At 42.7% G+C, this 70,842-nt stretch overlaps 6 protein-coding genes across 6 annotated transcripts in view; 2 read left to right on the top strand and 4 right to left on the bottom strand.

Annotated features, from left to right (window-relative positions):
• Nucleotides 1–1,433: 1,433 nt before the first annotated feature.
• Nucleotides 1,434–8,314, bottom strand: LOC105449634. The gene is made up of 7 exons (XM_011688937.1): nucleotides 8,202–8,314; nucleotides 7,808–7,991; nucleotides 5,054–5,364; nucleotides 3,381–4,906; nucleotides 2,906–3,304; nucleotides 2,337–2,719; nucleotides 1,434–2,254 (listed from the first exon to the last, which is right to left on the bottom strand). Exons 1-7 carry the CDS (start codon nucleotides 8,312–8,314, stop codon nucleotides 1,901–1,903), a joined length of 3,270 nt encoding a protein of 1,089 aa, XP_011687239.1. The 3' UTR covers nucleotides 1,434–1,900.
• Nucleotides 8,315–16,827: 8,513 nt separating this feature from the next.
• LOC105449633 lies at nucleotides 16,828–25,632 on the bottom strand. Its single transcript, XM_011688936.1, has one exon. It carries the CDS (start codon nucleotides 24,102–24,104, stop codon nucleotides 22,419–22,421), a length of 1,686 nt encoding a protein of 561 aa, XP_011687238.1. The 5' UTR covers nucleotides 24,105–25,632; the 3' UTR covers nucleotides 16,828–22,418.
• Nucleotides 25,633–33,572: 7,940 nt separating this feature from the next.
• LOC105449630 lies at nucleotides 33,573–56,887 on the bottom strand. Its single transcript, XM_011688932.1, has 8 exons — nucleotides 56,850–56,887; nucleotides 45,635–45,803; nucleotides 43,254–43,438; nucleotides 41,727–41,965; nucleotides 41,087–41,365; nucleotides 35,574–35,919; nucleotides 34,646–34,946; nucleotides 33,573–34,538 (listed from the first exon to the last, which is right to left on the bottom strand). The coding sequence occupies exons 2-8, from the start codon at nucleotides 45,794–45,796 to the stop codon at nucleotides 34,317–34,319; spliced, it is 1,734 nt and encodes a 577-aa protein (XP_011687234.1). The 5' UTR covers nucleotides 45,797–45,803; nucleotides 56,850–56,887; the 3' UTR covers nucleotides 33,573–34,316.
• LOC105449631 lies at nucleotides 52,827–60,412 on the top strand. The gene is made up of 10 exons (XM_011688933.1): nucleotides 52,827–52,953; nucleotides 55,321–55,621; nucleotides 55,821–55,998; nucleotides 56,062–56,797; nucleotides 56,875–57,131; nucleotides 57,605–57,783; nucleotides 57,969–58,194; nucleotides 58,262–58,418; nucleotides 58,679–58,913; nucleotides 59,644–60,412. Exons 1-10 carry the CDS (start codon nucleotides 52,827–52,829, stop codon nucleotides 59,924–59,926), a joined length of 2,679 nt encoding a protein of 892 aa, XP_011687235.1. The 3' UTR covers nucleotides 59,927–60,412.
• On the bottom strand, nucleotides 60,043–62,358 carry LOC105449632 (hemK methyltransferase family member 1-like). The gene is made up of 5 exons (XM_011688934.1): nucleotides 61,801–62,358; nucleotides 61,477–61,565; nucleotides 61,170–61,383; nucleotides 60,826–61,079; nucleotides 60,043–60,753 (listed from the first exon to the last, which is right to left on the bottom strand). Exons 1-5 carry the CDS (start codon nucleotides 62,059–62,061, stop codon nucleotides 60,510–60,512), a joined length of 1,062 nt encoding a protein of 353 aa, XP_011687236.1. The 5' UTR covers nucleotides 62,062–62,358; the 3' UTR covers nucleotides 60,043–60,509.
• Nucleotides 62,359–65,634: 3,276 nt separating this feature from the next.
• The window catches only part of LOC105449629 (unconventional myosin-XVIIIa), a 44,411-nt gene continuing 39,203 nt past the window's right edge, over nucleotides 65,635–70,842 (top strand). Inside the window, exons 1-3 of the mRNA XM_011688926.1 lie at nucleotides 65,635–65,919; nucleotides 66,678–67,337; nucleotides 67,993–68,460. Of these exons, the coding sequence (XP_011687228.1) occupies nucleotides 65,785–65,919; nucleotides 66,678–67,337; nucleotides 67,993–68,460 (1,263 nt within the window). The 5' untranslated portion in view covers nucleotides 65,635–65,784. The remainder of the gene's footprint in view (nucleotides 65,920–66,677; nucleotides 67,338–67,992; nucleotides 68,461–70,842) is intronic.

Genomic DNA, 70,842 nt, shown 5'->3' with positions numbered 1-70,842 from the left:
ATGGATGAAAAACATTTAATGTATTAATATCAAATATTTATACAAGTAATAAACATACGACTTAAATTATTTTACAGTTAAATGATTATTATTTCTGTAAATATTCATTCTGAAATTATACTATACCAAAACTACACGCGTATGTATATACAAAGAAGATTACTGAATAGCCACGTCCGTGACGCATCATCATTATCACTTTGGCAATTAAGCGCGCGCCTATTTCTGGAAAATGGACTTATGACCTGCGTTTATTTTTTATCTGCGTTTCATTGTTGTAATCTTTCAGCTCAAAACATTCACTGAATACAACGTATAAATGCTGGTAATGAACTGCCGAAAAATGTACACGCGTGTATGTGCACGAGAATCTAAATAAATTCTAATATGTATTAATGGTATGAAAAATACTTAATAATATGACCAACATTTGGAGGAGATCGCTTCATATGTTAGACAGAGTGATCACATTTATCGACCAAAGTGGTTACACCTTAAATGATATAGCAACTGCATTTATTGATAAACTGTACACTACTAAAGGACAAAGTTTGAACTGCCTTGGAGATGTCTTTTACCATTTGAGTCAATCGCTACATGTAAGAAGGTATAATTTAAATGATTATTTTTTGCCATTATTATTTTTGTATTTCATTAAATTATATTTTGGAGATGTTTTATTATAGATATTTGATGGATTATGCCTTTGTTTATGCCTTATTCGACGGTTCCTCCCATTCATATATTCTGACAGTTGGACTAAACGACGTATCGTTATTTATACTTTGAAAAATTGCATTTTTGACACAGAGAAGAATCATGAGTGGTTGTTAAATTCCGAAGTGAATTTATTGTCATACTTGTTGTTGCCACTTGTAATTTTAGAAGAGTTTGGAAATGAATATTACTATAAATTGCCAAGTACTATTTACTATCATCCTGAAACAAAAACTCGAGAGGCTGATCCAGAAATAAGGTAAATTGTTTGATGATAGACGGATTCACGAAATTAATGCATTACGTTATTTTAAACTTATGATTTTAGAAGCATTACATCAACTGTGTAACAAAAGTGGGTAGAGAAGCACTGAAAAACAAAAATATATATTTCATTAAGTATGAAATATATATTTTTGTTTTTCAGTGCTTCTCTAGAGAACTTCAAAAATGGGAGACGGATCAGAGATGCTTTTTGGCGTCTGAAAATGTCATGAATATGTTGATAAAATAAACATTTGTGAATAGAATTTTACTTATAGTAAAATATGATTTTTTATATAAAAGAAATTTGTATTTATTTATTATAGGACCGAAAAAGAAATCGGCTTGGACAACTTGAAAGAACTAGAAGTGCCGTCTGAGATGTTCGCTAAAATGCGACTTTATTAGTAATACATAGATAGTGCAAAAGTTTATATTATAAATATATATATAATATTCTAAAAGTATTGCACATACAGTGTACATACTCGTAATACTTATCGAACGAAGAAATGAACATAAAAGTTAAAGGTAATTATAACATTCGATTCTTTGTATCTCATTTCTCATATTGCACTGCCCCGTATTTATCATTAATAATAAGCTATCAGGTCCAGCGTAGCGTAAAGAAATATCATAACTTAATCTTTATCGCTTATCTAAACACTGGTCTTTAAAATTGGAATAAAATGTATAATATTTTTTTATTTTATACTGTAATTTACGCGCTAAAATCTCTCTCAATATGAAGACAGGTACAAGTAGTTGCATATTATTTATCGAGAAACGACTAATTGAATCACGATATGTTCGTGAATAATCCTTCAATCATAATGCGAATGGCAAGACGTTACACAAATATCATAGTATTAAATATTAGATATATGAGAGTACCGTTGGAGATATAATTTAGATATTTTCAAGGTAAGTAGCCGAGTCCAGCTTCGAGATTGATTGAACTTCTCGTACTCGACGCGTTACTAGCCCTTCTCGTGACACGATTCTCGCCTGCACCGAAAACCGCAGCGATTTCCGCGCTTTTTTTAATAGAGAGCGCTTCGTGATGCGCCCCGGATCTGCCGCTACCGCGGGAAGAATACTTTTTGTCTCGTTCTGCGCCACCGACGTAAACCAAACGGCCCTGAGTATCTCTGGCGCTGACCACGAGGACTTTTTCACTGCCGGACGACTGCTGAGATCTTCTCCCTGGACTGAAGAGATCGTAGTCTAAGGCCAAGTTATCCGAACTACCGCAAACCGGCGATGATCGGTTCTGCAATGGGAATCATGCAAATAGATTTTAATACGATTGCAAAATTAAAATAACAGATTTAATGGTCAAGTTCCTTGGCTACCTTGAGGAAGTCGGTGTTGCGCGACGAACTATGACTACTAGTCAATCTCGAACCTCGGATCCTCTCGGGACTGTCCCCTCTGCTGAGCGTGCTCTCCGACGGCACGATTCCCTTCTGCCTGAGTTGCTCCAGTATAGTCGGCTGTATCGGCTTCCTTGCGCAATAACACTTGTTGCTCTCGGAGCAACTGTCAGTGTCGCAAGCGCAAACAACCGTGTTTCCCGGTACAGGCGTAGCCTGTACTCGTCTGGACAATGAGCAGTAACACTTATCCGCTGATACGCACGTACACGACTCGGAGTCGTAGCTGCATTCGCTGCAGCTCACATATCCGCTGCTGCTCCTATTCGCGGTGGCACCCATGCTGCGACTAAGTCGTCTACCTGTATTAATTTCGTAATTATTGTGCATTTAATAAGTACAAATTATACTGAGATTAAGATATTTTTTTTATAATATTTGTTTTATATTTTATTATATTCTGGAAATTGGAGAAAAGACAAGGCTACCAAAAATCTAGAGCTGATTAAAATTAATTTTGATTTTAATTGCGATATTTTTCTACATACATGTGTCACTGTCTTCCGAAGTTGTGTGACATATCCCGTTCTTGCTCTTTCTCCGTGAGGATTTTCTCCTACCGAGTCTACTCGCCAGCACGCGGTTACGATGATTATTCCTGACGTCGCACGACGAGCTACTGCCGAAGCTATCGTTCAATCTTCTCGCCGGGAATATCACGGAAGTGAATTCCGTGGGGCCACCTTTCAATCTCGAAACCGACCTCTTTATGGCTCTGCCCAATAAACAAGATCGACGACTCGATCTTCGTCTTTGTGGTCTTCGCCGTCTTTTCATGATACTGGCGGATCTCTGATACAATTCATCTTGCGTTAAGGTCGCGGCCAGTTTCAGTAAGAACTCCTTGTACAGCGGCTTCAAGTCGTTAAACGACATACCTTCCGGATCTGGGAAATTATCAAAATAATTAGATCTAAATCTTTTTTTATTCAACATTACATTATTTTGAGAGTAGATTGTTACCTATGATAGCAGCCAAAATGTCATCCACGCTGGTCAAGCCCTCCTGATTCCTGAACTCGTCAAACAGCTCCGTGAATCCGAGCGGAGTGCCGCCTTTGACGTTATTGGTTCTCCGAGTGCTTCCTGAAGTTAGGAAACTGCCTCTTCTAGGCAACTCGACTCTCGTCATCAGGTCTCCCCTGTCCACGTCTACGTCGCTCTGCGACCTCTTCAGCGCGTTCTCCTGTAGGATCCTGTTCGCGTTCTCCGAATGACTGACGGGTGGCTCGCTGCCCGCTCTGCTTCTTCTTCTCCGAGGATGACTGTACTCCGGCACGTTCAACGAATAATCCGCTTGCTCTTTCCTCAACGGTTTGTCCATGGTGACGACTCGGCTGACTCTTTTGCCGGAGTACGCTCTCTCCGGGTCCCTCGAGCGCCTCTGTTGATTTATCGTGCCGTCCGAATGTTCGTGGTGCGACTGATAGTGTCCATTATTCTTCAAGTTCTTCGCGTAGAAGATGTCTTCCTGACAGCTTCTCATCTGGCTGTTTCTGTTGTTCTTACTCGTGTAAATGTCCTCGGTCCCCAGACTGTGGATCTTATCGGCGTCCTCAATGCGCGGACTGTAAACATTTTCCTTCTTTCTACCGACCTGCTCGTAAGCACAGCTCATCTCGTTTCTTCCGGTCTTATTGACCTTGTCGTATATCAGAACGCTGTCGATTCCGGAGGAGTATAATTCGCAATTCCCGGCGTTTGCTCGATTTAAATCGTACGATCCATAATTTCTTTCGTAAATGTCATCTTTCATATCTGCTGATTCCCTCCTCGGATTGTTCCGTTTGTACAGTTTCTTATACTTGTTCGGCTGCCTCTCGTAAATTCCATTTGTATTGTTATCACAAGCGCTGTAAATTTTATCGGGATTGTTGGACTCTATCTCGATCCTCAAAGAATTCTGATCTTTGGCAGAGAACATCTTGTTCTTCGAATTTTGTAGCTCCTCGTTTCTAGACAATACGATATCTCGATTGTTCTGTCCCAGATTGCTCTTCTCGAGCTTGGCATTGTCTCGTTTTCTTCCGCGCGCCTCAAGAATGTCCTCCGCCTTCACGTCGGAGTTCTTCTTCTTTCTACGTGGTACCTTCTGCAAGCTAGGCTTCCCGCCTTCGTCCTCCGTGACGGAGCTGCTGACGGAGGTCTTCTTGGTTCTTGGCGGTCTCACAGGATGCGGCGCGGTCGGCCTCGGTGGCGGAGACAGCAGGCAACTGATCCTGCTGCTGAGACTGGGCTCGCGAACGCTGGAAGCAACGGAGGCCAGACTGATGCAGCCGACACCGTTCGTGTGACGAGGTCGTCGTCGATTCGCGTCCAGATCGGCGAGAAGTGCGCGATACAACGTGGCCGCGGCCGCTATTGCGTCTTCCTCGGATTCGCAGGCGAACGCGTGGCACTCCAACAGCCTGGCGGCACCAGGTCGTCGCATCACCACGGCAAAGATCGGAGGATAGAAGTTCGCTTCATTCTTTAAACCGCGCATTGTCCTAGAAATAGATTTAAAATTAAAAATCTATTCCAGAAATTTTATTTTTAAATATATAGATATGCGCTCTAAACGTTAATATAATAGGCAATGCTATCTAGATCTTTGTCTTCCCAAAAACTTAATTATAATAACGCATTGTGCCCACCTGTAGAGCTCGGCGTGCTTGTCTTCCATCGTCTGGTCCTGGTCGCCGACCAAGGGTAAAAAGGCGTGATGCACATCGCCCGATGGTATTCTCTTACATCGGAGTCGCAGGGCACTCCATACCGCTATTCTGCGGAAAGGATTATTCTTCTCGCAGACTTCGCTCGTGCGGAACGTCAGTCCGCGCCTGGAGACCTCCAGCTCGGCCCTCACGCATCCTTCCATACGTTCCAATAGCTGACGAAGGGGTTCCTGAAGACCTCGTACGCTCGCCACGCGTCCACCAACTGGGGCAGCTCCCATGTATTTTACCTATACGAAAGCGCAAAATATTTCTATTTTCCTAAAGAACGTATTTTTAATGCAGAAAAAACAAGGCAGAGAAAATAATTTAAAATTTGATACGTCAACTGGACGTATCAAATTAAGCATTGTCTTCGTCAATTAATATCTGCTTTTTACCATTTGGAGTAAGTTATTTCATTGATATGATCACCGAGAATAAAAAGTCAATGGAGTTTCGAACAGCGTAAAAACTTTTGTTTACTTCAGACATTGTGAGAGACTGACGTGTTCATGTCAAAAATAGCACTTGACAAAAGGGCGGGCATTCTTTTTGTGCGTGTCTGAAAGTAAGGAAAACCTGTTTCACACGATGGGCAATATTGAAGATAAACTGGTGGGATCGTTAAACGGGAATTTTATTGCACATTTTGCGCGTTTCGAACATTTTAAAACTAGTATCTCCGAGGAATTTTATCGCGTCGCCGCTTATTTATTCGCTACCGCTTTAATGTCTATCCTGCGGAATGTGTTGAACATTGTAATATATGTATATTGCAATATACATAAAACTCGAATCGTACTTTGTATATGAAATTTCGTTCCTCCGATGAGAAATAAGGTTAATTGCTTTTATCATGTAACTTTATCTGAAATTCAACGATTCGATATTCGAGCGAGAGGCGTGACTTCAGCCGTAAAGAAGACAGGCGGGAGAGAGTCAATGCTCTTGATTTTAACAAACAGCTACCGTGTCATTATTGATCAATTGCCACGCCTAATCGGGTTCTCTGATGTAACTCTATCGATCAGCATCTTTTATTCGATCTATTAATCAGCATCTTCTTTCGCGAGCTCCAATCAAAGTGCGCGAAGCGAGGCGAAACAATGCGGCGGGGCCCATAAAACAGGATACCGTGTCGGCGGCGATAAAGAATTCGCATACCGGTGTAACAACTGAAGGAGAATTTTTCAGCGCTCCGAATAGTTTATGGAAGTCCGTCACGCTTCGCGGATCGTGAGCGGAATGAAAGTGACGATTAAAAATTCCGGATCGACGCCCCGAGGAAAGTCGAAGGACTTTTCGCGACCCTTTTTCGCGAATCGAGACACGTCCGCGAGTATGGCGAGTATGCAATATTGCAACGTGCGACAGTACGTAGTAATACGCACGCTGAATGTAGATCAGATCGAATTTTTATGTATCAAAGTATCCAAGGTTCCCTCAGAGAATGCATTAATTATACATATTGTAATTTTATTACGTAATTAATCGTATATAAATCTATTCTAACATTATATTATTTGTACTGTTACGATTTCGAAATTGTAAGCCTTCTTGCAATTCTATTTATAATTAATATATGTTACCTCAAAGCGTTTTCTTCGCCTATTAAAAGTGTACTTTTATATCGCACATCGCAATCTATTATAATCTCAAAGCGATAATATCAGCTATAAATATACGTACTAATATATGAATTAATTCACACGTCAAAAAATTTAATTCTGCTGTATGCGAGACCGATTAAACCTCAAAGGGTTTGATATCATCTCTCTCACGTTAAATATAACAGAACGGATGTATAATTTGCTTTCTCTTCTGATTTTTACAATTTCTGTATATACTATACATCGCTCCTTAAAAGATCAGCGATTCTTTCCTTTCTAACGAGCAAATAGCTCGTAATTATACGTCGATCTCAATTTTATTTCTGACACGGAATCAGCACGATCGTCAAGGTGATCTATGCGAGATTTCTGAGGCGGAAAATGGATACCATCCGACGTGCTTCTTTTCACAAAGCTTTTCACCGTTCTTCTAGATCCGAGATCCCATCTTCGATGAAAATATATAAGATGACTTGGATTTCTGAGATCCGATCTTCGATGAAACGTACATACAAGACGATTTGGATTCCCGAAATGGGAAAGGCGAATTGATTAATAAATGAATTTTATTAATTATGATCGCGAATAAAAGAAATTAATGTACATACATATATGTGAAATCATATCTCTGCTCGAAGGAGAAGCTAGGTCGTACAATTATTTTACGTCCTTCAATTTTAAGTATTGTAGCGCTCTCTTTCGTGAAATTTCGTATAGTTGTTTTAATTTTGACATTGAAACGAACGCGCATGCTCGCGAGGTCACGTTCGCTGGCGAAGTAGGTGAATTTTTCGTCGCGGTACTTAAAGTCCCTTGAGAGAACGGAAACGGAATCACGTTTTGGCCATGCGGATTCGTGCGAGATTTTTCGAGCGAGAGAGGACGTGTGCGAATGCACAATGGAATTAACATAAGTGAAAATGTACAGGCGCGCGCGCGTGTTCCCGCTACGTGCGAGATTTAATCACCGCGAGATCCCCGAACCTGAATCCCCCGACGACGACCCGACGGTTCGGGCAAAAGTGGTGTGCGCGTGCATCTCTCGCGAGTGCTCCACGTGCGTAATTATTTGTGTCATTACCGGCAGGATTGCGGCGGCACATTCACCGGGCGTTCCACTTTCGGCCTCCACCGAGGCGAACATCGCCTCGATGCGCGCCTGGACGGCGCTGTTCACCCTCTTCTGCTCCTCGTTCGCGTCGTTGCCCGGGATCACGACCGACAATCCGGCGTACCACCCTCCCAACGTCGAGCTGCAGATCGACCTATGGTGATCGAGATTCGTTAATGGAAAAATATTTAAAAAAAAAAGAGAAATAGTGCAAGATCAATGTTACTACGCTCTAATTGATCAAATGTAATTATAGCACTTGAATAAAGATAAAAAGTAAGTAGCGTAAGATCGATGTTAATCCCCTGCTGTTTTTAACTGGTCAAATGTATATAATTAAAGTAATGCAATTTATTAAGTTCACCTGGAGTCTTCGAACAGCGCGTCGATCTGCGCCTTGCTGCGGAGGGAGCACTCCGAAGGTGGCCCACCCAATCGGAACCCATCCTCGTAATGGGATATTCCTAAGGTCGACATGTTTTGCCTGAATGTTACGCAACCCGTTCGAGATGCGTGTGTTCGCAAATTGTTTTTCTATTGTGTTATCCGCTGACGTCATTCGTTCTGAAAAAAGAATGAAAGAAAAAAAAATGAACATTATTATTGCGGTGTCCTCAATTAGAAGAGAATTATTATAGCTGATGACATAATTCGCGCTATTTTTCATTGATCGTATCTAAGAAAACTCGTATACGGTAATTATTCGTATCTGCTTGTTCTAACAACCTTGTAGAAATTTTAGTCAAGGTTTCCCGAATGACCCGAATACGATATTAATGGTCTATCGAAGGAAAAGTTCTTAGGACCGTACATACGCACAATCGGGTCCTTCGGCTTTCATCTAGTATTCGCGGCACTCATTACCGGCGTCGCGGTGCGTTAAATTTATGCGAGCACCAGGCGGTGCGTGAATAATTAAAATCGCGTAGACTGCAGGACCGGGTCAGGCCTCTGCAGTACTTCTACAGTTCTGCAACACACCACGAGATACGTGCCGACAACGGTAAAAGTGATCAGAGATCAGGACAAAAGGAAAATGCGGACAATGAGCTCGCGATCGTCGATGCGTGACGGATAAAACGGTTGACCGCGGCACTGGCGATTTGAATTTTCTTGCACGATGATGTCGCGATTATGCAAACGCTACCTAACTCGGCGTACCGGTCAACGTATTAAACGATGAGGGTTTTACTATGCATATAAGCGTAAATTAGAGTAATAAAGAGTACTTTGCTCCTTTGCCTTGAATCGATATCAAGGTCATTGTCCCGTAAACTAGAAATCGTAAAAACTGTTATCCACTGGAATATACACACACATTTTATATATATATATATATATATATATATATATACATATATAGAAAAATTGCGTGTTTATCTGCTGCTACGGATTTCACCAATTGTTGAAACTGTACGCATTTCTTCATTAACGTGGTACGCGCGCTGCTTTTTTAATAACTTTCGAGAAAACGGTGCTGTCGTCCAAGTGCGAAGTTTCAACGAATTCGCAAAAAATTTATTATAGTTTCTAAAATGATTTCTTCTTAATCGAGAAGGACATAATCGATTATTGTTCGATTATGTTTTGTCACAAATCTCTCATGATTAAAACTACATTTTTTTAAACTAAAAACTTTAATAAATTCAGTTAAAATTAAATTAACATTTAATACAATGTGTGTGTAATTAACGTTTTTTATAAATTAAATGTATTTAAATTGAAAATTAACATTTTATAAAGCTATTAAAAAATTTCAAATTACAAATTTTATATCACTAGAAGGATATACTTTTGCGATGAAGATTCAATGTCAGTCTCCCGTCTGTTACGAGCTAGCTGTCGCGCGATGTCTATAGAATGCTCACAGTTAGGCTTTACAGTTATGGACCAGCTGGATGTGCCGGCAACCTAGCCCGGCCGGCAGCCGAAAGGTGTCAATGTCGAGTCTCGGGGCCTAGGTATTACGCACGCAATCTGGAATAACTGTCAACCCGTGCCCCTCTCGTGAACCTGAACGCATGCCGACCTCACGCGCTGACCGCTCGCGCTGATCGTTACACGACGGAATCGTTTTGCCAAACAGCGCTGTAATTACGATTCGCTACGGTTGACCGAGGGGCCAATGGCATTTCGAGAAAGAGCAGAGGCTGCGTCACGATAATCATCAGTGGCATCAGGGTAATTAACAGGGCCGCTTTTGTAGCCGCGTGCACACCTTGCTATTTAATCGAAACGGAAGTTTTCTCTCCGCGCTCTACTCATCGCAAATAGCTCCTGACACTCAATTTTCGCTTTATACGGCATAAAACGTGTGTGATGCCACTCATTATGTCGTGAGATCGCTCGCGAGAAGACTGCCTCCTTGCTCATCGCCTGAAGCCGGCCCTGAATAATCACCGCCGGTGAGCTTCTTGATGCCGGTGACCCAGTTTTCGGTTTGCACGCTACCGTAATCACCGCAGCAGCACGAATCTACCTGATTGACGTTATTAACTGTCTATGGCTACGCATTTGAGTTGAGGATGACGTTCGAAAAATTAATGGCCTCTAGCGCGCCGCGCGGGGCTGCGAGATTCGCGAGCGAAAACGTTGCAGGAGAAGATTCGCAAGCGTGGACGAGGAAATCGCGGGAAAATAAAATCGATCTGCGAACCGATCGTTTGATCCGCATCCGCGCGACGCTCGTCCGCCGACGAGATACCTACGCGTCCATGCATCCGTTTTTCCCGAGAGCGACTCCTTGTTTTCATAACTGTCGAAGCGTCCGCGATGTGTTTAAGGCAACGGTATTAAGGTCGGTGAACAGATTACAGCATCACGTGTCAGTGCGTTGTAGACGAGAGCTGGTCGATATAATATACGCGCTCGACTTTGATGCGTGTGCGTCGTTCAACTTGCAATTACCAGGTTCACGGCTCGTTTCCCGCCTGCATCTGCTTTAATGGATATCGAACCGGCCGATAATCACATGCGCGCGAGACACACATCTCGATACATCGTCGCTTCGATCGCCGATGGATCATTTTCTTAGCGGTTTTAAAAAGGTCGGTTCCGGGAATTTTAGAAACTCAGTAATTATCGAGCGCGTCAGGAGATTTTATCGATCAGGAGATTTACTCGATACGCATATACTGCAGCGGCTGTCGACGGATAAAATATTGACGGTCAAATTTTAATCGAAGAGCGAGTCCTACAATCGTGTTTCGTCGCGCGTAATGATTTAATTATCGCACCTAATTATCAAATTGAAATTAAGATTTACATATCCACAAAGTTCTGTCACGTGTCGTACTACTCAGATATTTAGAGTGACAATAAGATTTATTTCTTTTTCTGTGAAAAACTTGGCGCATTTACGTCACAACGTCGACAAGGCTAATCGCCCAAATATACCTGTTTGCTCCTTGCCAATCGTCACGTGTGCTCCGAGATGAAACTCAACCATCCGATTTCGGCGTCGCCGCTCTTGGCACGGGTCTCGACCGTTCGATCAACTCACGCACTGTCATATCACTGTCGAATACAAAAATCAATCACGAATCTAATTGGCAAACCGGGAGGGTCATTCGCGAGAGCATGTCGCACCACGACGAGCCTCACTCACGATCGTTCCCTTGCGCCGATCCATCTCCCTCGGATGACCTTCGACGAAGGCTCCTCTCTTCCTTGCGTCCGCCGACCTTGGCCGCGGCGAGTCGATCCGGATGGCCGTCGACGTGAAACTGCCGGGGATGTTCCGCAGAAGAGGCCCGAGTTCCTCTAGCTAGTGAGTCGGCGCCTCCGCGCCGCGGAACGAACAGGAGGAGAGGGATGAAGATCGGCGGAGAGAGAAAGAAAGACAGAGAAAAAGAGGGAGAGAGAGAAAGGCGAGCGAGGCCTTCTCCCGGTGCGCTCTCGGCCGTCGCGAGCTACCGGCTAACTCTCTCGTTGAACGTCCGGAAATCTCGCACTAATGATATCGCGCTGATAAACTCGACTGGCACGCCCACGATATTGCACTTTTGCCGGATAAGACGCTTTCTTCCCTCGCCATTACGTCCGCTATTATCTAAAGAGGTGAGGCTTCACGGAGAAATTTTTGCCCGCCTGTTTTAAGGAGGTATCTGATTCATTTAGGTATCTTGATTCATTTCGGAGTAATTAAACTGAAATTAGTTAATAAGGATATAATAATACAGTTGTATCGGGAATGTATTTCCCTCTTCGTCCATCAGCATCTGTTTGCAATTTTTTTAATATTTCTAATATTGAAATTCTATTCTAATTGACCACACATTCTCCGTTTGCAAATTGTTATTTTATTTTGTCTTTATTTAGTTGCGTTCACAATATAAGACAGCATTTTAAATGCTCTTGTGCATATATTTCCTCTTTTTCATTCTAAGGCAAGTGATAAGAAAATTCTCAAATTAGCGATAAATTTTAAGATAAATAAGATAAAAAAATCTGTAAGATAAACCATAAAAAAAGGTCGGCAATTTATGTGTACAATGCGTACATATCGCGTGTACTTTGGTTGACCGATATCCGACTGGTTTCGCGAGACGGGTTAGGTCGCATGATGCCAAGAGGACCGGTAAGGTAAGGCAAACGGCGGGAGAGGGTTCCGTCCCGAGAGAGCGGAAGAGCGAGAGAGAAGGAGATTTGCAATCAAATCGATGAGCAGCCGGGTGGACCGTATGGCATCGTCTCGATCTTCTGATTACCGCCGGCATTGGAAGCCGGTGCGCGCTCGCCGCGGTTAACGTCGTAACCGGTAACGGTACCGCGCTTCGACGGTGCTCACCGGATGGCCGCACCAATGTGAGAGTACTGTTATTCCAACTATGCGGGCTCCCTGGCGTTCCCTCTCCGTCTATTCCACTTCCACGTCGAACGCTCTCGTGCCGCCGCCGTCTCCGTCTCGCTCCGTCTTACAATTCCGCGACAACACGTACGTCCGGCTGCGGTGTTACCGTTCACGTCTATTGAACCAGTTTCCTTCTTTTTCCACCGTTTCCGAGATTTGGAATTGCCGTCCCTTCGAGCGAACGACTGAAAAAAGTAACAACTGAAAAAAAATCATCAGATTCTTCCAACTAGCAAAATTTGTTGCATAAGCCACAATCTGATTTACACTGCTTTCCAAATTAGCTCAGCCGTGTTAACGTAACGGTATTAAGTGCCGAAATATAAATGCCGAAAGAAAACGGTAAGTTTGTAAGTTGGCAACAGCAAGTTTCCGTGGAGAAAAATAATTGACACAATCGCGAGCGAATCGGGTAAAGTGACCGTGCCGCGTAATTTCTGGTTACAATTTACTTTCATTTGCGTATTGTTAGACGCCGCAACGCCCGTGGAGCACATTGCTGACATTAACTTTTAACTAATGGCGAGAAAGTCGACCTTCAACGATATCATACATACATTTATTATATGCGCTTAAACCGTGCATTATCTTTGTTTTACGTGCATTTAGAAAATTGTAGGCTAAAGCACTCGCCCATCGATGATTGCGGCGCTCTTTAAATGCGAGGCGTATTTTTCTGTGTTAATCGTCGCAACAGAGAGATCTGTGCTTAGTGGGTTAATTGTATGAATATCATTAATAAAACATAGAAATAACTGTTAAGGCTGTTATATATATTTAACAATTGTATATGCCTAATTGTTTGCGCGTTAGTCTTAAAGAGGTCTTCTACTTGAAGGCCTTTTTTTTCGTCGTTTTTTAGGATTTTTTTTTAGGAATCATGAAAACATACTATATCGGGACTTTTATATCATATTTATTAACATTGGAAGTATGTTTGATAATTTTTTCAAAATAAAATATCGACAAGAATGCGTTGTACAGAGCGATAATGACATGTATCTAAAAAAAAAGTTGTCGGATGGCGCCCATGATTGCAGTTCACCAGTTAATCTGAAACAAAAAAACAAAATAGCATTTTAATCTATGAATGTGTGGCTATCTTCGGTACCAAAAACTAACGAAAATATACAATTTTCAATATTTTCGTTAGTTTTTGGTACCGAAGATAGCCACACATTCATAGATTAAAATGCTATTTTGTTTTTTTGTTTCAGATTAACTGGTGAACTGCAATCATGGGCGCCATCCGACAACTTTTTTTTTTAGATACATGCCATTATCGCTCTGTACAACGCATTCTTGTCGATATTTTATTTTGAAAAAATTATCAAACATACTTCCAATGTTAATAAATATGATATAAAAGTCCCGATATAGTATGTTTTCATGATTCCTAAAAAAAAATCCTAAAAAAACGACGAAAAAAAAGGCCTTTAAAGTAAAAGACCCCCTTAAGGAGAGGCTCGCGGCGCGAGCTGATTTAGAGAAAAAAACTCGCGGAGTAAACAGCGCGATGGATGTTTCCGTCCAGGATCGATGGAGAGACCCGTTATAGATAAAGTCAGCATAATAACCGCCGGTTTTATGTATTGCGCGATTACGGCCTACAGTCTCGTAGGTATCGCTCGGTCAACGGCAGGTGGCATGTGCCCCGTAGCCATAGAACGTTTTTGCCTTAGCGGGAGGCGCTATAGCGACTCTGCCAATTCTTCACGAAGGCAATCCCGCATCTGTTGTGTTCTCATCCTTTGAAAATCACGCGAATGCTGCACTTGAGCCGGATACCACCGATTAGGCGGCGTGCCACTGCAGTGCACCGTTGCACCGCTATTTTCGCGGGGTTCAGTTCATCAATCCAGTTGTTGATCCGTTCCATATCTGTCCGTCGAATGGGTCTTATTTCTCGTTACACATATGCATGAACATGCACGTCGCGAATCGATTAAATATTTAACAAGAAGCATTTGTTAAGAGAGTTTTGATTTCTGAATCGAGGAAGAAGATATTATCAATGTGCGGCCTGACTTTTTATCGAGTAAGTGTTGCTAACTAATAAATTGCGTTCGATCAGTCACGGTATTATAATGTCCTTTTATTTTTCATTTTAACACAAAATCGGCGGAAGTCTCCACGGTATGTGATTGCGTGCGTGAAAGGTTTTAAAATCACTTGGAAGGATTCGTCCCACAGGCGGAAGTATTGGCGACTATCGATTTGTCACGCAGACAGGCTTTGCAGCTGTCGCCTCGGATCTCCCGGACACCGAGTTCCGTGTTTAAATGCCGTTTCTCCATTAGCTAATTGCGGAACCTCCCATAATTCACAATTGCTCGTTACCGCATTATAATACATCGAAATTACATTTAAAAAACATTCGCAACCGGAAATGATTCTTTCCATCCGTTGTTGGAAAGCAGATGAAAGCATGCGCGTTTTGAAAGCGTTAAATTGGAAGCATTTTTTTATTAAAACAGCTGCGTGATTCTATATATACAAATTCTTTTATAAAAATTTCAAAGTATAAAAAATAAATATGAAAAATTGTGTTTATTTGAGAAATATTGTAAAAAATTTCGAATAAAATATTTTTATTATCCATTCCTCTAAAATTCGATAAAAAGAAATAATCGCGTCCAAGACGGTCGGCCGTGGATCGTGCTTGCGGTACCACTCATTAAAATCGCCAAATATACCATCTCTGAGCGGTGCAGCCGCCGACATCTATCGGCGAGCGTCACAAGATATTTCTTCTTCGTAGAAAGTAAATCAGGTCTCGGGCTATTCGAAACAGGATCATGAGACATTATTTCGGACGCAGCTGGTGTATTGATTCATTCGCCATGTCATCATCATGCGACCGCCTTAATGATCGACGGTACTTTTTTCTACCCGTTAACCCATACATTTTCGACTTCCCCTACTTTAGATCATTTTCCCCCTTATTTTCCTCGCCGATGCACCCCGACGCGCGACCCTCTACTGTCCGCGCGTTGCTCGTACTTTAGATTCGTGGCCACAGTCGCCGTAAAATGTGCGTGATGCAATTACACAGTCTGCTTCCTTCGAAAAGGAACGTTCTGATGGACCTATTGTCATCGGTCGAGACAAAGAGAAATGAAGAAGAGTGAGTCCACGAGGATAGCTAACGGACGCTTGAACAGCAAATGGACTTTGCACGAATCGTATAAAGTGAATGCAATAAAAAGATTATATATTATACCTCGCTAATGCTTTTTTTTAGAGACAGATCTTGCTGAGTTATCCGATTACTGCAGAAGATACATTGCTGCACGCGCGTTAACATCTCTCTCATGTCGTATATTAAAATAAAGAAAAAAAAAACGTACGTATAAGGAGTATATACGCAGCTCGGCAGGTGCAGGTATTAGAAATAGCAATCGGTTGTTGTAATTGACGTGCATATGCAAGTATTACGCCGACCGCTTTGCGCGGTAAACGATCCCGTCCGTTATATCGCCATCTGCACCGTTAGGAATTAATTTTGCACGAGATGTTAGAGTGCAATAATCCTTTCGGCGGGGGTGAATCGAAGCGCTCGACGCCGGCCTGAACGGGATTATTAAAAACTAATTTCGTCTCTGACCCGATTTTCTTCATGCCTGTACGCCCGTATACGAGCGTACGCGGCGTAACTGTAAATCGCGGAATCACCATCTAACTGTAATTCGAGCTTTTAGCTCGCGCGGCCTACGTTACGTTATCGCAGGAATTTGTGAATGTTAAGGTCGACTCCGCTAATCAACGATCTGTGAAGGCCATCGGGTGCAGCACCCTGCCCGATATTAAAATTCATAAGGAAATACCGAGTCGCGAAGTTCCTTGGTAGAGTGAAACGAGTTGCGTTCTCACGTTGCAGTCTCATCATCGTGCTTCTTTGATATTGCTTTTTCATTCAACTCGTATTACAAGTATCGTAATATTTATTTATTTTTACTAATTATTTATATCAAAATAAAAAGAGTAGCATATATGTATAGCGTAAGTATTTCCGGATTGTTAATTTTGTTAAATAATCTCGACGATCTTGTTCTTCGTTTTCAAAAGTATGCCCTGCACCGCAGACCGAGATGTAAGGATTTATAATTAAGGATATTTTATTGGTTTACGATGTTTCTTTTTTTTTTAGTTAATGATATTTATTTGTTGCGACAAGACGCGTGTACATTATATTCACATATTACTTCTCTATTTATGACATTAGCCTACGTGTGTACGTACACGCGGAAGTTTGATCGGCAACGCACTTTCGTCGTGAAGGAAAAGCGCGGCTTGCGCAACGTCGGGTATCTTCGCATTTTCTCTCCGCTGAGAGATAACTCCATCCTCATTCCTCGCCATTCGCCGCGTTCCGCGTGTGCGTACCGTATGTTATCTATATATCTATATATATATAATATATATATGCAGTTATAAACGTAATGAGTCTTCTTTCGCATTCTCGATGGCACATTCCTATCAGTGCTCGTCTCAGACGCGAGGGTTAATAATTAATGACAATGATTGCGTCTTACGTACGACGCAATCGCCTTTAAATAAACTATCGCGTCCAATCGCACATACGCACTCACACACACTCACACTCTCACATATACATATATAACACATACGCGCATGCACATACATTAATTTATGGTACTATTGATTGTCATACAATGAAGTGGCGACCTGTGCCTTACCGCACGAAGCAGCTATGCAGTTTCTCATTTCACTGCGTAGAGCTGCAAGGTCGTGGAGTAGTGCACCGGCATCCGGATGCCATTAGCGCATTCCTGCGTTTCGTCCCCTTCATCTTGCACCGCTCTTCCGGCGGTTGTTGTACTCGCGCACCGGCTACCAACATCGGCGGAAGGGCGGGTAAGAGGGAAGGAGAGGAGTTGAGGCACTATTCTCGGACACGCGCCTGTACCGCTATGCGTGTCCCCTTACGCGATCGACTGGTAACGTGGCTTCGTCACGCGCGTATTGTTTTAAAGCCTAGACACGACGAAGTCGTATATACATAGAATTGCGAACAACAATGCGAATGGACGGAAAATAACGAGTAGAAAATAACGCAGAGTAAGAAACAAAATCATTATTTACGGCCGGACCGTGGACAATGTTATCATTTCTTAATCTGTATCGTGACTTTCGTTGTGATTTCTAAGCCGGTCTTCGGTGTCGGCTGGTCATTTACCGCACGGTAAACACGGATAAGTTTTAATATATCGTTCGTTACGCGGTTAGTATAGTCGTTACATCGAGTTAATATATTTGGCATACTAACGTACGCAAAAAAAGAGGGAATCGAATGGAAGACGATAAATGATTGTCCGAACGTACAGAGCGATTAAATCGACAAGGAGATTTACAGTTACAATGTCGGTCTGCTGTAACTGTACCCCGCTCTCTCGTAGCATTTATACTAGATAGCGCCGTTTACATTCTATAATTATGCGTTATAATTGCAAATTGTAAATCGCTAGAGCCGCGTCTCACATGACATTGCATTATCCTACATATTCAAGTACAATGGCTGCGCATCCTAGCGAGAAAACGCTAGAAAAATAAGACGAGCGTGGAAGTACTCCAGCTCGGGAAAATGTTCGAAATTTCGAAACCAGACTTTCCTTCCTATTTGAAAAAGGAGAAAAAACACAAGATTCCTGTAGCACTTCCTTCTCTTTGAAAACTCCAATAATAATTACATTTTCTGTATAACATCGATGAAAGAGAAGAGAATCTGAAGAATCTTTTACTATCGCATTTTCTCCTTTTCACAAAATAAAACTTTTCCTCTCGTGCCGAACATCGCTTAACACTTTTCACCGACACCGCACATTTCCTTTCCATTTTTTTGGGGAAATTCGTTATGGTCTAATAATTTAGTAATTTTTCTCTCGTACATGTAAAGCATTCAGAGCGCAGACTTTCCTGGAGAATGTCTGAGATTTTATATCCAGCTTTCGCGACTCGCTTGGAAATAATAAACCCCGCCAAAAAGCTCTTTTATTAACCGGAGAAGAGAGAAAGAACGCGCTCCACTTGAGCTACCAATCAAGGTAATTTGCATTCCACCGGTTGTTTGTTGCAATCCTGAAACTAGAGTATCGCGTACGACGGTTGGCGGTTAACCCTGAAAATTACACGGGAGAACGGAATGTGGCCGGCGACGGAAAGGTTCGCGTGCATAGTGCATATAATGCACCGTAAGTGAAATAACGCATCTCGTGTCCGAACAACCGTGATGCCCCGGCATTCGAAATTCGAAGTCTTCGTTGTTTAAAAGATTTCGATAAAAGTCTGAATTTTCTATCAGCCAAGACCGTTTTGCTGAAATACATAACGTTTCGATATGAATGAATTTCGTGCCACGCAAAAACCTTTTCCAATTGCAGACACAAATAATCCTCGTCGTGTCTCTGTTGCGCGCGCGTCAGAATCAGAATCAAAGACACTCCCCGACGTTTCTGCGCGACTTAATGGCATACTCGCTTAATTAGCTTTGACTGGCTTATTTGGTAAATACATACGTATGTAGATATACCTGTGTACGTACACACCTGCACACTTTCGTGGTGCGGTTCGCTCTCATAAATATTTTACACTCACTTTCTACTTCAGCAACATACTACAGTAGCTGCAGCAATATATAACTAATCAATGTACATTTTTACTTTATCAGACGTCGCGAAGTTTCGATCGAATGTCTGGAAAGAGCACGGTAAAAAAAAGATAAAAAAAGGGGAAATTATACGACCGCGTTGCAGCCTTGGCGTGAAAATAACGTGATAACGATAGTCAGTGACTAATAAAGTGTGCATCCATGCATGCATAACGGTGAGCGATAATAATCAATGGCGTGGAATTCGTTTTTTTTTGTACATATGTTGCGTTTGCACCTAAATGTTTTTTCTTTTTTCTTTTTTTATAATCAGATAATTGATCGACTGGAGAGAGAATTTAATCCGGCGGAATTTAATCTCTAAATATGCATATTGGCGATATGATTTGCGGCTCTCTTTCATCGGCGAGGGAAGGATCGTTTCGGAGAAAAAGACACTACCTGTCGTTTCCTGATTTGCATAATACTTCCGCCGTGAACAAGTCACGCGGTGACGCATTAACAACGATGCCTACGTGTCGCCGCAACTTTCTGCTCGAAGTCACGCGTCGATTAAGCAGAGATGTCAGCTTCTATAAACACTATGTATGTATAATATGTATATATAAAAACTTTGCTGCTTATAATTCCGAATCTACACATCGAATCGCTTTGCATATTATTTTCCAATTTGATCCCATTCGAATATTAATTTGAATACGATCGAAAAACATGGCAATTATGTAAGACTCGTGTTGAGAGTGCAAAATTGATATACATAAGATTACGTTTGTCATTCCACGCACGTTAAATAAATTTTCATAAATATTATTGAAATTTCCATATTATGTAATATTTTAAATAAAATTTTTTATCCACATTTTTGATATCCACGTAAATGAAGTTACAAATGTCGAATTATTTTTTCCTCATTCGTATTTCCTTCGTCGACATTTTTCTGCGTAACACCCATCATTATACCGCACGGAGAAATTTGTGGCGAAAGGCGAACCATTTTTTTTTATCGCTCGTAATCGTCGCGCTCGATGACGTGCCGATCGAAAGAGAAACGCACGTCTCCGCGGCATTTGAATGCTACGTCCCAGTTGCGTAATGACGGATAATTGTTCTTACAACAGTTCCCGATCACTAATCACTGAATATTAATACGTACATGAATCATTCAGGATCTTTGTCGTATATTTTTATTTACCTCGAGCGACATTTAAAACTGGCAGAATTGAAATTTACAAAATTTAGGCGAGTTTCGCGAATTCGCAGGCGACACATCGAGATTCGTTTACGTAACTGCATCACAATGAAGTAAAGCGAAAGTGTTAATTATAGTGACTGCGTGATCAAGATCTCCGCCATGATCATCACCAGCACTGACGTCTACGCAAAAGCATCTTGATGCGTTAAGTATTTTTAATCGGACATTTGCACATATCATCTATGGAAATTAACATCTTTTATAATGTGCGGTGTGTGTGTCATTCTCTTGTGTCCTTAAAAATACATTCTCGCAAAATGATTTCTTTCAACTATGAAAATATCGCGAATAATCTTTTCCTCGGCAATAATAAAATAACTTTTTTTTCAATAATGCGATAATCGTATGGTATGTATATTTATGCGTGACTTTTGAAGACCTTTCGGGTACAGAAAAACATACGTTCCAACATCGAACGAGACCGCAATTCCTTTTGCGCTTAAGCTTTTGCTTACGACATCAGTGCTAAATGTGCTATGATAAAACTTCAACAAGCGCGCAAAATGTCATAAGCAAGGACACTTTTCTCGGTCAACATAATATACGTGACTCGCGTATTTTTCTCGGGAATACAAATATTGAGATTTCCGACCAGACTTTTTTTTTACCTGTTATTTATGTAACACACCATCTTGCTTTTTAATCCACGAGTTACATAAATCGCACACAGATGTTATGCGTGCAGTCAATTAATTTATATCTCGTTAAAGTACTATAAGAATTTTTTTTTCAAATAAGATACTTTATTTAATTATATGAAAAGAAGATATTAAGAACCCATTGAGATTCTGATATTTAAAGTACGTGTTCAAGTATCCGAAGAAATAATCTTTAATGCCGGCGACATTGAAATATCTTTGCTAATCTATTCATAAATCTTTCAACTTATTTTCACAGAGAAAATACATATAGCAGTCTCTTTTTCCTCCATGCCTTGCGCATTCATCTAATGAGCTTAGACAGTAGAACTGTCTCCTTCCCTAGGCCGACAATAATTACTGTCTAATTAGTTTGTTCTGCAACAGAAAGGTCGTTGCGTTTCTCGAGACGTTATGTCATCATTGTAATCTATAATGTTTCGCTGATTTTCCATTTTCACACATATGGAATGCGTTTAATCTGATTCAATAAAATGCTTTTATACAGGAATTTTGATAGATAATCGTATTCATGATTATCATCATGAAAATATACTTTTGTCATAAAAATATGAATATGAATTATATTTTGTCACCGAAGTAATTAAGAAAAGGTAATTTAAAATACACCTGCTGCTGTATAATACCGTTATGGCAAAACTTGCGGAGAGTCGGAATTGCAACGTTTTGCAATGCCAATCTTTTTCCACGTGACATGACGACGGAACGTGAAATCGCTCGTAACTGTAGCGCCGATGTCACGCTTGGTGAAGCAAGCTGCAAAAAGATGTTTGTTAACCCAGACAAAAGTCGCTATTGCATCAACGCGATCGACCGGAAAAAGTAAGATTCATTTCGAACAATTGTCTAGCAGTAACATCACTGCTAAAAGAATAGAGGATTGCACCGAAGAATTTCTATCGGTCGAACAATAGTTATTAATTATTCATTATAACTTTATCGTTGGCAGCCGGATTGACATTCGAACACGCGATATCTGTTAGCATTCTAATCTAGTGAGGGACATTAGTATTTGAATTTATGACCAAGATATCTGATAAAGAAAGTGAATACGTCTATTTAACTAAAAATGCTTCGCTCCCTTTAAAGTATTTTCTTCTATGAAAAGAATATCCAGAAATCGCTCTGGATCACCTAAAAAGCTTCAGACAGCATGACACTGCAAGTGACCAGCTTCTCAAGAAGCGATTTTAACGGGGTCTCGGCCTGGGCAACGGTTGAATCTGCTGCTGTTGATGATGATGATATCCACCTCTCGAATTCGGAGCCTGCATCCGTTCTGGTCCGTCGTTGAGATTCAATCCGGCAACCAGCTGGGCGATCTCGCGATCCTTTTTCTCCTCCTTCGGCAACGCGTTGCCGTTTTGCGCGCTGAAGCCTAAGGAGGCCAGACTGCCGTGACTCCTGCTACGATGTTCCGCCCGAATGCTGTAAGAAAAGGCTCTCTCGTTCAGATGACCCTTCCGTCGGTATATGCCGGTACCGAAGCGGGACTCGTTTTCCGGACTATCCGCCTGTCGAGCGACTTCCGGCGCGGTGAGGTCCGCATGAGAGGCGGCTAATCTCCTGGATGTGCTCAAGGTGGAGTTATCCGCCTCTATGTGTCTTCTGCCTCTGTTTCCGGCGGTACCGTATGTGGCTGGATAAATGGCCGCCGCCGGTGCCGCGGTCGGCGGTACCACTGGTAAGGGAGCGTAGACTGGGACTATTGGTGTCGCCGCCGGGATGGGCCTTAAACGCGGATGATGGTGACTCTTTCGCGGTAGGGTGGCTGCTGGTACCAAAAGCACCGGCGCCGGTCTAGCCAAAGTGCCAGCGACGGATCGGCTGCTGGGTGGTAGCGGATGATGATGATAGTGTTGCTGCCTGATAGGATGACCCAGAGTGTGGTGTCCGTGGCCATTGGCGTATACGCCTTGATGCAATTGATGATGAAGGAGCTGTTGTTGCTGTTGTTGTTGCAACGCGTCCTCATGCAACGAACGAGTCTTCATCTTCTTGAGTTTCTTATTGGCTTTCCGTCGTGCGGAAGAGGATTCCTCCAGCAACAACGGTTGGGCGGGAGGGGGTGGCGGTGGTGGTGGCGGCGGTGGGGCGATCAACTGGCGCGGTCTAGATCCCTTCGTGCTTCGCAGGGTGCCCTGTTCTTGGTAAAGACCGTCGACTTCGTCGCGACCCCTGGCCCAAACCTTATGATTTTCATCGCCGTTGTACAAACTGACGTCGTCGGTCGATGCTGTGTCCAAACGGGTCGGTTGAGGACTGTCCAGAGTGGTGCTCGAGCCGCCCAGAGTGTGGTAGAGACTGTTGTTCGACTGATGACTCGTCGCGACTCCGTTCGTCGTCGCCGACGATGGCTCCAGGCCTTTCGCGTAGCTGCTGTCGGCATAAGCGTGAAAGCAACACCTTACCAGGGCGTTGGCCGCCATGTCCCGTTTGCAGATGAACGCGTGACACTCGAGAACTTTAATGCCGGTTGTTCTTCGCAGCACCGCGGCGAACAGGGGTGGATGATTCGCGCTGGGCGTCCGCGCGAACGGTGAGTCCAGTGGCAGGAAACGCGTATTGGACGTATCGCCGTTTCCACCTTTGACGTGTCTAACCGCGGCGCAATAATGAAGCGCCTCGATAGGGAAGAACCGTGTGATCTTTTTGCGATGTTCGTCAACATTCTCCAAAAGTAAACCGTTGCTCCAAACGCTTAGCCAAGAGTCGATTCCGCGCGCACCCAACGCACCCTGCTCGGGATAGAGTTCTCTCAAAGGCTCCTGAACGCCCAGGAGTCCCTCCTTGCTCGCATGAGGTACTGAGCTACCCAAATAGAGTACTCTGCAGCGACAATACGGTGTCGCCGTATCTTGATTAGCTCCCCTCATTTTTTTTGATTTGGCTCAATTAACTTATCAATCAGACAGATTTAATCGACTTCGATCTCGACACAATTTGAAAATTACGCGAATGCGATTGATAATGAGAAAATTATCTTTGATAATCCAGTTGCTAGTTGTAGAACGTAAAGAGACATTCGTTTAATTCGGTTACAAATAATTTTATTAAATAATTACTTTCAATAAAAAAAAAATTGTACGCGGCGTCTTAGTCGCGTATTGTCATGTAGGAACAACACTCAAAAGTGGTTCAGAATTGTTCTAAACGGAGAAACTGTTCGGAGATTTCGATGCGTGGTACGTAAGTCCCACGCATCGATCTTGAAGCGTCGATCTTCCCGATCGGCGACAGCGATACTCAGCGATACGATTCTTGGGAACCTTAATTATTAGCCGGCGAATTGTTTCCCACGCGCAACATAGAGCTGCGGATGTGACTCAGGAGCTCATTGAGCGATTACGCTACAACGAGACTCCGCCCGGTAGCACTCGCAGTCGATTACGCAGTCGCTGCTTTCCAAAGACAGGCGGACAAGCGGGCGCGTACACGTCGTCGCAGCGCGGCGTTGCAAAATACGTGCGCGCAGCAACGGCGAGAGGAACTCGGCGGCGCGGATATTTCGCAGCAGCTGTAGCCGCTCGCTCGAGATCGCGTCAGGCCATTATGGCCGCCTTCTTGTAAATCCCCCTCCGACAGTATCGGGTCCCGCTTTGCCCTCTGTGTCTCTCTCTCTCTCTTTCTCTTTTTTCCTTCGCTGTCTCCGTCTCTTCCCCGTCGCTTTCTTTCCCTTCGTGCCTCTTCCCTCTATCGCGGCCCCTTCCCGTGCTCCGTCTCTGTCGCTTCCTTTCAGTTCTCTCTAGGCTTCTCTAAACCCCCTTCTCTGGTACCCAGACCTGAGGCCCTCGCTGGTATGCGGCGCAGTGGCGTAGCCGTCGTCGTCGTTGTCCCTCACTGACGCACCTCCACGTGTAGCCGCTGTCACATGTATATACGCACACTCAGCACATAGTACACTCGCGGCCTAGGGGCTGTCGTGGACACCCTTTGGAGAACCGTGGAGAACGACGAGCGAAAAAAAACGGCCCGGCGATACCCGGTGGTGAAAATTTAACGACTATTCCTGCAAGCCGTGTGCTGATGTCTGTGCAGGAATCCAGAGGCGCGGCCGCAGGCGTCGGCCGCGCGAATCACTGTACCAGCACCGGTGGGCCTCATTGGGCCCCTCACGCACGGAGATGGCGAAAATGGCGGATGCTGCTCTTGTTCGATCACCGACTCGATGCTACCCGGAGCGATCGACGACCTTTCGCGAGCGAAGACGGCCGATGGCTCGAAAAAGAACGGCGAAGCTGGTACGAGCCTCAAGATCGACACTGACACATCGACGTTGCGGAGGAGCCGCTCTTGGTGCCGTTCTACGCTCGCGCACACACACCAACCACGCCACACGCACACACGCGCACGGATGGTCTCGGAGCGGAGCGGCGAACCACTAGCTACCAGTACGTTCGTCTTCGGACTGAGAACTGGTGGAAGGCGTGAGACTTCGTGACTGGGTCCCACTCCGCTTCACTACCAGACACTCTCCCACTCTCCTCCTTTGCGCTTTTCATCGTCGGGTCACTCCCTGGACTCCGATCCTGTCGCCGTACCCTACCTCCTTGGTGGCGAACGCGCCGCCGTTCATAGGACGGGAATTATGCCGAGGAAAATGGACATTCCACGGTTCGATTTTATGTGAAAACGTTAATGGCGCTTCCTCTTTTCTGCACATGATGCAACGCGCTGTTTTGCTATTAATACTAGTTAGTACCTTGACTCGAGAGATGTGACATTTTAGCACGCAGGAATCCCGTACCGCGCCAGGATGTCGCGAGAGAGTTGACTCTTCAACGCCGTCAATTTTAAATGTCAGACGACGTAAATTTACAGTTACGGATGCAGATGCGGAAATTAGATTGTAATATAAATTTTAATCAAATAGTTATAGCAAATAGAAAGGGTTGAAAGGAGTCAGCGCGATAAATGATGCGCAAATTGTAATGATAATTCAGATGTAGAATCACATCATAAATTATAATCTTTAAAATAATACATAAGCTGTAGAGACGTTTCGGCCTCATTTTCAGCCATCATTAATATTAAAACATTGTCAATGATCACAATTGTACAATTCCGTGTGAAAAAAACAGTCTATATGATCCTGAATCAAGCTGCGAATTGCCTATCAACCGGTTCCACTGTTGGATAAAAAGGCTCGGAATCATTTTAAATTTCCATCAATACTTATAAAAAAAAGATATTAAATAAGACGTCATAAAATAAAATTATTAAAAACTATAAGTTCTTGAATCATCAAAAGAGATCTAGCGTTACAAATTAAAATTAAACTAGTCAATACGGAGTATTGACCTAAAAAAATTTTAATCGAGTTTGTATCTCAAATATTGTATTTTTAATTGAAAACGAGCAATATACTTTCATAGCATGCATATCTTCATATTTGTTATTTATTATAGAAATCCGTGGAATCGTACACCTGGCGGCGTGCGGTGTGCACGTTGCCCTTTATAGGTCAAAGATTGCGTAGGTACCGCGAAGGAAAGACCCTGGAGTGCACGTTTTTCACATACAAACTGCCGGAGCATGGGAAGTGAACGATTATCTTTTGACAAGAGGTAAGAATCGTGGTCTCTAGGTCGCTCTTCATGTCGTCGAAGCAGAACATGACCACGAAGGTGAAATCATAAATTCGTTGCATAACTGAGACATCTCTAAAACGATCGGGTTAGACGAGCAACAAGTGTAAAGGTCTTCTAAACTGGCTTTGTTTTGCCGCCTGCGTCTATGCATTCAGTGTTTCTAATCTACTTAGATCTCTTTCTAATCATGAAACGTGTAATTATCTACCCCTGTATGTGTATGTTTTGTTCTATCTACATAATATTTTTATAATTACAGAGAGATTAAAGTAATTTTCGCGCAAAATAATTAAAATGAATTTTCACAATTAATTATTACGTAACGGTATAAATCTTCCGTTACGGAAGAATAAGATATCTCTTCGACACATGTCATTTTTCTCTCATCGCGCTTTTGTATTAGCATAAGCATTTTATTTCCATGCGAACGACACATTTTCCGCATATTTCATTCGGTTTCGCCGCACAGAAATGAAACGTTGTCAATGCATTTTCCACGCAATTAACCGTGTGCAGTATGCGACAGGAAGACGAGAAAATCCGGTAGTGGGTTCGTGTCGCGAGCGTGAAATCGCGGCGACGCGGAATCAGGGTCGCGTGACCGGGACCCTGACCGTGGCCCAATGTCGACATTTTTCAGTGGGAATTCTCCTCGAATCCTTTCGCACAGCTGACACATTTAGAAGCAAGACGAATACGGCGGAGTCATTTCCGTTCGACATGAAACGTACAAATTAACTTGAGTACTGTTGCGTGTAACTGTATCACAATTTTATAACGATAAGGATGCAAACTTGAGATCCAATTAAGATTTCCTGCTTTGCGCTTCTTAAGATTTTCTTAGAGGTCAGAAGATGTCGTCTCTCGAAAATTGAAATTCTTAATTTAGGACTTTATGTTGTATCTTATAATAATGTACGGCATATTAAGTATGTTAAAGATTATTTCTTTATTCTCTCGAGAAATTTCGAGAATGCAAATATATGTTTAATAATCAATTTAAAAGCCTATTCACTTTTTATTTTAATCACAATTTTCTTCGATGTGGATATGCATATTTTTCACATTGTTATATCTCAGATGAAGATGCGGTTTATGAAGGCCGGAGACGAAGGTCGCCAGATATCTGTCAAGTTTCTTGGAAAAAAGATAGGTATTCGAGATGAGGTTCGAATATGCAAATAGTTGTTTCTTTACTGTAGAATCTCCCAAATATTTATTTCGGGACTTGGAAATGTCGACTCCCCTTCGATTTGCCTGGCTTGTGTCTCGAAGGACGACTGGTGCATAATTCAGATTCCGCGATCCGTGAGTCGCAGAAATTACGACGTTTCCCTTTTACAATTATAATAAAAACTATTATTAGCAAGCCCAAAAACTTTCCAATCCCGTAAACGCTCAAGTCTCATGAGGTCCAGATGCATTAAAAAAACGTTTGTCTCAAACTGTTGAACGAAAAAATCGATCGTCCAGTGGGTTAGTGGGTCGTCGTCACGTTAATTACAAAGACTCCAAAAGCCGTGTGTACAGTGCAATCACCTCTTGTCCAAGAATCCTCTCCAATCCCCTCTTCGATGACGTTTCCTCGTGACTGGTTCACTTATCGATGACGCTATCCTTTTTTTGCAATTATATATTACTATCTAGTACAGCATAATACAAATAAATTGTTTAATATTAAAACACAATAAATTCTTAAGATCTATTATCTTCTGTTATTACAAATTTTATGTTGTACTAAAAACCTCTAAATAAAACTTAATAAAATTTTAAAAAAACATCCAATAGCATTATTACAAAAATGAACGTACTATGATAAGAAGACATTTTTTAATTTCTAAACAATGTTTTTGTTTTGATTTTTGAAAAATTAATTTTACTGATTGTATATAATTGTTTTTAATAATTATACAAACCAGAATAATTACATAATTTAAATAGAGTAACGAATATATTATATTCTTTGTTATATACATTTTTACATTAATATTTATAAAGATTTTTTATGTTTTAAAACGTAATTTGTAGTTTACGGTATTTACAAAGACTTCTAAAAGTTTTCTAGGAAACATTGGTTCGATAATCTAACTTTCAATTAGACGACTCGTTAAGACGGGTAGCTCTCAGGTAACAGATACATCCTAAAAGCTTTAAAAATTACGATAACTCGATGTGGTCCGTCTAGCGAGAAAGCATACCTCTGTATCGTGTAATTGTAATCATGTAATGGCTTTCTAACAGACGACCAAACGGACAATTCGAAAGTTCTATGCAAATAGAGGCGATGTGGTCGATGTCTTGTCGTACTTGTAAAAAATCCATGAAACGCGCAAGTTTGTCGACCCGGCACGAATATCCGCGCGCCGCCGCGGCCGTCGTCGTCGTTGCCATTTTTGTCGAGGCGCGGTACTTTCTTTCACATGCGACGGGTAATTGTTTTCCGCGTGCCTGAAACTTCCACGATGCGTAAATGACGGCGTCGGCGCTCGATTAGACCACGAGAAAGTTTGGTGAAACGTTAAGAAAAAGACGATTGAGCCTTGTGAACTGCGCTTCGTTTCAAAGACAGTAATTAGCAAGCACATTGTTACAGAAACCGTCTTTATTTTATAAAAATTTGTAATTATTTGTACATACATACATACATATATACATACATACATATATATATATATATATATATATAATTTATACATAATATATATTTATTATATTAGTTAATATAATATATATTAATAATATATGTGCTTATATTTATAATTTTTATAACATTTACTTTTATATAAACATATATTATTTATATATAATATATTAAATATATATGTATAATAAATAATAAATAGACAAGTAAATATAAATTTTTCGGAAAATTAAAAAATTTCTATAATATTTTATAATTATTTAAACCGATTTGCAATTTACAACGCTTACAATCGTCTTTTCCTTGGAAAATAGATACATAATTATATAATGCATATATAAATGCAATTGTCAAGTTATCGAGAGCTAGACCGCAATGTCTTTCATAGAAGATTAGTTACAAATTGCGAGGAACGTCATGATAATAGACTGCGATTCGTTCTTTCTCTTTCACAAACGGTTGTGTTTTAAGTATTCTTATGTCTATCAATCTCTCTTGCGCTCTATTGCGTTCGTGCTGTCCACTTGGCGATAGCGTGACCGGGCATCGAAGTCGCCGGGTTGAGTAGGATAACGGGAGACATAAACGCCGGAGATACTCACCGCTCTCGAGCGTCGCTGCCATAATCATGACAGTTCACTTTTACTGATTAAAGTGGCAATTGAATCAAACGTTGCAAATATTCCATGTCATAAATGACAATTTGAATTTATTTAAATTTTAGAAGGTGGCAGTAGCTGTAATATATCAGTAATCAATTCTTATAAATTCTTCAATATAAATTTCTGTAGAATTACTATTACTTTTTATTATAGTATGTTGTTATAAGATTTTTTGAAGACATTTTAGATTTTATTAGACAGTATTTAATTGATTTAATAATCAAAATTAATTAGAAAAATAGTATTAAAAAATTCAATAATATTCCAATCAATAGTGTATAACTTAATCAAATACAGCTGCAAGTGTTACGACACCCAAACACACATATACATATGGCGGATGTATAGCCACGCAGGAAAAGTTTAAAAAATTCCTTCGCGTATACACATCGGAAACAACGGCACTTCCGACATGTAGCATTTGCTTTTCCGTCACGTACTCGTCTTTAGATAGACACGAGGCCATCACGAGGCTCACATCAATTTATCGTTGATGATGAAGTCGCGAAGGCTAAATTGTTTTACGTGTAGCAAGCACATATTCAAAGTTATTATTATGTAATTATTATTTAGAAAATTTTATTTATTAGATTTACGTTCAGAAAATCCTCTCCAAATAGCTTTCGAAGAAAACAAATTTTTAATTAAAGTAATTGACATTTATATTATTAAAAACATTGATGATATTTAAGTTGCGTATACAATTAAAAATTTTAAAGCATTTTTTTTAACTCCCTCTTTCTCTCTCTCCTGCTATGTGAATAAGACAAGATCGTGATATACAGGTTCAGAGCGCACAATATAGCGTCTGGCATTTAACCAGGAACTATCGCGTGCGCGCGCGAGTATGAAAGCCCTGGGGCCCGTGAGACCCCTATAACAGGTCACTGCCATCGAGAGAAGCGAGCAGGTTCGAGGCGTTGAATCCCTTTACAGAAGAAGGGGAGCCTGTTTATCCGTGCTGCATTTCACACGCGTATACTGACACGCACCAGGCGAATTGTACATTTGCGAATCGAATATCTCGCGGAGAACACCGGCAGCTCTCGTCGCGGTAAAAATCATCGTTCGGAAAAGGTACAGGACAAATAATCAATTTGCATGCGTGTACGTCTCGTTCCGCGGGTTCAAGGCCTGGCGGGAGATTGTTTCTCGTTTCTTGTATTTGAAAAAAAATGCGAAAACCGGCATGCGGCACCGCGCCTCTGAGAATTTAAACGTGGAAAGCGCGATAACGCAACGGTAATCGAATTTCTGAATTACATTAGGCGGCGTGCGAATTACACTACAAGAGAACGACACGCTCGGGTACCGTTCTTAATAACGGTCACCCGGTATAACGCTCTGGCCGAGGATGGAGCAATGTTCCGCGCGATTACGGGTCTCATCAGCGGGAAAAAGACAGAGACAGCGACAATTCCACGCGTCTCTTGTAATCTCGGCTTTACCTTTGCGAAATTATAGCCCAGGGTTCAGAGATTATGGTTTACGAAACATCTCTCGCAGGAGTCGGATTTTCTTTGCGGAGCGGAATCTCGCGCGTTTTCTAGTACGCAGATTGAACAATAACAAATGAAAGGGGGTTGCAAGTGAAAACGAGTGATATGAATAAATCGCGAATATTGAAATATGCTCGATGTTGTAATGTTTCGAGCGCGAAAAGACTTTCTCGAAATTATAATACACTTAGGCGCTCGTTGTACTTTCCTCCGTAAACCGCGATATGTATCAATTTCTGTGAACGAAACCGTTTCGTATTGCGTTTAAGCAATTTCTCCTCTTAATGCGAAAGTTCATACGCGGGTATCTCTAGCTGCTACTTTGCTGTTTGCACTATTTATATGTGATATGCACATATTGTGCATATCGCGCTACATATCGGAGAGAAAAATATTATTCATTTGCCAATAAAGGAAACTTTCTCTTCGTTACTTGCAAAAAAATTCCGAAAATATTAAAACGATAAAATATCAATACAATGTGTGCAGTCCTTGTTTGCTTCGCAACCGCGAAATTACTTTACTCTGATTTAAAATAATTAAGTTTCAACGAGCGAAACATTGGTTACTTTTTATCACGATAAATTTTCGGCATCTTCACGATAAATGTTAAGGTTGAAAACATCCGAATTATTTTATTTAGAAAGCTAATTAACTGATTTAATTTTAATACTCTTATAGTTTAACTTCAACTTTCAATTTTGTTTGAATGATGGCAATACATCCTAACGACTAATTTATAAAAAAAAAAAACATTTCTTGGACTAATGACTAAAAATTAATTTTAATATTTGGATAAAATCCCTCTTGATAAAAAAACTGCCATCTAAAATTTGCTGTAATAAGTATTAAATTTTTATTATATCGACTGCGAGCGACATTGACAAAAAACGAGATATATCGTACATTAACAATTATGAGGTTTTGTAATTTTTACTGAGGTAAGTTTAGTCGAAACGTTTAGTCAATTTGAAATATACTGTTGAATATTTAGCATTAATATCTAGCTTGGCTCATTGTCTTTCATTTTATGTATAATTTTAATATATATATATAATTTATTGCTGAACCTGTATTAATATTTTTCTTAATGTTTAACTGTTTGGAATGATTGGAACTTTGCAAATTTCTAAGCTATAAAATTTTGACGCACAGATATGCGTCTTTATCGCTTTAAACATTACTGTAAATGTGGAACGCCTGATGCATTCGGAGCGTATGGTTCGATGAAATGTAACACAGCCCGGAGGCAACGTCTTCCTGGAAATCGGAGAGATCATTGCTTGCGCCATGCTTGTGTCCGATTTTCACCTCTACATCTCGTACACATGTAAGTGCCGACAGAGGATACTCCGAATTTCATTTTATTACAACTGAATGTCTCCCTTACATAACCGCCGATGTTACTACGAGGATATGATCGTGCGGAATAAATTTAACGAAGATTTATGGTGTGTTATACACACGCTATCTTCTAGAATTCCCACCATGCAACAAGAAATTCGAGATAAGATGTATTATCTTAACTTGGGATAGAAACTTACCGTATTATATAATACATTTAACGAGAGAAATATTCAATTTTTTTTAATACATAAGGTGAAATATATCTATTTGTGTAATTTTTATAATTTTTAATGTACATCTTATTTAATAAGGAGATATCAATATTCTTACCGCAAAGACATTGATTTATTGGCAACTTTCTATTAATGAAGAAGAGAAATTTTTATGTAATAACCAGTTTTTGATAAATACAAAAAATTTCGCACATTTCAATTATATGAATAAAATTGTGTAACAATATATTCCAAAATGTAAATATATCTTCTGCATAAATATGTATAAATAAATTGATTTTTATGAAATTTATGTAAAACCGATTTTCAATCATGCTCGACGTTCGGTAACTTTGGTAGATCGAAGGAAGAAATAAATAATACGAGAAATTGTTGTTACAATTATTATTGGTACTGTTATTATCCGTATTATTGTGTTGTTACTATTTATTATTATATTGTTAGTGTGGCATCTGACGCATAACAATATGGTACGTACACGGGATCGTGTTAGAATTCGTTCGTTTAACTAGAACGATTCTGTCAACGAAATCCTGCGTCCGTACTCGATAACAACGATACGCAAAAAAAAAAAAAATCAATGGAATTGGATTCATCGAAAGTGTAATACATATACAAGCTTCTTTTACTCTCGTTACATACATATACAATCTCGGTTCGGCATTGACTGTTCAGTGGCACGATACGTGAGCAAATCGTCAAAGTCACAGTCCGCAGTTCATTTTAAAACGTAATCTAAATTATTGTATTACTTTATGTATAATAATTATTGTAAATATTGTATAAACAATTTATTTTGTAAATTACATTACACTAAATAATCCATTATACAATTTAGTATTATATAATTTAAGCGACCGATAGTAAGGAACGATATTAGTGTTAATTCGAAAACTGTTTCCTGCTAGCATCCCAGAGTCGAGAAATAAAAACATCCATATCGCAGTCCTCGAGCTCCTTTGTCCTTCCTCATTTTTTTTTATTGTAGAGACGGGACAAAGGCCATTAGCCATGAACACACTGAACGGTCAAGGCGCAGTGCATGAATAATAACGATAGCGCGATATGTCGGTTAATTCATTAAATAATTCACCAATTAAAAACGGGCTAGCGCATCAGTAGGGATGAAGCGCAGCCAGGCCCAATCTCGGCGGCTCGGCGTAGCTGTGACGGTATCTACCGGATGTCGGGATCATCTCCAACGGTGGTCTGGCACTTTCGCGATCGAGTCCAGGATATCTCTCGTGCTCCGACAGTTCCTGATAGTTCGCGCTCCTCGTCCGCAACTTGTCGCGCAATTCCCGCGAGTGCTGCACACGGTCTCGAAATTCTCGAATCTGTTCAATGAAAAGAAGACAAACACCGTCACAATTTTAAACCTAATTTGATCGTGCTTACATTAGACTCAGTGCTAAATGCAATATTAAATCGCGACGACTCTTACATCTCTCTGATCTACGAGATTCCTCTGATCTCTGAAATCTCTGCCGACCGACGGATTCTCGTAGAAGCTCCTTGGCCGCGGTCTCGAAATTTCTGGCTCAGGTGGACGCTCGACCGCATAATGATGAGTCCTGGGTCTAGGTCTTGTAAGACCCTTGTAAGACACAACATTTTCGCGATCAAGCATGTCCGGCTGACTTCGTCTGATTGCGTGCTCGTGCGAAGACACGGAGTTCAGACTCGCCGGATATTGGCGGCTGGATCGATCCTCCAGTGAGTGAATCTGTCTAGCCGATTGGACTCTGCCAAATAACAAATTCTTATAATTTAACCAGTTGATAACAAATAATATTTTAAAAAATCAATACAAAAAATTCGAACGATTTAAAAGATTCTGACTCTACGATACGATTATACCTTTATTAAATATACATACATTTATTAAAGTCGAGAGCTATTCCGGAAATTTGTTTTCTTTTTACAAAATAATTCAAGAGGGATTTTCTATAAAAAATTTAAGAATGTGGACATGCAGGATACTAACGCTAACTGCAATTTCCGAAGACATCGAGATCTGTACTCTCATAAATCTCTCTCTTGCGAGAACGCGTTTGGAGAAAATGTTTGATGCTTGAAACCCGTTCGAGCATGGAAAGCTGGATAGAACCGTATATGTGCAAAACGAAAAGCACGAGCGATGCGTCGCGTTTAGATCTCCGGACTGATACTCTCGACGACGATATTGCATTCCGACTTTTACTCGCGACTGAATCGCGCGTTTCGCAAACTATAGAATATTCATTCGTATTATGTATCGTACAATCATAGAATAGATTTCTTTCCGAGTAGAAACTTTCCTGATTTTTATTTCGTTTTAAAAACCTAATTATTTATTTTATTTTTATAGGGACATCATTTTTTAAGCACACCTGTGTACAGGATGATGCTCGATGTCTCTCAGCCTGGGGAGAACAGGCCTGGCGATGGCCTCCCTCTCCATCGCCCTGAACATTTCCTTGGCATCTTGGAACCTCTCTCTGGGACTGGTCACCTCGCCGGGGTTGACCCGAGGCTGATATTGAGGACTCGGCGATCGCTGTCTAAATTCCGCCGCTCGTCGATTCCTGTTGCAGCTCGGCGAAACTCCCCTGTTTACTTGATTGGGTAGCCTTTCCGGGCTTCGCGGCAGCCGCGGCAATGTTAGACTTGCAGCTGTCTCCACTTCTGGATCATCTCGATAATCGTTATCCTCGTTTGGCACGCCCCAATCGTCATCTACAAACAATTAGCATATAAATTAGAGTTACTGCTTATAATTTCGCTCCATTTATGTCAAGTACTTTTCATTCTTGATGTTACCGCAGCTCTTATTAATTATAAGGTAAGAAGCTTAATCATAAAAATGGATCATTATCTCAGTCTATCTATACTTTATAAAAGGCGTAATAAAATATTGCATTGAACTTTTATGTAATAACAGTTTCTCGCTTTTTTTTTCTTCTATTCTATAAGACGTTAAACGGTGGTACGGTCGAAATTCAAACAGCGTTTATCGATTGACCCTTCCAATCTCGATTCGTGAAAATCGGCCGGCGGTAATTCTCGCGGAATCTGGCATCTCGGTGAGGTCAAGGAAGGTTTTAAAGAGCGGTAGCGGGCTACGAGGTGACGTGGAGGAGGAGGAGGAGGAGGAAGGAACACCGACGTGAGGTCTCAGAAAGACACGAGGAGGCTGAGAGATGCCTCAGGCTGTGGGCCGAGAATGCGGAACTTTATTCCGTACGTACAATGGCCTCCCACGAGGTCGACTCATGCACGAATTTATGCGCTGCCGGTCGTCGCCGTCGCCGTCATCGTCGTCGTCATCGTCGTCGTCGTCGTCGTCGTCGTCAAGGCAACGTCTCATCATCATCAGCATAACTGTCATTACCCGTTGCCGTAAACAACGACGACACGGAGCGGCGCTCTCGGCCTCCGCCTTCTCCCGGCCGCGCATGGAAACGCGCCTCTTCGCAGAAGGACTCCTTTGCGCAACGATACGCGGTAAAACACGGTGAAGGAGTGCCGTTACTGTATTAGGTAAGAATCGGAGGGTGAAATTCATCGCGAGTGTCGTCAGTCCCCTCCGAGAGTTTTTACAAACGCATCGCTTTCGTCTTTCGCGACGACGTACAGTTGGGATTATATGGTTTACTGCAGTCACGTATAGTATTACATATTTACCACCGTGCGAATAAATTCGTGAAGCGTTTATGATCAACGGTGTAATTTTTGTTTATCACGGTAACCGGCGACTTTCGAGACGGTATGCGCACACGTAACGGCACATAATGAGATACGAAAAATTCGTACACAATAAGACGTCGACGAGAGCGTAATTGATTAGCATCGCCGCGAAGCGATAAGCTGACGTCTAATCTCCTGGCTGGGATCTAAGGCAGCGGTTAGAATAGTTTCGCGCGAAATGCAGCTACGTCACGTAAGGCGATGCAGAGGCGAATCGTGACTATAAGAACAGCATGCGAAGGCAGTTAAGTGTGTCACGTCGCTTTAAACCGCAAGGATTTCTGGTAGGAGCAAACGTGGCGCCGTTCACACGGCGGGACGACAGTGGAAAAAAAATCGCGATCAGGTGTTGATCATCGCGGTCCAGCATCTGTCGCGTCCTCTCTAATCATGCGAAACGTAAACGTGACGGAAGGAGGATGCGCGTTATCCGCGTTACGTCGCTTGTCGATTATTCCATCTGGGAATAAGTCGATTAATTTAATTTTAAATAAGCTGCAAATCATCCTCTCCTTCGTAAAAAGTCGCGCACGGAGCCGTGTAGCTTCGATGACAGTCGAATATAGCGTCGCGACATTCATAAAAGGATGATTCAAATTCGCCAGATTCCTGAGACTCGAGTTAAAGACGAATCTATTGCCTTAACGACGCGGATAGCCGATTGGAGAATAAGAAAATCTTGTGTATATTAAGCGAATGAGTTCTCGCAGGCGGGCGGTCAGTGTACGTGTACCTTTAACGCGCACGTGCGATAGCCTCGAAATTGGACGCTTGAATCGGACGTGTCTCAGCACTCGCCCCCCTGGAGAGACTCAGCGGTGCGTCTCGTCGAATAACGTAAACAATATCTCCCTTCCTTCACTATATTCGTGTTGTCGCACGGCGACGACTGACCCGCCTTAACGTACATGCCGGACCGCACGAAAAGGAAGGCTTACCGTGAAACCGCAGATGAATTCGTGTGGTCAATTTTTAATTTAATTCGAAGACTCGAAAACTGTATACAAAACTTGCACGGCATTTAATAATTCGAAAGCGCCGAGTCATCGTCGCTGCAGCAATTAGGCTGCTGCGCACGATTTCAAGCCGTTGCTTTGCATACGTTTGCTAATTATAACGCTCTTCATCATAACGTGAGAATCGTTGCTGCTTAGCGGTACATAATTGCTTGGGACACTCGGATTTTTCTATTTGCGGGTCTATCGAAGCCCCGCGGACGTCCGGCTTCCGTGCAAAGTCCTGACCGCCAATATCGTTGATCGGCTGGTTTTTGCGACCGTACGTGCGCCCTGGAGCCAGCCGAGATATGTACGCCCGTCGTATCGCCTTGGTACCTGCCGCTGACACGACGACGTTCTAACGGTATTCCTTCCACTGTAACAGGTGCTCAGTACAATCTCTCTCTCTCTCTCTCTTTCTCTTTCTTTCTCTCGGTGCTTAACGCCGGAGAACCGAGCGTATCTACCTGGTACACGGCGCGGCGGGGAAGAGGGGAAGGGGTATCGGAATCTTTTTTTCCTCTGTCCTCCTCATCTTGAAATTTATTCAACGATGTTATATGGGTCAGTCGTCCGTTAAAAACACGTTTCTCGCGAGGTGGGCACGCCTCAGAGGACGCGAGCGCGAAGATCCACGATGTACACGCGCATCGCGTGCATCTTAATGTGCACCGCTGTGATATCGGACCGCTCCGCCGCTTTGTGCGAAAGATAAAGCAACAAGTAGGATGGAGTCGTATGGCGCGCGCGACTCTCCGGCTCAAGTACCAATAAAGGAGCATTTATATACTAAACATCACCGTTACTCTTCTCTCTATCCGCCGCCGTCCCCATTCTCAAGACTACTCTCCCCCGTTCCCAGCGTCCCCAAGGGGGTATATTGCAAATGAAAATAAATTTCTCCTAATTGGATCGTGAGTCTTTGGACGCCCCTCTGTTTCTCATCGCATGTTCGGCAGTTACAGTTTGTTGTCTGCGGTCCGTCTACTTTGATAGAGATTTAACCGCAGAGATTTTCAGTCGCGCAAGATCGTGAAGAGCCTAAACACGGCCGACACGGGATTTATCACACGGAGAGAAACGCGCCAACCGGGCCGCGAGTTTGCGAGACGCGATTCCTACGCGTTACGGTCGGCTTTCCTGAATTCGATGAATGAATTTTCGTTGCGTCTTGATCTACTTCGGTAGACACGTGACGCGTGCCGATGGTATCCCGTGAATGCGAAGTTTTCAGGCTCGATCGCGGCGAAAGTGGACGATTTTACTGTTCACAACGATCGCGCGTGTGCACTATGGCAAATCAGGCCGGACTCGATTCCGCATTCAATGCAGACGTTCATCGCCGACAGGGAACAGCCGGAAAAGAAGGAAGGAAAACGCGGACGTGCTCGAAGGCGACAACGAGAAAACGATTTTTCGTAGCTGTACATACCAGCAAACTGGGTTACGAGGTCGCTCGGTTCGCCACTGCCCAGTTTTCTACGAGAGCCGATAAGATTCGAGCTGGCACGCATGGGCATCTCTGTCCCGCGAGTAGAAAGCGCCCAAATTTTTGTCGTCGCCGGTCGTCTCTCTCGAGCCGGGTATGGATCTTTGGCCGTGGAATCATTTCCGCTTTCATGCGCAGGAGAGACGTGTAGATCGCTGAGAGATACGCTTTAATTCTTCTTATTTCTCCGAGACGGGATAAACGCGGCAAAAAGATAAAGAAACTCAATCGGTTCATGGTTTTGTCTCTGCGGAGTGGCTTGAGCTGGCGACGACGCCAGGCGACAAACACGCTGTTATTTTATCAATTTTCGACAGCGAGGTCTTTTTTCGAAGAGCAATCATTTCGCTCTCTACGTTTATTGCCGCGCAATGAAGCGCTGATTTCGCCGATCTCGGTGATTCTCTTCGCTTCGAGAAGAATGATTATTGGGTGCGCGATCATTTCCTCTCGAGACGTATCGCGAAAAGAAGAAGAAGCGGGGACTTTCACTTTCGTACGGCGCCCAGCATCGGCTTGCGTTATCGTTTAACCGGCGTAATGACGCGTCCAGTCAACGGCATCGCGAGATTATATTCTAAAAACTTTCCATTTTGCAATTAGCCGCAAATTATGCAACGATGCAGCCGATGCTTTTTGTTCTTTTTTTCTTCTGCCCCCGCATTCCGCGCGTCTCGCGTTGAACGGCGCGGGTTTATATAACTTCAATCTTCTTCTCCCGCGATCGATCTCACCGTGTCGTCGACTTTCGTTATTTTTACGACGCGATTTACGAATCGGTCTTAGAGCGTAAATCGAACAAGTTGTACAACTTTCGAGATATTATAGCTATCGCGCGTGTATAAGGCTGCAATAAATTTAATTGCCCCGAGTCGACATGGTATAAATTTTCCATTAAGTATGCCAAATAAGAAGGTAAATTGCGTCGAAATAGCAGCTCCGAGGTAAACCCTGTTTACCCGTGTGTTTACGTCCTGAAAACCTATTTTCGCGGCCGTGTAACGTATATACCTACGCAACGATACCTCTCTCAGAGGTATTGGCCAATGACGCGGAATTTCTATGAACCGTGCGCGAGCGTAATATTCACGGCAGGTTTCACACTCGCTAGAGTGCAATTGTCACGCTCGCAGGCAATTTTACGCACGCTCCTCGGCAGCGCAGGCTTTCTTTCCAGGCCTGAAAATGGGATGTTGCATCGTAACTTGACGCAACGGCCGAGTCGCGAAAATGCCTCTCAGACGTCGCATTGTAACCTACTTGCTTACGCCTAATTTCATACATATGCTTCTTAATGTCAGTACAAGCTGTAGTTTGTCGCAGAGATAAGTGTATTTCTGGAGCGTTGCGCTAATCGAAAGTTTTAATTGATAAATAATTATTGAAAGAATACGTGAAATCAAGGCTCTTCGGATTCTTGTGGTTTCACATTTATTTTAACATTTTCAATTCACGATTTACGATCGAGATTCCACGCGAATTTATTCACACATAAAAACCGCTATTTATGAAATAGAGAGAGTTGCTAGGGACATAAAAAAATTATCTAAGGAGCCTTAAAATTGAAAATGCATTCGAGGGTGTTCCAAAAGAGGTTTCAACGATAAGAGAATTCTTCATGGTGGTTTACTTGGCTTATCGTCGGACCTTTATACTCAAAGTCACTCACCAGAAGAGGAATCTCTCAACGGTCTGGACGGTCTGTGGCCGATGGGATGTTGCGTCTGATAAGGCGGTGGCGTCGCCGCGCTATCGGATCCTATGCCGCTGCTGGCCGCGCTTCTCGTGCCACCCCTGTCAACGGCCGTGCCACCACCCACGATGGTCTGATTCAGGCAACGCCTGAACTCGATGCCGGCCAAGTTGCCGCGGTGCCTGTGCACGGTGTCGTAGTCGCGCGGCGGCAGTAATATCGGGCCGACGTCGTTGTCGCCGGAATTGCCTCTGCCTGAAACACGATTGTCCGCTTCGTACCCACGTTGCCTTGACACGCATGACGCGCTCGCGCGGACGTTCGTCGTTCGTTCTCTCGTGCGCGCGGCCAATATCGCGGACTGCGAGAGCAGCGTTTCATACGAATGGTAATGACGAGAGGCGAACGAAATTCTCAAGCATTCCAAAAAGTCGCATAATTTATATTGTATCTTACGTTTCTACTTCATTTCTATTTCTTTTTTGTTCATTTATAAAATTTTTTTGGTATACGCGATATAGTATTCGAAATATTCCACTTACTTTTTGATATGATCTTGTATATAGTCTTGTATGAATGCATATAACAAGCAATCTTTGCAGGAAATAATATTTACCTAATTTTGCCCGCAACTCGGCGGCCAAAGACTCATAAATGGTCGTGGTTTGGACCGGATCGTGTCTGAGCTCACCGCTACCTTCGGAAGACTCGGACTCTCTGGTACTTCGGCCATCGCTGCCTAGATTGCTGCGGATTCTGCCTTCGCTCGCCGTGACCCTGGCCAAATTGTCGGCGTGTGACGCCAGCGCTTTCAGCTGGCCACCTAACAATTCGGCGGTCTCGACCGAGTCGCATCTAGAATGGTCAAGGAGCAGGGCGATAAGATAAAACGAAGGTTCTGCCTTCGTCGAAATGGCGGAGTAGAACGAGAGACAGATGTAATCTCATCCTGTGTTGGCTCTATAGCGATACTCCAGAGTTGTAATTTGCCTGTCTTCCTTTACGTAACGTTGCACGCAAATGCTATACCGAGTGTCTCAAAACAATCGAGCGGCGGCGAAATAAGATTGCGTATAGATAAGGTATACGGAACAAAACTTCTATGTACGACAAGTGTGGGATTAAGCCGCACTGTTTATGAAAAATACGCGGAAAATGCGCATCTTGTTACACGTAGATATAAGCTCGTGATAGGTGTACGACGTTCCCAGCGAGAAAAAGATCGGCTATTCCTGCTCATTTAGGTCGTCGGCGTGTACGAAGTTATACCTTATATACAATACACCGTCGCGGGATATATAGTTGTAATATTTCGTCCCGAGCTCTTCTATACAGCAAAATGTTCTTTAACGGGATTTCCATTGAGCATACCAAAGAGATCGCGCGCGCCTTCGCGGTTAAACTTCGATTGAACAATCGCCGTCGATGTCGATTCTCACGGAACGACATTTACAACTCTGTTTCTGTCCCCCTCCCCGCGTCCTCGTGCACGTGATAAAATTCGGTCGGCATCGTCGGAGCTCCGAAAACAATTATTTCGAACGCGCGCTAATTATCCCGCCGCTGTGAAGCAGATCGTTGAACTAATAGCCCTGATAATTTGCAATTTAATGACAAGGTTGCTCCGAATACTTTTATCCGTTCGCAGCTTCGCCGCGACGATATATACATAACGCGGCTGAGCTATACGTGCGAACGCGCCGCGGGATTATGAAAATCATTAGCGGTCCGTTAGAATTACGAAAGTCGTTAATTAAAGTACGAAACGTGGCTCGTAATGGGCTGAGATCGAGGCGATGAACCGAATGGCCTCTGTTTAACCGCGAATTCCTGGCGCGGACTTGATGAATAAATGAGTGCGAATCTTAAGTTCCCATGTTGCGCGTCTGCATTCTTAATAAAGGTCTCTACACTCGAAGTTCTACATTCTTGTCTGATTAATAAATAAGCGAATTGAATACATCTGATCGACTATGGAAAGAGAATGAAGCTAATTAACATAAGAATTGTCTTATTTTTTTGTCAATCTTAATATTCAGTCAATATTTAAAGAATGCGTTAAAAATTAGTTCTCTTAGATTAAGTAGCTTAACTTATACAACTAATTTATGCTAGTTGTGTTGTAATAAATTTAAATAGTGACCTGTATGCATGCACGTGCACGGGATTGTTCGTCGCCGGATTTGGCAGGAGCAGAGTCGCGGCCACGACGTCCTCCCGCTGCACAGCTGCCAGCACCGCGTGACCTGGTACCAAGTGCTTCACCGCCGATCTCGTCGAGCCACCAGGATGAACAGTTTGTATAATCTTCAGACCTTTGTTGCTCACCTAACAAATACAAATGTACGTCGTTCACGTCGCTGGTTGCAAAGCTCGTGCGCGCGCGCGCGCGCGCGCGAGGGCCCCTTGCGCAAACCGCGGCTTTGTTTGCACCTCGCGAAGAATATCGCGAGGATACTTGGCGATACGTTCTGCACTACGGTCACGTTTAAATGCATAACTAATAAAATAGATATAGATTAGTGATAAAAAGCATATGCTTATTCCGATGTTTCGGAATAAGATTTTGCCTCTTGAATTTTCAACGCGATGATAAACGTAACATCGCTCGCATTAATTAGCGATCAATTCATATCAATCGAAGTTTCTCGCATCGCGTGCAGTTTTAACGTTCTCTCGGTTACCTTGTTCTTCATCTCGCGTCCCGCGCAAACGTTCGTCCTTGTACTTAAAGTGAATCACATGGTAGATATGCGAGAAGGCGTGTGCCGCGCGTAATTCTCTCCCCCGTACAATGTGTTCCACTTCGCGAAAACACTTAATTACCGCGCTGTCGATCATCGCGACGATTCGGATTGCTGAAACGCTCGCGAGACCGGTTATGGATATCTGCCACCCACAGACACTTCGACTTTCCCCGCGCATCGTCGCTACGCTAACAATTAAACTTACACAACAATTAAATCTTGTTTCATAACGCTTTTTTTCGACTCAACGTACGTGCTTTGCCGTAAATCTCGATTGCACAGCAAGTGCACCGGACAAGTTGGAATAACCATTTGAAAACAAATCATGTAAAAATATCTAACGTAAATACATGTTTATGTAATATCTGTTTTTTTTTATCATTTAATACTTATAAAAAAAATATCTAATGTATACTCTCTAAATTTTTTGGAGTGAATCTCACTCCAAAAGATTGAAAATACTCGGCCACTTGAGTGGCAGTATTTTCACTCTTTTGAAGTGAGATTCATTCCAAAAGAGTGAAGTCATTCCAGAAAATTTATAGAGTAAATATCTGTTTTTCTTTTTATCATATAAAGCAAACAATAACCTTTAACGAAATTTCGCGATGACGTGCGAATACAGTTGGAGATAAAGCCTAATCGGTTACTCAACTGTCCGGGTTTCTATCGCAGACCGTTCACGCGCAATAATCTCCTTTTAACAGCACGCGGATTGGCGCATCTGGTGAACCCTAATGTGACGTTGGCTAAAAATTTATTACAAAGAACCCGTTCGCTTCATTTGACACCGTTAATACAAGCGCTAAATCGCGCCGTCTGGATTCGAAAATTGCGGCTCTCGAAGCGCGATTTATTGCATCACGTATATACCGGCGGCGAACGCGATTTCTAAACGAGCGAGCGTATCCTTTTTCAGACGTCACTTGATATGCGCCGGGAAGCGCACATGCCACGTGTCCACGTTCAACGGTCGCGGAACAGTTTTGGCGTCGTTGCGCGTTTAATTTCTCTTTTCTCCATCAAAGTAGCGTATTAGCTCTGCACTCGTTCCCGTAAGATTCGGGTCAATGAATTTATTATTACATTTACCGGAGCGGCAAACGCGTAACGTTACAAATACATAATCAAAGTTTGCCTTCGGGGAAAAAAAACGATTTCGTTGCACGCGCGCGCGCTGTAACGAGAATATGTCGGCAACGACAACGTGTTGAAGAAAAGAACGCGCATCCTCTCTCACCGATTTCAGTTACGGACGATCAGAGATCTTTTAACGGGAATTACAAAAAACGCGCTGTACAGGATGACTCCTTCCTCCTTCGCAACACACGTATGTATTGCGAACGCGCGTACCATCGGGGTTAACGCATCTCTCTTCGGTCGCGCGTTTAAGTACCGAAAATTCCCACGTTCCTAAAATGCGCCGGAGCGCCGTCAAAAACCGCGTCGGAAACTCGTTCGTTCCGCCGCAATCGACCGGACGGGAAAACCCGTCGAGCGAACCTACGGCCGCCGGGATAAGATCGTTAATTTCGCAATTTTTGTGTTCCCCGGCGACCGCTTTCACTGTCACGCGTGCGGACACGCGGGAAAAAGAAAAAGACGAAGACGTAGAAGGGAAAAAGAAAACCTACGATTGGTATACTATAATACATCGACGCGAGTTCCGGTCGGTTGGGTCCGCCGTGGCGCGGACCGTCGCCGGTCGATTCGTTTCCGCGATATTTTCGGGTTGCGGCGCGCCGCCGAAACCGGATTTCAGGATGGTACCGCTCACCTGCAGTGTGACCTTGAAAGGTTCTTGAAGCCGTTCCCGCTCCAGCAGGTAAGCTATGGCACCGGGCATCGCGTCCACCCCCTTGGCCTCTCTCGCGCCAAGGTACCAGACGTAATAGAAGCTCTTCTTGACATCCTTGCTGCCCCTCAGGCGCAGAGCCATCGCTCCACTGTTCGCGGAAACAAACGGATTTCATCATTTCGCCTTCTTCCTAGGGACTCTCTCAGGGGGACTCGTTATTCAGGAAACGGATTGATACGGTGAATGGCGCTGGATGTAGCGGCCCGTTATTATGGGCGTATTCGATACTTAATCGAGACTCGTCGGATGAGTGCCGTCGATTTATTTGATTTGAGAACAAATTCAAGATTACAAACAGATTTCTCTCTTGCAATACTTCTATTATCCGATCTTGAAACGCTGAGCTCGTTTTTAAAATAAATAAATTATAGCGTAACGATAATTTAATGTTTGAAGATGATTATAAAACTCTTGGTACAAAAAGATAATGTAAAGTGTCTCGCGACAGTTCGTTGTTCTTGACTGCTGCGACGAGAATTTTATCTTTTAATATTACGGCTCAAAATGTTTCGATAATAAATTTAAGAATCGTGATGGAGATGTTGTAACATCAAATGGCTGAAATCAAGTCTTGTGTGATGATGGATAACGTGGGATGTACACAGTCTGCCGATAATACGAACGTTAGCGCATGCTCACGCGCGGAAGTGTTTGACAGAGGTACGGAAATTGTCGATAATCTTACTATCGCGTGAAACGTAAATGGACATTATTTCCTGCATAATTTTTCTTTAATTATACTCTACGCCTCTCTCTCTCTCTCTCTCTCTCTCTCTCTCTCTTTCGATCGCGATGGAAAAATGTCAATTTTCCACGAGCCAGGCCTTTTACCTGGCCGCCGCGCAAGGGGTATGAGCCTGTCGGTTCATCCACTTCCTCAATTACTTTCACGCTTAAACCCGTTTCCACGTTATCCATCTCGCGGCGGATCATTTCCCGCCGATCCTTAACGACGACGATGCTTTATAACGAAAATATTGTGCAAGATGAAAGTGTGCCGATACGTGCCGCGATCGATGCCGGGATAGATCATTGGAGGAAATTCACGCGTTTCTAAACGTGATCAATCTCGACAAGTATCAGTTTTTGATATTTCATATGACTCCGTTTCAATTATCGTTATCATTACAATATGATTTTACATGAAATCTTTCATATGAGAAAATATGCGAGTTCCTCTTGTTTTTCAAAACTCACTGTGTTTTAAATATCTTCAGAACGTATTCATGCGCGAATACGTCTTTCTGATCCTTAAATCAACATTCGTTCGTAACTACTTAAGCGTGCTTTGCACGTCTCTTTTCCACTTGATGCTATATGCGCGCACCGAATTTCAAATATCTTGATTGTGTCGTCGCGCGAATAGTTATATTATTAAAAAAAAACACTCGAAAGATTAATAATTTTGCAACTTTTTTTAAATAAAGCACAATTAATTTCCACATTCATAAAGAGCCCACTTTAAAATCGCTGGTGTTATTTCAGTTTTAAATTGAATCTCGATTTAAATTATTAAAAAAAAAAAACGGAGGCACACGATCGAAACTTATATCGAGACGGTATTTAAAAACATTTAAAGGTATCTTCATCGCGGTCTCATCTTGGTGGCTCTGCCGAGAGCCCTAGTCTCCCTGCAGCGGAGAAGTATATATACTGTGATCCTATGCTAACACACTACCGTAGGTCGCCACTTGCCTGTATATATGTCGGAGGTCTTCGCCTCGCGTTTCGCAGCTATCCCGAGGAAAATCCGCGAAATCCGCGTGCGATATCCCGCGTCCTGCGCAACGAAACACGCGCGTCCCGCCACTCGTCACATGCACACGCGACCGTGGGCGCACGAACGCGATATGCACACCTGTAACTCGCGGCCTCGTCTGACAGCTGCGGGAACCTAACCACTTTTCCACGGGGCACGGGGCCGTAAGGCCGCTCCGTTCTGCCGAGTGACGCTCGCCGATCTGAACGGCGGGAACGGAACGGAACGGAACCGGGGACCAGGTGAGCGGGCCCCTCGCGACTCGCTAAGAAGCGAAATCGGCCTTCTTCGAGGCCCCTCGGCTCAGCTCGCCGACCTGTTGCGCACCGAGGACGCACCGAAACTCATTTCGGGTATATATCGATATATGCTGAATTCCATGGGGGATAATGGAGGATAGTGCGCGAGCGAGAAAGAAGAGAGAAGGAAAAAAAAAGAAGATAAAGGAACTTGGTGAACGCGGCAGAGAAGGAGGGACGATCAGAGATTTGACCGCAGAGGCCTTATACGCCTCGGCCCTATGGCGACCTCTCACGCTTGTTCCGAAGGTCCCTGACGTCTCCCGATCTTCTCTGCCCTTTCTCCCGCTACTCTCCTATATCCCCCGTTCTCTATCTGACCGCCACACCTTCTCGAAGATCGACTTGGGATCGGCCGCGACGGTAACGCGCTCCGCTCTCGGAAAGAGAAAGAGAGAGGCCAGCGACTTCTAACCGGCGCTGCCGGACAGATTCCGTCCTGAATTCGTGTCTCGGGGCCCTCCCCCTCGCCCCTCTCGCCTGTCTTCGAAGAAGAAAGAGAGAGGAACAGTCTTTTCCTCTCTCCTCCCGCTCCCTTTGCTCCTTTCCCTCTTTCTCGCGCCTCTTCCAACGACATCTCTTTCTTTGTCTCTCGGGTTATCTATCTGTTCGCGTCTACCTTTTATATCGCTCGTGTTTTCTTCTACCTGCCTCTCTTTGGACCCTTCGCTGCACCGATTGTGATGGGACCCAACTTAGTAGACGAAGGAACAAGAAAAAGCATTTTTATGATCTTTTTTTATCAGATATAAAATTTTATCAGTCTCTGTCTCTTGTCATTTTTCTCGCTGTCGTTTACTACCAAAAATTCCGCCAAAGTGCAATAAGAGAATGAGAGAGAGAGAGAGAGAGAGAGAGAGAGAGAGAGGAGGGGGGAGGTAGAATGCAGTCTCTAACTGCGAGCGCATCTCCTCTCTGTACCTACGTCCGTATATAGACATCACAGGTCTCGCTTCGTAAGACGCCAGATATTTCAAAATGCGACGATTAATGATCGATGACTTTAAGTGGATTAGTTACCTCATTTCGGAGGCAATAATCATATCGATAGGCATCGAGAAATCACGAGAAAATTAAGGAATATTGAAGGACGGTTTATTTACAAGTTAGTTGTTAGATTTAAACGATATCTATATTGCGACATCAATCATTTAATTTGCAACTTCAATCGATCGGATCAAGGATGAATCACATGGTGTGTCCAAGATTCAGCTAGCGATTTAACAAATATTTATAGCCTCGAATCATCTGGTGTAAATATTGCCTCATCATTTGATCGCGCGCGGCATTTCCTTTTCGACGCGAATCATACATAATTCATAAATACCGTAAACTCTAGATTTATCTCTCTTTCCTCTCGTAATACCGTATATATAGAATATACTTTCTAGGTACTTCTACAATCTCTTACAATTACGAAGACGGAATACATGTTCTTAACATAATCAAGAGATTTACATAAGTATCAGCATTTATCTAATTGAGGCGCTCATTATTATCAAAGGATTTAAAAGATTCTTAAGATGGGTGACAAGTCATGAAGAAATTATTCGGCGATCTCTCTAGAAAATAAAAAATTATCGTGTAAAACGGGTTTATTCTCTCTTGAGACAGGAAGCCTGCCATTTCATAGCGGCGTATGCATCACAGAGGGAAGTTCAATCTAATCAAAGTAACGGCTTGCTAGCGCGGCGATTGCTGCGCTCTGAAGCTCGGTGGAAACGCGTTTACATAACTTAACATATGTAAGGTGCCTTGGGTGCCTAATCGCGGGCGAAGATACGGCAAAACCGGATGGGACCTCGGGGGAAATGCGACGACGTTGAAATCAAACACATTGAGAAAGTGCACGCGGTCGATAATGGAAATCGCACGAAGCTCGTGCGAAGCAGCTGCTGGCAAATTGTGAAACGTAATCTTTCTTAACGTTTCTTAAAAATTAGAAAGTTCCAATATTGAAACTTGCTGAAATTGAAAATTAAAATATTTTCTACAAATGTATCTGTTTAAATAAGGACGTATTTTTCTGTCTGCTGGTTTTCTGCTTATGCGCATTGTCCTTTGTTTAAAATAAAAGCGGGACGATATGAAAGATACATTTTTTTTGTTGCAGTATATTTTTAAAAGATCAAGCTGCTTGTGGGAACGGCGGAAATAATATACCGCTGCTAAACAATAAAATTACTCGTACCGATGTTGATGTCGTTTCACCGCCATTTGCGTGCGGAGCGGAACTCAATTTTTTGGACCTTACGTCGCGAGTATTGTTAGCCAAGCTTGAATCGAGCCTTGAGAATTTCTTCGGCGAGATTAAATACCTTTTTTTATCACTATACCGTACGGAGAAGATGTAGAAAGTCACGATATGTATGACGTAATATAAAACTGTATGATTGAGTAGTTAGGTATTCACGAGACGCTTCGAGGATAAGCCAAGGAAACAAAACGTACAAAGAAAGACATAAAAAACGGATAAAACGTGCATAAAGATATCAGAAAGAAAAAAAAAGGATAATGTTTTTCATGCGTTTAAGACAATATTTTTAAATAAAATATCACAGCTTTTATACTTAAGAAATAAATTGCGGCGACGTTAGTATATAAACAAATGTAAATTTGTGGAGTAAATTTCTGTATCAGCAATATATGTTCACGTGAAGTACAGAAACGCGACTGGTTCACTATCGATTTAAGCTAACTTAAGATCTGTACGGAGCATTAAGACTCACCGCAGCCCTGACATTTCACCGATCGCACGAGGTCATGCAATTTAATTTACATTATCCCTGTGAGTACACTTTGATAGTTCCTATATATTTTCACTTTCTCTTACACACAGTAGTTCTTAAGAAAAACAACTGGTACACGTAAATTCACTTCCGAAGTTGTGTCTGAGGCAATAGTTAACGACTCTAAGGATATTGAAGCTTTGAATAAGTAACGAAGAAAATGAAAAATTACAGTGACATTATAGAAGAAATTACATTATTCCTGAAAAAAAAGAAAAAATATATAAAAATGGTTGCCTTCTATATAAAAATAATAAGAGTACATAATGCTAAAATAATCTAATTATTTAATAATATAATTATATAATTGGATAATAACTTTATGAATATTTGTGATCAAGATTGATTTAGATAAATCACGTCGGAGCTCAAGAAATATGAAGCTATGTAACTTCGACAGTTCGGTAACAGATTGCAGCACTGTGTAGCAACTTTATGGAGGCCTAAGCAATGTAATTTTAATTTAATGTTGTGTTGCGACAGAGCATTATTTTAGAGTTACTCTTACAGTAATGCTAATTATTATTTTAGGTCAGCGAAAGTAAGTGTGTACACTCGATGCTACGAACGCCTTAACACATGACTTATCGCATTTAATTAAATGCTTATATTTATTTATATTATGCAAATTACTTAATGAAATAACTTATGAAAGTATTCCTGGAATATACTTGTAATTATTAGTGCTCTTCAATTCTCTGTGGAAAGGTGAGATTAAAAAGTAATGCGATTCACTTGGTTAGTGGGTCTCGAGAGTTATGCTGTGAAATTGATATGCGTGCCAGGCTATTAATGAATAAAATACGAGCATCCTATTTTGCGTATCAATAGCTTCTAAGCACGGAAACATTCCAGGCTGTATCATCATGCTAAATCATTCCGTGCGCCATTATTGCATATACTAAATTATGAACATAAGAAATAACTGGATCGTAATTGGAATCAGCGTGGAATACAAAAAAAACAATATAGGAAATAGAGTCATTAAACTGTAATGTTATGTAATATGAGCGGACGGGAAAGCGTATTAATATGGATAGTGAGATGAAGATGTAAACATATAAGAACAAAAGTTTAGACTAAAAAGGCTTAAGATAATAAATTATAATAAATAGATGGAATATATATTAGAAACGATAATTGATTTAGTTGTAAAAGAATTAACAATCTTATATCAAAAGTATAATAATCACGTTACAATGCCAAACAATGATTTCAATTAGGTTGCAGTTGTGATTTACGAAATATATTATAATTAAAAATATCAAAAAGTATATTCGAAAACAATCAGCAATGACAAATGATTAATAAAATAATATGTATTGAAGATAATTATATCAGTTTTAGAAGCGTTCAATTTTGAATACTAATAAATAAGTATTATAGTAAAGAATTATCATTTAAGAAAAATTCTAAATGGCCAAAAATTACACCCAAAAAAAAAAAGTTCTACTTATTATATAAGCGAGAAATTCCTTTAAACATTTTCTCTAAGCAAAAAAATTTTACATAAAGCATATTCCTCAGCTATAACGTGTATTTATCTACAAAGAAGTGACACGTACGTTATAATCAAGAATATTATCTATAAAGAAGTGGCACATGCGCTATAATCAAGAATAAATTCTCATAGTAATTCGATATTCCTCTACATTTTAGAATATCCTCTTGAGCCATATATAAAAGGAAAATCTTTTAGCATCAAGAGGGTACCGCTAAAGGACAGAATATTTTTTTTGAGTGTAAAATATAAACAAAAATTTTTTTAAATCAATTTAATTTTATGTTTCTTTTAAAATATTCAATTTTATTAAATTTTAGAATTTTATTTTACTGCTAAAATAACAAAAATAATTTTAGTCAAAGTTTAATTTTAATTCGTCAATTATGATAAAGATTTTTAAACACGGCACACAAATAATTGTTGATATACTCATTGACATACGTAGCGACAGCAGGTAAAAAGGATTACTGGTAAACTGAATTGATTATTGGTACTCACAATTTTTTCGCGGAGAATTTATTAGTTGAATATAAAAACGACAAGTGGAAACAGAAGGAAAAAAAAGAAATGATAAAATAAAATCTTAACTGCCAATAACTATTCTCGTTTTTTTTACATTCCCATTCACCTGTCGTTACACATCAGTTCTTTCACCCACGCAACCTCTGCGCAGGCTCTACTCTGCTCTAACACTATCACTCATCCATGAAGAACACCCCGTGGTATCGTCGAATCAGTATAGCGGGGAGCGCTTAACGCGATGCTACTATGCAGTATACTGCGTGGAGCGCTATCCGCGTCTTTCGGCACCGTCGTGCAGATTGCGATCTTTTTACTGCAGAACACCAATATCTCGAGAGTGCTCGCGTCCATGCCACCGGGAGCCGGTTAGTGCGATGTATTTTTAAAGTAGTTGACTATGGTCGAATCTGTATGAAGATAGTGATAAACATAGAGATATATAAAAGCAGCTCTGTTTTGCATTTTCGAGATTGTAGTGCTCACTTTTGCATTTAGATTAGCTTTCAAATTGCGCTTGATTCTACTTCTAATTTAATTAAATTAGAATTAGATTTTAATTTTATAATTAGACATTTTTTGTATTTAGTTTTACTCTTCAATATTTTTTTTTTTTTTTTTTAGAATGCTGTTACTTTTAATTTAATGCAGAATTATTTTATTGAAGGAATTCCTCCATTTTGATATTTTGTACCATTCCGTATAAGTTACTGAAATTATTATACAAGCTTAATAAAATACGAGCTTCCTGCGCGAATAAATCATATGTCTTTGCTCCACGGTGTTAGTGTCTCGCAGTAAATTTTACGCGCGTACAGGTAGCGTGCGTGAATCAGCCAGCGGCAGGTAGCGTATACGTGGTTCCACGTGCTCGATCGATTCGGAAACGTTCTTTCACATCGTGATACACGTGCACGTGAAAAACACAAGCAGTGTGTGCTTCGCGCTCTATGATCTCATTTCCGCGCGAAGTGTATTCTTCCGTGACCTTGTCGTCAATGGGCTACCAGCTCGCGTTATTCGAAATTGAACTGGTTGCCGTTTAGGCGTCTAAGAGACCGCTTTAAGTAATTCAGCGCTTTTATGCAGGTGTGCGCCAGGTAATCGATATTATTATCAGCATGCTCATATACGTACGCAAATATGGTACTACGGTACTATTCTGACTCCAATAAGGCACCGATGTTTGCTCGATAAGCTTTGTCATAATTTTGTTGATATATTCAATGTATTGTAATGTTAAAAAAATATTCATATTATAAAAAATAGATTCTTCTTAAAACAAATTGTATCAAAAGTATTCATTACTTGATGCCATGCGTCAGTAATCATGATACTACTACTGTATCGTAGAAACGTCGGTGCGATGAATTTACGGGAATACCAACGAGAATGCAATGGAATGAGCAGCGCGGCATACGGGGGTTAATAGCGATCAATTCGGCACATTCTCACCATAGGAACTCCGTTTTCTATTGATTTAACACTACCATCACGTACCTAAAAATACCTGAGGTATAACGCCGCGTGACTGTATTCTGCGTATGTGTGGAATGATTGAATGAAGTTCTTCAATGCGACAGAAAAAGAATATACGCCTATACGTTAATGCAGCGTACACTGTATTTATATATGAAATCACTGCATTCTCTCAATCATTGAAAACTGGGTGAATTTGGAGACAGGGATAAATTACTTCACTCATAGATGTACCTACGAAATTGCGAAACTGCGAGCGATCGGATATACGTGGAACTTCAACAATATTTCCGCACCGGAAAGTCAAACGAGGCGTGAAACCAGGTCGTCGTAACAACGTGAAAAAAAATTCCGCGAAGAGAATAGATCATGGACGCGTAGAGTATTTCCACGTAGTGTCATAATTAAGCGATATAATTTCAGCGATGACAAGCTGCAAAATCTGAAATTGTTCAATAATCAAAATCAATTCGCTCCAAAACTCGTGCCATTCGCTAAAATACTAAACTTCTTACTCTTTCTCGTAGTCTTCAGCGTGAAACAGTAAACATGAAACTTTCAGAGCTCAAGAGTACATTACTCCCCACAATTACCGGAATTCTTAGAATGACATAATAAACGACAACGGAGTTTATATTTTTGATTCCGTAATTTCAAGTTTCGCTCACGTATGTGAATGGATTGTACAACTTTTATGCTCTTTGATCACGTGATCGCGTGATAAGGAATCTCTAGTCCGATCCGTGTCTTTATATTGTCGCATTTATTATGATCGGCTCATCCTCGGCGGTGTCGTGACATCGCCGATAAGTCGCATGACGGCCGGTCATTGGCCCCCACGAGAGGTACCTCGTGGAAAAACTTCCGCGTACAAACACTCGTGTTTCCTTGCCTTTCTTGTCTCGAAGAACACGAGTTTTCATCGAGTTTTTTTATTCGATAGACCATAACACAATCGATAGACCATAAGATAATCGTTTTACAACACAATAATATTTATCGTCATTGTAGGATATTGAGAATTCATATCTTACGGAAGGTACACTTGCGGCAATAATTCAAGATTATATATTTAGGTACACAATAGCCTGTTTGACATGCCTTATTCGAGGTACAAAAATAAAGACGGCAGGCAAATTTATCAGATCATGTAATTGCTATAATGAATATTTCATTAAGTATACATCGTCTTTCATCGGGCCTCATAACACGCGATCAATTCAGAAGCAAGTGAATCGATTTTCGATGGTGTACAGAGGACGAGATTATCGTGATCGAACATCTGCCGGGACGGCGGGTGCATCTCCAGGATTTCTTTTGGACCGGCCTGGATGACGCGCCGCCATGGGTGGATCCCAATCAGGGTTTAACTTATTACGAGACGAGGACGATCGTTCACACTGTCACAGTTTATCCCCCGACCGACGAGAAGGGCCCGTCGGATCCGATATCTCCTCATCGTCCAGAATGCGTCACGTGCATAGAACCGACACCTAGGTTGGACGATGACGACGATCAGAGCATCGGGATCCTCATCGGAGATGATCCTGGTCCGAGGTAGATTATTTAATAATTATAGAATAATATACATGTTTTTTTTTCTAACAAATAAAGAGTTCCAACAAAACGATGGAAAGATGTTTGATAAGTAAATCGATAAGCTTAAATTAATTGACGTCGTTAAATATCACTAACATAAATATCGCTTTACCATGCTTAGAGGTGAAAACAAAGAAAGGTAAATTTGTGTTGACAGGTACTGGCTGTTGACAGTTCTTCGACCAGGCGAAGCCGTACCGCCCAAAGTCGAGCTTCGTTTGGCTCGCTTGTATCGAGCCGCGTTTGCCAGACAGCAGCAACGGCATCTTGGCCTGCTGTCGACGGATCCGCGATCACGAAGAGACGCGTTGTTGCGCGATTTGATTAACCGAAAGGTATAAAAAATACGCTTAGACATTAATTCCTTTTCTCATTCTTATTTTTTTCAATATCGCCAGAATATACAAAATCGTCTTGGAACTTCATCCCAAGTGAGAGCTGCGCGAGAAGAGATTCCTGCAAACACAACTGAAACTCAATCATCCGAATTAACAGTTGGCACTATCGAAAGCTCTTCGACTCACGCGGAAACTGAGGCGAGCGTTCCAAGCTTAGTCGATGAGCAATTCTTCTCGAACGTCTCGCAAGTCAAGTCCATGAGAATGATCGAAATCCCCAGGCCGAGAAAGATGTTGCTGCCAATATTCGATGACGCAACGAATGATTACGAAAAATCTACAAAAGACGATTTCGCTCTGAAGAAGATCATAAAAACGTTGAAGGGGGAAACGAGAGCCTTGTCTACGCAGAACGATGAGTCTATAAACGTCGCTCCGACACATCTTATTCCCGATGCAATTGACGATACCAGCAAACAATCCCCACCAGAATCGACGCCAATTCCCTCGTCTGATTCAAAATCGAATACTGATAGCATCTCCAGAAGCCGATCTAATGACGAAGATGCGAGCGTGCGCTCGAGATTGCGCTTAGCGGGCGGTTCGATTCCCGGGGTCGTAAAAGTCAGAATGCAGAATACGAGCGTTATCGAGAGCGGCGCGATGAGATTGATCTATTCGGTTCATCTCGACGATAAGCCCGTTCCTGCTGAAACGGCCGCGAGAGACATGGCGCTTCTCTCGCCCCAGGAAGTCGCCCTGGAGCTCGGTGCACCGGTAATCATTCAAAGCGAACGTAAGTAAATAATAATCTTATCGAGAAGGATTTTGTAAAATTGTGGACGTACAAGTTATGTTACATTTTCTCTGTAGCTTATCTGAAGGAGAGTAGACCTCTGGCTCTGTCGAGGAGGAGAGACGCGTGGCTACTGATTGGTGCCGCTAGCGCGGGTGTCGTTCTGCTAATTTTCGTTCTCGTTGGCTTGATCTTGGTTGCCAAAAGGAAGAGGGCACATAGCGCTGTAGTTGCACCACCGAACAAAAGTATTCTTAAAAAGGAACGTGAATACGCGACCACGACGTCTGGCCTCGACAACACTGCGTTCTCAACGTCGGAGACAGAAATCAAGGTATGCAATACGATTCCTACTTTTTAATCAGATAAAAAATTATTTTTCGAATTAGGAGTGCGAGTTTTTGTGCGAGTCAGCGATAGCTTGAATTTCTGTTGCATGGCATGCATATTTTGTTATATGCAGAGCGCGTGTAACAGTATACGTCTGCTAAATTGTATCATGTGGAATTGTGGAAGTCTCTTGTAAAAGAATACTTCATAAGTTTTAAAGTTCTTTTCTTGCGTGATAAAGATTACTATGGGATACCCATGAGGAAATAAGCGCATTAAAACCATTACGGCACGCGAACGATCAACGAAACGATGTTGGAAATTATTACGAAAGGAAGACAATCCGGTTTCACGATGTCAGGCACAATATCGATTCTAACAAAATATGGACGCGCCATTACTCCCACCCCGCCGAGCAAATTGTTACTTTTCGGATCGCATATCACCGTCTCTTATCCGGCCCACCCTTGTTCGCAGACCGACGGTACCAGTCAGCGGCAAACTCCGCGGACGTTATCCCGAACTCCGATCACGCCCGACACGCCCGATAGTCTGGAATTAGACGTTCACGAAATTTCCAGCGACGACGACGAAGAACCAAAGAAAACTCGCGGATCGGTCCTTTGGGGTCAAGAACACGTAGCTAAGAGAGCAAGGTAATCAGCAAAATTCGTAACAACTGAATTAAGAGCGATTAATTATTAATAATTGCTGATCTTATAAGAAAATTAATAATAATAATATAAAATTAATATATATAAATATATTAAATTAATTATATAATTAATAAGTAAAAGACAAAATATATATGTGATAATTGTACATTTTATACGGAATATAGAGCATCTCATGGAAGAATGACGAGAGCGGACGCAATGGACCGAGCCGGGTCACCGGACTCATTAACCGATCATATAGAGACACTGGAGTCCTTGGAAAATGGCTATGTAAAACATAAGGAAGAATCTACCGCTTCGCCACAATCTTATTTATCGATGCCATCGTGCAAGCAGTTTCCTAGTATGCGCAGCGTAGAACCACTGTCAAGAGTGTTGGAACCTGTCATGGTAATTTTCAAAAAATGAGTCGACCGATATAAATCCTCAACTATACTAATGATAAAATGTACTGTAGGTCAGGCACTTAGACATCGATTCTCCAGAATTAGTGTATCACGATAGAGACAATACCGATGACACGTTCCTCGCGAGAACATCGAGTGCCTCGAAGGATCCTGGAGCTGTAGGACCCATTGTTTGGAATCTTAATAAACAATTGTTCTCCACAGAAGGTACCTATAAATATTACTGTTTAAACTATGTGTTTAATATTAATATCTATTATTGAAAAATGTCCTGCTAGTGACACCAATGTTTCTCTTAGTATCGATTACGAACGAATAAGTATAAATGTACATTAAAAATAATATTTTCCAATTCAAAAATATGGGGTAAAGTTTTACACCAGCTCATTCGTTCGCAATCGACTGCTGCAAGGTGTAAGCAATGTTCGTTTCTTCACAATCTCTCGAAAGATTCGACTTGTCTAAAGGTAATGGTACATCCGAAACGGATATCGATGGAGTGTACCGTCTACCACCCGGACCCGTGGGCCGCGCCAGAAGGAGACTGCACGAGTTGCTCGAAGACTCCTTCAGTCTCTTCGGAAGCAGAGACGTCAAGATCAAAGAACCGCAGCGACTGCCGCAGCCACCGATCTCCGTTGCGCGTACACCGGATACGCTCGCGATCCTCTCGGAAACCAGAGGCAAATCCGCCCACGTCAGGTACATATCCTTCTTCTTCTTCTTCTACTTCTTCTAACAGGTAATTACAGTTATCAAAATCTAAAGTCGCTAAATTATTACTAACATCAAATATGCACATTCCTCTACTTTTTTAGGACCAATAAAAGAAAAATAAATATCTCTTAAATGCAGTCAGACTTACAATGAAAAATCGTCTCGCGATATATTGCATCATTATATACAGATTTGAGTGTTTGTAATTTCCATGCCATCTCTTGTGGGCAAGTAGAGCAAGTTAAGCAGAATAGAAGAGTTCTTTACTATTTAGCGAGTTTCTCAATAATTAATAATTAATTTAAATTAAGTAATTTAAAAAATTAATTAATAATGATGCGCATCATGCGAATCAGCGTGCGTCCGCGCGATTTGGCAAATAGAGATACCCTAGCACCACGCGAAAATTATGGTTGCTACGCGCACGTGGGAGGAGCGTGCACCTATAGCAACCACAAATAATGTGTAACATTGGACACTGCCACTAAATTACGCGGATGCACGTTTATTCGAAGAGCTTTATTAATTAATTCCTCATTAATTGAGAAAATAGTAAAACGGTAGAGAATTTTTCAATTTCACCTATTCAATTCTACCTACTCAAGAGAAATGGCACGGTAATTATCAGATCTGTATATATACTATTGGTGCAGTAAATTAATTTAATAAATAATTAAATTAATTGGGCAATAAAAATAAATGTATAACTACACAGTCCAGTAGTAACGCCAACGATGGAAATGAAGACGCGACCCCGTACATCATTACCACGTAAAGGTATGGACGAGGATATTCCGGAGACCGGCCAAACTGAATCAATTCACTCTCGCGGTGCCTGGGGCTCCAGGCCACTCAGCGCGGGTCCGTTTCATCGGCCGAACTTGCCGGAAGTGGACACCAGGCGTATATTGGCGGACAGCAGGCTTCCGCCGGAAGATCCTGCGGTGCCTTTGATCGCGTCGATCAAAAAAGAACTTGAAAAGTTCTCGTCCCAGTAGAGCCCCCTCCTGTAGCGAGTGCAATAGGATGCAATATTTAGCTTAAATACTCGCGCGAAGTGATATACTTAATCTTAAGTCGAAGAACAGTGTAAATATTCAATCAATCTTTTCCACAAAATTTTATAACTCGACGTCGAAGTTTTCGATTACATAGATTATAATGTAGTAGAAACATTTTACGCGTATCATATTTACGTGAAAGCATAAACACATTATAGTAAGAGGCGAAAAATAAATCATGCCGAAGTTTTGCTGTTATAAATCAAAATTGAGCCACCGAATTTAACTTATTAATCAGTCGCTGTATATATCATTCAACATAGAATGCATTTGCGAACTTAACAATACAATCATGGACAGAAAGGTTTGACTGATTAAATTATTAAAATATTAAAATCAACCTCCTGACTGATCCGTCCAACATAGGGATATACAATCTGTAACTCAAAGTATGCAATAAACTTATAGTATAATATATATACATATATAACCTGTATGTGTTGTTTTTATTAAGATTAAAAGACTATTTTGTAAAATACTCGTATATACAAAAAGTGATGTAGCGTCAAGAATTGCTTCTTCAAGCGACTTTCATCACTTCCACAAAACGATCATTATTACAAAAATCTTTGTACGTGTGTTCATGATAGAGCTTCAAATCGGGATACTTATTTGTAAAAAATTGAACATATTCCGGATGAGTGGGATCAACCTCCACGAAGAGACGTCCGCCAGGTTTTAGTGCTTTGGCAGCGTATTTCAAGAGCGGCTTAATCACCTTCAATCCATCGTCACCGCCATCCAGCGCCCTGAGATCCTCATAACTACATAATAAATATGTTATTAATTATTTACGTATTTATAACGCGAAGTTGGCGGTCACACTTTGCGCATACATTCTTATCTCAGGCTGTAGCTCCGGTATTTTCTTCGTCGGCACGTACGGCGGATTACTGATCACAAAGTCGAACAGTCTCGAATTCAAATCCTCATTATCGGCACCATTCAAATTACTCAAAACTTCAATATTCGCATCCGATTTTAGATTCGCGTGTATTACTGTGACTTGCTCCGTTAAGTCCAGGTTGCTCCGATTTATCATCGTCAAGTCGCAAGCGTGTGGACTCGCATCGATCGCTGTGCATTTTATCTAGAAAAGCGTTATTTCATTGATTATAATCATCAGAGTCCGCTCCTAGCAGGATACAAAGTAGCTCAGCGAAATTATCATCTCGTATACCCTTTTACAAGCGTGAGCGAGAGCCAGTGACATCGCGCCCGAGCCGCAGCCGATTTCCAGGATTTTGCAACTGTCGGCTTGCGACGAACTTAGTCTTTTCAATACAAAATCTACGAGTATTTCAGTCTCCGGGCGTGGAATAAAAATCGGCGGCACAAGCTTCACGGTAATGTCCCGGAAATCCCATTCGCCGATAATGTACTGAACTGGCATCCTGCAAGGACTTGGCATTCATAAGCGAGCGCGAAGGGCTTCGCGCAGTATATGACCCAGTAGACTACAAAAGCCTCCTTTAAGGACCTCTTACCTAGACAATCGACATTCGCATAACGACTCCAATTTCTCGAGCTGACTAGCGTTGAGAGGATCATTTCTGACGTTCAAGATATCTATTATCTGTAAGTAATAAGATAAAATTAGAGAGAATTTTTTATTTGCTGATTTGGAGTTACGAGCGAAAGATCTTTATTAAAATCAAGCTTCAGTATCTTTTTAAAATCGTTTTGCAAAGTATATTTGTCGTATTATGTCTAATAATCAAATAATTAGCTTATCAATAATTATCATTCACTGAACATCAATGATCGATCACGAGATGTCACGAATGAGAGAATAGCAATATTGCTGATACCTTTTTGATTCCTATTACGTGCGCCACTATGTGCTCTATGGACTCCACTGGCTCCGGTACGCCTTCGCTCTCAAATCGGCGACTCCACTGATCGATAACGTCGCCGATCGTACATCCACGTGCGTCCGAAACAAACAAGCGTCGCGCTGGATATTTCAACGTGACACCATCGAAATTGTTATTCGTCAAACGTTGTAGGCAGGCGAAAATAACCGGTTTATTGCGAATAGTACGTGTCCTCAAGATGTTACGGCACCACATGATGCTTCATTAGACGCTACGGAAGGCAGATGCAAGATCAATCAGCTACTGACTTGCAGATTCAATCAGTTATTAACGCTGTACCAGCTGTGTCAACTGATAGACTATGAGATTCATCGGATATTGTATGTATTATAATGTTATGCGTGTTATGTACAAGAAACTGCTGCCAGCTAGCGGGATAGATGTCTGTCAAACGTTTATCGACAAGAATCCAAGACGATTGTATATTTCGATGATACAAAAAAATAAAATAAAATAAAACAACATTGAAGTAAGATGCTTTAAACATCAAAAAATTAATAAAAATGCAAACTATTTTCCACACAAGAATATACATAGTAGAGTAGAATAGTACTTTTAAAAAGTAACATTATTAATGTAAAACAATCCTATAGTTCTCCATATTTCTTATATAAACCTCTTTTCTTAAAGTAAACTAATTATATACTATTAATTACTCAATCATTTTTATTCTTAATTATTATTAAATCATATTGCTATGCGATATATCCATTGAAGCAAGCATTCAAATTCTTTCTTTTATCAAGAATCATCAGATCTACGGTTGCTTGGTTCTCCAACCGACTGACGGTGAAATCACTCTCTTTCTCCGCGGCAGCTCGGAAAGCGATGGCCGGGCGCGGTGTCAAAGACCTGGGCCGCTTTAGAAGATGCCGCTAAAGCCGTGCTCCGCCGGTGGATCGAAAGGTCTAAAAACCACGCGCACGCATGCGCCGACGCTGGAGTAGCTGTCTGGAAAAGAAGGGTGCTGGCTAACAGACCGTTGTCTGGCCGAAGGCGCTGGCAGTCGCCACCGGCCCCGCTCCCAATTCATGACTGCCATGACAGTCCTCCTCCGTGCCGCAGCGAGTGCGAGACCGAGTCGTAGTAACGCCGTTTAAAGAGCGCCGCTGTTGAACTTCCTCCTCCCCCGACTGATGCACGTACTCGCGTCGCAGCGCGTTGCACTGCGAGGAGGTCGATCTCGGAGATCCGACCTCGGCTGGGCCGTCACGGTGCTGGTGCCGCAGCGAGCTAGCACTCGCGCCTATCAGGTCGCTCGCCAGGTACCTGGGTGCACTGATCATCGGACCGGGAGCTCCGTAGGATCGTAGCGTGAGCGCGCGTCCTACGCGAGCACGCGTCGTGGTGGCTCGTGCGAATGGCGGGTGTTGTGGTGGCGGTGCCGTTGATGTGACGCGTGTCGTCTCGTGGCCGCACGCACGGCTGGCCCGCTCGCTGTCAGTTTCGGAGCACGAGGAAACGTCAGACAACAATACAAGGCAGCCGCGTTCCCGTTCTCCACCTGGGTTCGGTGGCATCGACCGATGCGGCTCGTCGAACCCCGTAGGTAGGGCTCCTTCGCCGATTAGAGCCAGCCTCGAGCCGTCGAACGGAAGGCGTGAGAGCATCGCACGCGCTCGTAGCGAAGTGTAAAGCGAGTATGCGGGGCATCGATCGCGGCGAGGCGGTCGAGACGTACCTCGTTGAAAAGGTCGCATGCTTCGGACGACTCGCCGGTGTTGCATGTAGCCTTTATCAAAAGTTTCTAGCTGTGAAGCGCTACTAAGCCGTTAAGATATCTTGGACGTTTGTTGGTCGTAGCGAGAGACGATTGAGATCTTTCGAGCGACTTGCAAAGAAAAGATTTGAATTATTTTCTCTTCTTGCAAAATTTGCTGGTAGCGATAAACCTCTCGGTGCGCTTTGCAGCGCGCACTCGATTTACGTATAACGTATATCGCGCGAATCGGAGCGAATCGGGGCATCGATCGCCCGTTGGGATTTTCAGAGCGGTTCGCTCCGAGGCGACACACCGCGTGCTCCGAAAAATTCGCCGGCTCCGAGTAATCGATCGGCACGCCTGTAGATTCGCCGGCGTAGACCGACGGGATTTACCGAGCCGCCCTTGAATGTAGCGCAAAGAACGCGGAGCAAGGTGTGGTGGAAAGCGAGTGTATGTGCGCTATTCGCTAATAACGCCGGTACTATGAACGTCACGCGCGAGAATAGATTACATGATACATTACGTCCTTCGTGTAGATATTTTTTTTTTGCCACACATCTGTCGCTCATTTCCACGCGAGCGTGATAGTTCAATGATGTAAGATCAACGTTTGCGTAATGCACTTCCGCGTCGCTCCGATTACATTTAAATTATCTCGTCCCAGACTGGTGTGCATACGCGCGAGAAAATTGTGTACGTAGGAACGCGCGCAATTAAATTTGTAGAATGTGTGCGGTTTCATTAGCAGCGGTTAATTGTCGCCTTTCTAATTTTCTACGCTCTCGCAGATCTCCTAGGACGTGCAGTTATGACTTCTTAATTGTCTTTCGCGGGGCCATGTAAATAAGCGAGTAACAAGGGGTGCAAATTGCAAGTGGTCGTTCGACGCGTCGCGTCTCGCTATTGCAGTATGGAGAAAAAAATTGCAATAACGCCCCCCCTCGTAATTGAATCCCAGATCAAACCGACCGGTCAAACGTTTCGCTCGTCAGCTCCGTTTTCACGCAATAAAGAACGCGCGTGTCGATAATCGTTTGAGGTAATCGGGCCCGATAATGCACAGGTTCGGCAACTTTCTTTATTTCTGCTGACCGCGCGGCGGCGTCACGCGACGGGCGAGAACGCGAGGGGAGCGCATTCGCGCGTTTCGCGCGCGCGAGCTTGGTGCGCGCCTCGGGAAGGAAAGAGGACAAAAAAATGCCTCCCCCCCCCATCCCTCGTTCGCGCCTCGCGGTGAGTCGACCGAACGCGTGCACCGAACAACGGTTGCGTTATCGCCGCTTTTTTTACGCCGCGCCGTCGCCCCGTTTCCGCATACCTCGCGGTATCGAATCACATGCCGGAAGCAATGTCCGGCCATTGCGAAGAAGCGTTTCGGTTCACGCCCTTGCATGGTACGCGCGCGTACCACATCCGGGCGACCTCCGAGATTGGCGCTAATCGGATCGTCGAGAAGATAGATTCCGGAAGTGCGCAATCCACAAATTCTTCATTCTGCGCGCCGAGCGCTTCGCGGAAGCGAGCGTTGCACCGCGCACGTTCCAATCTCGATCACGATCGATGAAACCGAGCTCCGCGGATCGTTCGTTAAATTACAAGCTATATGCAGCATTCGTTAGCGATCTTAGAACATATATTAATATATGTTCTTATTTAGCGATGCACCTCGCGTATACGTACTAACGTTTCTTTGGATGAATTTCTAGGGGACGATCACGAGGGCAACTCGATGAATGCCGCGCCGTTGCCGGTCGATAGGGTGCACCGGTGCGCTGTGGGGCGAGCCGGGGCATTGGGAGAGCCTTCCTCGGACGGACGACGCGGCCCGCTCCGAAACGAATTGTGACAGACAGCCGCCGCTTTTCGAATCGTCGTGAGTGCCGGGCATCGCGGCGGCGGTGACGAAGCGATGCGCGCGACTCCGCGTGTCTCGCACGGCCAATAGCGGTCGATCACGCGCGAGTCGCGGCAAAAGTTCACTTATTTTGATAGACGGTGCTGCGTGATCACGGTGATACATAACACATAGCATATATATACACACACACACACACACACACATATACATATATGGATATATGCTACGAGGTGCAAGAAATCAAGACTGTCCGCGATCGCGTCGTGTAGGGCCAATCGAGAAATCGAGAAACGAGATATCGTATGTTGTCTCTTTCTCGTGTTCGCGTTCTTGGGACGTTTAGCGAGTGAAGAAGATGTTTAACTTTATGAAGAAGGCCGCGGAGAAGGACGACAAGGAGAAGCGGAAGCGCGAGAAGAAGGAGCGGAAGGATGTCAAGAAGCGTGATCGCAGCAGCATGTCCGCGGAGGAGCTTCTGCGATTGGATGAGGTAAATGCAAGAACTTTCATTAGAAAATACTCCTGCTTTGCTGTAATCCATTTCCCTTTTCCTGATGCAAAACCATAACAAATTATTACAAACTATATTATTTATCTTAATCGCAAGTTTTGTCAGTCGTTTAATTTTTTATATTGAGCTCATAACGGATGCGCACTTGGTTATCGCGTCCTCCGATGACAAGATGGGTGTACATTGATATTGCTTACAAATTCATGAGCTGCACGAAGTTACCGATATCTTGTTCGGATTACATTTCTTATCGGCATAAAACGGGGCTGTCAATATCACGTGGCGATAACGTTTCCCAGTGGCTTTCTTCTCAAATTGATATTATTAATAAATTGTATAGATTTAAAAGACGTGTGTATTTATAGTCATGACATTATAAAGAACTCAATCGGTCGGTATTTTTTTTTAGATATAATATTTAGATAGAAATAAAGAGCGTAGAAAGCGATAAGATTTCCTCTTGAAAGGCTTCTTTTCTGTAGATTTAATATCGTCGCCAATCGGATGTGGTTTCACACGATAAGAAGTGCTGGTCTCGCATACTCGTTGCACATTAACGAAAAATAAGAATTGCAAAATTGTTCTGCGATATGGACAACACGTCGTTGCAATCGCACCATTCAAAGAACAAAAGAAATCTCTTGAAAAAATTCGTAGGATTCTGCATGGTACATATTTTCGGTGCCGCTGAAAGGCTTCCTGAAAACGTCTTGTCATTTTTACGCGCTTTGTTGCAGGTCCGTAGGTCATTGAAAATTCCCGGTCGTCGGAAGGAGAAGGAGAAGTTGCCCAGTGGTATCACCGCGGACTACAGCGCGTCGTTTTTCGCGCATCTGGACCGCGATCTTCTGGACGCGACGCAGAACGCGGGGCCGTGCTCGACGTTCAGCGCCGGTGCCAGCAGTTGGGGCATCAAAACGCCCGACGGTCTGATGCAGAGCGACTCGTCGGAGGCGTCTCTCACCTCGCTGACGACGACCACGACCACGTCGTCGACGACGACGAGTCACGCCGGCGTTCAGTCCGGCGGCAAGTGTCTACCGCCGTTGCCGCCGAAGCCGCCCAAGCGGGGAATCCTCAAGGGGCCGCGACTGACCGTCAACAGTTCCAGCGTGAACGTTCTCTCGGAGGAGAACGCGTTGCCGAATGGCACCGAAAACAGTTACCAGGAGGCCAGCAATCTGCTGGTAAGAAACACTCTTCAGAACGAGGTGATCACCTACCAGAACGTACCGGCGCATCTCAACAGCGTTCTGAGCAAGGACGATTACAGCGAGGAGGAAACGTTGTGTCAAACCGCGTGGCACATCTCCGTGCCGCAACACACAATTCATCAACAATACCAACAACAACAGCAGCAGCAGCAGCATCATCAAATCGACGCCAAATTGCTTCAGGTTAGATAACGTTCCGCTTTCTCTTCCGCGCATCGGCTGTGGCCCGAACCCGATTATTAGGATCATTTCCGAAACGTGTAATGAGATGCCAAGTGATGGGTTGCCGGTTTGTTTAAAATTTGACGTGATCCGACATCGATAGAAGGTCCCGCGAAATAAAGCAAGCGAGATCAAAATATATCTCTTGTAATTTGTTCGTGCGATCGTAGAATAAATTTTTCGTAAATATGTTCATAAACGAATTTTTTCAATTAAAATTCTGTGCAAATAACTTTTATTAACTATTTACTTACTTTGAATTTTGGTAATAAATGCTCTCTAAATTTTTTGGAGTAAATCTCACTCGAAAAGATTGAAAATACTGCCACTCGGCTACTTGAGTGACAGTATTTTCTTTTGGAGTGAAATTCACTTCAAAAAAGTGAAAAGTCACTCCAGAAAATTTAGAGAGTGTGCTACAGATATTAACTTTCATTAATTATTATTTTAATTTAAACACTAATAATAAATATGTTGTGTTTTATAATTCATTTTATAATTCTTATAGTTTCATTTACACATTTTTTAAAATCATGCATAAATCAATGCATAAATAAATAATAAATCAGCAATAAATTTTTAATGCGTAAACGAGATATTTCTCCATTACATTCAGGTCGTTACCAGTGCTAGTCCATCCGCGGATTCCTTGACGGACACGACGAATTCGAGTTTCGCGACGCCGCCGTTCAGCCTGTCGCCCGTCGGCGAGTCCCAGGGTTTCTCGAGGTGGCGGTCGTCGGTCTCGTTCGAAGAACAGGGCATCGAGCTGCAGCTTCCGGAGATCGTGCCGCTCGAGTTACCCGAGCCCCGGGAACTCACCATCCAGCGGCAACCTCCGCCGCGAAACGATTTCGGCTTCTCGCTTCGTCGCGCCGTGATCGTCGAGCGGGCGGCGAACGGCGTCACGCAGATGAGACCGGTGATTTTCGCCGAACCTGGCGCTCTGGTGCAGCACAACAATGACACGGGTCTATTGCCCGGTGACAGACTGATCGAGGTCAATGGGATCAATGTGGATGACAAGTCGCGCGAGGAGATAATCGATCTCATCAAGAGCTCCGCCAGCAGCGTCACCGTAAAGGTAATCCTCATATCAATTATCATATACACTTATTAAAAAAAAAAAAAAAACATATTCGCACTCTCATCTTTTTTTGGGAACAGTTTTGAAGGAAGAAAAAAATTTAAAAAGAAAATTACTATACAACTTAATACATGTTAGAAATACTTCGCGATAATACGTATTTCTCTTTCCTGTCTATAAAAAAAAAATTTCATAGGGTGTTCAAGAGTACATTTTTTTAATCTAGATTCTATACTCGTGTTAGCGTTCTCATCATGTGACTGATGCCTTTGTAAATCATCGGTTGAATAATGAGAAACTGGGAAGTCGGAGCGTACATTGAATATTGCGCAAGCGATAGTATTCTCTATACCTCATACTTTTCTCTTCTGTAGACCGGTCGTGTCCCCGCGTACTCTGCGAACGAAACCTTTCTCTTGCCGCACGCGGAGCAAGCTTATTAACATAAATCTGATGGTATTTACCGGAAAGCAGCCACTCTAATAATCGAACGCGGCGAGATGTAACGACAGACACCGCGACTGCAACGACCTTACATTCGATTATCAGTTGTCAATGATTTGCTTATCGCCTTTCGTTAAACACTTACGTCTCGTTATCGCGTTTGTCACCGGTTAACCTTGAAATCTTTGAAAAATATCGTTTGAAAAACGAGTGCACGTTGTTCGCTATCATATACAGGGAAATCCGTGCCGCACGTGGTGAAAGGCGTCGGTGGAATCCTTAGGTTCTTCGGAGGTCATAGAAAGGGGTCGGAGTGTCGTTCCATAGACCTTTGATACATAGCGGCGAAATGCACTGCGTTCTAATCAATAAAGCGCCGACTATCGCGCAATTCTTTTCGTTTTAATTTCAAATAGAACGTGAGGAAGCTATAAATGCCGAATACATTATTTTTATTTCTTGTCGAATATAAGATCGAAGTCTGTGCTCCCGCATTTTCTGTTCGCATAGACAACAACATTGTATGACGTTAAGTAGCAATGGTACATGTGCTACGAAAACTAACATTATTTTCATTGATGTTCGACCGCCGCGTTTTTCTGACGCGCATCGCATTATGTCGCTATTCTTATTTTCAACGAGAAATGAGTGACCAGCCGCGAACGGGCAAAAGGTGCGGGCGGGCACTTGGTAGGGCGCAAATGATTGCGGCGCGATGTCGGCCGGTTCATTGCCACTGCTGGCAACGAATATAGCGGGATCGTGAGTCACGGTCCCCGCTAATAAAACTGTACTCGAGACACGAGGGACGGTCGTGTGAAAATAGCAGGCTTACCGAGAATCCGATCTTCTTCCATCGTCACCGTCGAGCAAATCGACCACCACGACGCGCGCGCGCCTCATAAAGAGGGGCCAACTCCGCGGGCCCTGGGATCTCTGGAGAACGGAGATGTAAAAGTAAAAAGGGGTCTACGGGCGGGAGGAGGAGATGCCCAAGCGTGTCTGACCTTGCCCCGTAGCCGCGGAATGCTAAAAATGCCGCCGCGTTCCCGCGGCCAGAAACGAAATGTGTAATTCCGTCCGTTGCGCGCGCGCACCGTTCTCCCTTTCACTCCTCACGCTTCCTCACGCGCGCAGAATGTAATCTCCGGGGGTGGATTGAATGGTTAAATTCGGGGATTGCGTGCGTGAACGCGCGTCAGAAAACGCGTCCGATGAAACGCAACGCGTGCGTTTCCGTATTGCACTGTGCATTTCTTTGAAGAGCGATGACGAAACGTTTCTCGGAGAAAACGGAGCTACGAGCATGCAGAGACCCATGTAGAGACCCGACAAATGGATAATATCTTTGCGTGTGGATACATGATCGAGTTTATTTGTCTAAAAATTAAGATACTTAAGCACCCATTTCGATGCACAACCATTTCAGAATCCAAGCATGTAAATATCCGGAAATAGCGGGCACGTAAGAGAATGAGAGGAAGAGAAAGGAAATGAGCGTAAGAGAGCGAGAAAGAGAGAGAGAGAGACGCAGAGGGGGAGAAACCGGATGTAATTCACTCACAAATCGAGCACATTATATGCTACATACAGGGTGTACCAGAATTCGTATACTTTTTGCTAGAGATTCTTCCTTCAGGAATCTTAGAGAGAGATTGCGTTTATTTTTCAACTTTAACTTGCGCGGCATCTTACTTAATAAGCTACGTCTTTCAAATCTGAAAATATCGCGTGCAGCCGTCCTGGTGTATCAGAGCGTGAAGATACCTGCTTTAATTCGCAATTCTCATTTATCATCGCGGTAACTCCGTGGATCTGAATGGCCGTCGAGGCAAGCGGGAAATACTGACCGGGGAAGGTTGCATCTACCGGGTGTCGTTGGTCCCAATGCGTTCGTAAAGGACTCGATCCTCGCTTCTCCGTCCTCCCCCCCCC

The sequence above is a fragment of the Wasmannia auropunctata genome, unplaced genomic scaffold, assembly GCF_000956235.1.
Source record: "Wasmannia auropunctata unplaced genomic scaffold, wasmannia.A_1.0 LD336074.1, whole genome shotgun sequence".
NCBI lineage: Eukaryota > Metazoa > Arthropoda > Insecta > Hymenoptera > Formicidae > Wasmannia > Wasmannia auropunctata.
The sequence above is the reverse complement of the archived record's forward strand: the minus strand, read 5'-3'. Positions and strand labels throughout refer to the sequence as shown.

Bases quoted from the DNA above. Each gene is read 5' to 3' on its own strand.
- LOC105449632 (XM_011688934.1), bottom strand. From the start codon at position 62,061: ATGTGGTGCCGTAACATCTTGAGGACACGTACTATTCGCAATAAACCG. The intron at 61,566-61,800 runs GTATCAGCAATA...TATTACTTACAG, and splicing joins ACGTAATAGGAATCAAAAAG to ATAATAGATATCTTGAACGT. The intron at 61,384-61,476 runs GTAAGAGGTCCT...AAGTCCTTGCAG, and splicing joins TGCGAATGTCGATTGTCTAG to GATGCCAGTTCAGTACATTA.
- LOC105449630 (XM_011688932.1), bottom strand. From the start codon at position 45,796: ATGGCTCTGCGCCTGAGGGGCAGCAAGGATGTCAAGAAGAGCTTCTAT. The intron at 41,966-43,253 runs GTCACTATTTAA...TGACCATTCTAG, and splicing joins GTGCACGTGCATGCATACAG to ATGCGACTCGGTCGAGACCG. The intron at 35,920-41,086 runs GTGAGTGACTTT...AATTGTTTGTAG, and splicing joins GTTGAGAGATTCCTCTTCTG to ATGACGATTGGGGCGTGCCA.
- LOC105449633 (XM_011688936.1), bottom strand. From the start codon at position 24,104: ATGAGGGGAGCTAATCAAGATACGGCGACACCGTATTGTCGCTGCAGA.
- LOC105449634 (XM_011688937.1), bottom strand. From the start codon at position 8,314: ATGTCGACCTTAGGAATATCCCATTACGAGGATGGGTTCCGATTGGGT. The intron at 5,365-7,807 runs GTAATGACACAA...GCTTTCGTATAG, and splicing joins GTGCCGCCGCAATCCTGCCG to GTAAAATACATGGGAGCTGC. The intron at 4,907-5,053 runs GTGGGCACAATG...ATCTATTTCTAG, and splicing joins AAGCACGCCGAGCTCTACAG to GACAATGCGCGGTTTAAAGA.
- LOC105449631 (XM_011688933.1), top strand. From the start codon at position 52,827: ATGCTACTATGCAGTATACTGCGTGGAGCGCTATCCGCGTCTTTCGGC. The intron at 58,195-58,261 runs GTAATTTTCAAA...AATGTACTGTAG, and splicing joins GAGTGTTGGAACCTGTCATG to GTCAGGCACTTAGACATCGA. The intron at 58,914-59,643 runs GTACATATCCTT...ATAACTACACAG, and splicing joins GGCAAATCCGCCCACGTCAG to TCCAGTAGTAACGCCAACGA.